At 45.1% G+C, this 72,089-nt stretch overlaps 1 protein-coding gene across 1 annotated transcript; it reads left to right on the forward strand.

Moving 5' to 3' along the window:
* The first annotated feature begins 15,388 nt into the window (after positions 1-15,388).
* Positions 15,389-43,366, forward strand: LOC100990172 (supervillin-like). Its single transcript, XM_063607202.1, is given in 13 exon segments — positions 15,389-19,007; positions 21,240-21,395; positions 22,694-22,859; positions 23,435-23,559; positions 23,688-23,833; positions 25,406-25,581; positions 28,832-28,956; positions 28,959-28,975; positions 29,718-29,994; positions 34,521-34,676; positions 36,600-36,797; positions 37,792-37,916; positions 42,106-43,366. Coding segments are annotated over 13 exon segments (2,682 nt in total). The 5' UTR covers positions 15,389-18,556; the 3' UTR covers positions 42,670-43,366.
* The last annotated feature ends 28,723 nt before the right edge of the window (positions 43,367-72,089 follow it).

Here is a 72,089-nt window from a genome sequence, read left to right on the forward strand (position 1 = left end):
GGCTCACTGCAGCCTCCGCCTGCCTGGTTCAAGCAATTCTCCTGCGTCAGCCTGCTGAGTACCTGGGACTACAGGGGCCCACCACCACGCTCGGCTATTTTTTTTTTTTTATTTTTAGTAGAGACGGGGTTTCACCATGCTAACCAGGATGGTCTCAATATCCTGACCTCATGACCCACCTGCCTCGACCTCCCAAGGTGCTGGGATTACAGGCATGAGCCACTGTGCCTGGCCCATTTTGGGTCTTTTATATTAAGATTTATATTGGGGCTGGGTGCAGTGGCTCATGCCTGTAATCCCAGTACTGTGGGGAACCAAGGTGGGAGGACTGCTTGAGCCCAGGAGTTTGAGATTAGCTTGGTCAACATGGTGAAACCCGGTCTGTACCAAAAAATACAAAAATTTGCCAGGTGTGGTGGTGCATGCCTATAATCCCAGCTACTCGGGAGGCTGAAGTGGGAGGATTGCTTGAGGTCGAGGCTGCAGTGAGCCATGATCACATCAGTGTACTCCAGCCTGGGCAACAAAGCAAGAAGGAAAGAAAGAAAGAAAGGGGAAGGGAGGGAAGGGAAGGGAAGGCCAGAGTAACTCATTTTAACAGAGAGAGAAAAATGAAATGAAGCAAAGTCTCAAAGAAGTGGTTTGGCAGGATTCTCTGTTACAACTAACTTTCGGTTTTGTATTTATTTTCACCGAATAGTTATTTTCAATTCCAACCCCATTTCGGCTTAGTTGGCATTAAGACATACACGGTGACCCCGCAACTTTTGTGAAGATAGTCTTCCAGCGAATCAGACCTTTTCGAAGAAGCAAAAACTCTTCATAGACTTGGCCATTAAAACCCTGTGTCTGTTTCTGAGTTCCAGAGGGAACTGGATATCCCACTGTGCTTCAGCAGCTGGGAGGTCAGTGTCCATGACAGCCCCAGAACAAGTCCCTGAAATTTTAAGAAAGGTGAATCTGGCACATTTATATTCTCAGTGTCTGCTGCCATTGAAATTCCAGATCATAGTTCAGGAGAATGAAGTCACTTTAAAGTGCGAGGATGGGAGGGAGAGAAAGGCTGAGGGAGCGCTCTCTAAACTCCAGATGATCATTCTGCGGTCAGGGAATGAGTTGGCCTGAGGTTCACATCACCCTATTGTGTGAGCACCTGCATGCTGCTGTTTGAACCCAGGCACGAAATACTTGAAGGTGATTGCGATGCCCTGACCAGGCTTTTCTCTTCCAATACTCTGCCATGTTCCCTGTTTGTTTTAACCTGTAGGAAGAAGGAGGAGTTGCGGATGATAGTGCCATTTCTAATCTGCTTTGGGTAAGCCTGACTCTAACACAGGTGTCCTCTCGATGGTGGCCAGAATTACACTTCGCGTGGGTAATCCTGATCCTGGGTGGTTCCTTCGTGCACCCTCCCTGGTGCTTTTCTTATCTCCAGACCAGAAACAGCCTTTGTCCAGAGTGGAGAGCTGAGCCCATGCCCTTAAACTATTTTTTAATCATGTAATGAAGATACTTTAAAGAAGATGATATTTTCTGTTTAATGTTAAAACTGTCAATGAAAGTCATGGTTCCTCTCTCTGTAACTGACAATCTTCTATAAATTAACTCATTTAATTACTGCACAAAGCTGACTCAGGTATATTTACCGCGCTTGTGTGGATTTACTTTAGCATTAGCATTCAAGGGAGGACTCTCTTGAAAAGAGAACTGAAATTGCAATGAGTAAATTAACATTCTGTTAGAAAAATCATTGTTTTGTCTCTCCCTCCCCCACGTCCCTGCTCGGCCCCGCTCTGATAAATCTTCTCTTTTCATCTTAAATCCTCTTGCTTTGCTCTGTAGGAAACTGTATATGCTTCTACTTACTATCGTGCTATTCCTGCTGCCCATAAATACCTGTCTTTTGTGTCGATTAATCGGGTGAGGAAAAGCCGCTCATCTTAAGCCTCACTGCAATTTCTGAGCCGCAGGGGAAGAACTTCTGTTTAATTTGGGGAAATAATTTCTTTGCTACATTTCACTGTGAAAGAGGACTGTGTGTGTTTCAGTACGATTGCGTGTGTCCATGCGATTGTGTGTGTATCTATAAGAGAATGTCTGTGTGTACCATTGACAGTGTGTGTTTGTGAAAGTGTATCTATGAGTGTATGTGTCTGTATGAGTGTGTGTGTCTATGAAAATGTGTGTGTATCTATAAGTGTGTTTCTGAGTGTGTCTGTGAGAGTGTATCTGTATGAGTGTGTCTGCGTCTATGAAAGTGTGTCCATGAGACTGTGTGTGTATCTATGAGTGTGTGTGCTAAGTGTGTATCTATGAGAGTGTGTCTATGTGTGTGTGTGTCTTTAAGTGTGTGCATATGTGTGTTTAATTGTTTCGTCATATATTTAGGGTCAGTCACACACACACTGATCCTTGGCTCAGATTTTCAGGTGGACTTGATGGTATTAATTCACCTCATAGTCATGAAACTGGTTTAAGAGGAGTGTCCCCTTTCAGCCTCCAAGCTTGGATCCTGAGTCAGGAGCCCAGGAGATGCATCCGTGTTCTTTGCTCTGGCTCAGTGAGGATGTTGTCCTACTCAGTTCATAGAGGAGGAGGATATGGTGGAGGCGGTTTGGGGTGTGGAGGGACAGGGAGGAAGACTCAGTGAGGGGAGGCCCCTCCAGTGACCCTATTAAAGAACCAGGAGGAGCTGGTTCCAATGGCCCTATTAAAGCAAGAGACCATGAACCCCCTCACCCTTCCCTCCATCCTCGCTGCACTCGCTCTGGAAGGGAGACCTTGGACTCCCACCCTGGAAGGGAGACCTTGCCTGGACTGAGCCACTCCGTAGGTGAATAACATGAAAAATATTAACAGTAGTTTTTTTATTTCCCCGTGGAATGTCCTTGGTGTCAAAACAGCTCCGCTTTTCCATCAATGCCAGGCTCCCATCTCCTCTCTGTAGGGCTTTGCCCCATCACTTCCCTCTAGGGCCTCTGTCCCCTCCCACTAGGGCCTCTGTCCCCTCCCTCTAGGGCCTCTGTCCCCTCCCTCATAGGGCCTCTGTCCCCTCCCACTAGGGCCTCTGTCCCCTCCCTCTAGGGCCTCTGTCCCCTCCCACTAGGGCCTCTGTCCCCTCCCTCGTAGGGCCTCTGTCCCCTCCCACTAGGGCTTCTGTCCCCTCCCACTAGGGCCTCTGTCCCCTCCCTCTAGGGCCTTGTCTCCCCAGCAGGACTGGGGCTTTCTTAGCTCTCAGGTGGCCTCTGACAGTGCCACGATGGACCTGCTCCAGCAGCACCAGCAGTTATTGAATGAGTGGCTCAGGGTTTCACATGCGAAGCTGACAGGGAAGGTGTCTGGGGTCCTCCCGTAGTCATCTTGCCTCTTCACGAATGGAAACTCCCCACTTCTTCTCCCTGGGGCGGCCTTTCCCTCACTCTCCTGGTTCCTTTCCCCAAAGCTGGAAATGCTGGTTGTAAGAGCCCAGGCCCCATGTACCCAGCCAGTGTCCACCCCAAGAAAGGGGCTGAAATGTGGAGCAAACTTCCTATCCCATCACGAACGGGGAAATGAGCTTGTGTTTCTTTGAAATAAGCCAATATTAAACTTTAAAGGAAAAGATATATTACTGAAGTCTTTAAGTGTATACAGTCGGCCCTTCATCTCTTCCAGTTCCGCATCCAAGGATTCAACCAACTAGGGATACTTGGGAATAAAACCAATAAAAAAGAACAATACAACAGTTAAAAAATTAAAAACCAATACAGCAGAACAACTATTTACCTTGTATTAGGTATTATAAGTCATCACGAAATGATTTAAAGTACACGGCGGGGATGTACACAGGCTGTGTGCAAATCCTACACCATTTTATATCAGGGACTTGAGCATCTGTGGATTTTGGTATCTGTAGGAGGTCCTTGAACCAGTCCCCCACAGACACTGAGGGACAACTAGATATATTTTTTAGAAGAATTTATTTTTTTGGAGCAGTTGTAGTTTCACAGCAGAAAGTACAGAGTTCCTACATCATCCCTGCCCTCCCACACACAGCCACCCCAATTATCAACATCCCCCTCCAGAGTGGCACATTTGCTACCATTGATGAACTTACATTGACACATCATTATCCCCAAAGTTAATAGATTATGTTAAAATTTACTCTTGGTATGGTCCATTCTCTTGGTTTTGACAAATACATAATGACATATGTCCACCATTACACTATCATACAGAATCGTTTCCCTGCCCTGGAGATCCTCTGTGCACCGTCTCTTCATCACTCTTACTGCCCAGTCCTTGGCAACCTGTAAGTTTTTACTGTCTCATAGTTTTGCCTTTTCCAGAATGTCATATAGTTGTAATCATACGCTATGTAGCCTTTTCAGATTTGCTTCTTTCATTTAGCAATATACATTTAAGATTCTTCTGGCTGGGCGTGGTGGCTCATGCCTGTAATCCCACTTTGAGAGGCCGAGGCAGGCGGATCACGAGGTCAGGAGTTCTAGAAAAGCCTGGCCAAGTTGGTGAAACCCCGTCTCTACTAAAAATACAAAAATTAGCCAGGCATTGTGGCGGATGCCTGTAATCCCAGCTACTCGGGAGGCTGAGGCAGGAGAATCGCTTGAACCAGGGAGGCAGAGGTTGCAGTGAGCAGAGATCATGCCACTGCACTCCAGCCTGGGTGACAGAGCAAGACTCCGTCTGAAAGAAAAAGAAGAAAGAAAGAAAAAGAGAGAAAGAAAGAAAGAAAGGAAGAAAGAAAGAAAGAGCGAGAGAGAGAAAGAAAGAAGAGAGAGAAAGAAAGAAAGAAAGAGAAAGAAAGAAAGGAGGGAAGGAAGGAAGGAAGGAAAGAAAAAGAAAGAAAGAAAAAGAAAGTAAGAAAGAAAGAAGGAAGGAAGGAAAGAAAAAGATTCTTCTATCTCTTTTTATGGTTTGAAAGCTTTTTTCTTTTTAGTGCCAAATAATATTCCATTATCTGGGCATGCCACAGTTTATTTATCTATTCATCTACTGGAGGACAGTTTGGTTGCTTCCACGTCTTGGAAGTTATAAACAAAGTGCTATAAACATCCATGTGCAGGCTTTTGTTTGGACATAAGTTTTCAACTCATTTGAGTATCAAGGAGCATGATTGCTTTATCACATGGTAAGAGTATGTTTAGTTCTATGAGAAACCTCCAAACTGTCTTCCAAAGTGGCTGCACCATTTTGCATCTCCACCAGCAATGAATGAGAGTTCCTGTTGCTTCATATCCTTGCCAGCATTTGTTGTTGTCAGTGCTTGGGTTTTTGCCATCCTAATTGATGTGTAATAGTGTCACTTTGTTTTAATTTGCAAATCCCATCATTAGGGATTTGCAAATTAGGTATTCAGCATATTTCCATATGCTTATTTTCTATCTGTATATCTTCTTTGGTGAGGTATTTATTTAGATTTTTTTCCCATTTGTTAATCTGGTTGTTTGTTTTCCTATGGTTGAGTTTTAAGAGTTATTTGCATATTTTGGGTAACAGTCCTTTATCAGACATGTCTTTTGCAAATATTTTCTCCCATTCGTAGTTTGTCTTCTCATTCTTTTAACAGTGTCTTTTACAGAAGTTTTTAATTTCAGTGAAGTCCAGCTTGTTAGTTATTTCTTTCAAGGATATTGCCTTTGCTGTTACATCTAAAAACTAATCATCAAACCCAAGATAATCAAAATATTCTCCTATGTTATCTTCTAGGAGTGTTATAGTTTTGAATTTTACAGTTAGGTCTTTATGATCCATTTTGAGTTAATTTTTGTGAATGGTGGAAGATTTGTACCTGGATCTTTTTTTTTTTTTCACATGTGAGTGTCTAGTTATTCCAGCACCCATTTGTTGAAAGCAGTATCTTTTCTTCATTCTATTGTTTTTGCTCCTTGTCAAAGATCAGTTGACTATATTTATATGAATCTACTATTGAGCTCTCTATTTCATTGATCTATTTGTTTATTCTTTTACTAGTACCACACAATCTTGATTACTGAGGCTTTATAGTAAGTCTTAAAGTTGACTGGTGTTGGTCCTCCAACTTTTTTCTTCCCCTTCAGTGTCGTGTTTGCTATTCTGGGTCTTTTGACTCTCCATGTAAACTTTATGATCAGTTTGTCAATATGTTCAAAATATTTTGCGGGGACTTTGGAACTGCATTGAATTTATAGATCGAGTTGGGAAAAACTGACATCTTGACAAAACTGAGTCTTCCTATCCATGAACATGGAATATCTCTCCATATATTGTTAAGTTTAAGAGAAAATAACTTTGCCAAAGACATTTATGTTTCGTCACTTCAAAATTAAAATTTCAAAAAATTCTATATTTTTACTTCTGACCAGTTTTTCCCAGCTGAATGTAAATATTTTATACACTAAGTATGTAGCACTAGCTCATCTGTGTTCTCAGAGGTCAAGTCACTCCTTTTCTTTCCTCCAGCAGTACTGGTGTCTTCATACTTAATAATACAGAGGTTCAGAGAAGAAAACAGAGCATTTAAACAGCACACAGGCTCTGTCTAAATGGACTGTTTGTCTCTGTGTCAGGCTTCAGCCTGAATTCCTTTCTCTCACGCTTCAGGGCTGTACCAGAAGAAGATTTCACTTTATTCCCTTCTTTTCATCTTAGGAGCTGGTAGATGGTGACAGGACTGGAAAACAATTACTTCAAGGTCTGAGCCTAGACCCATGATCTTCATCTTTTGTTCAGGCTACTTGAGGCTGCATGCAGTGACAAGGGACTGAAATTTCTCTTAAGGAAGGGGCAAAGCTAAATTTCTTTCACAGTGTGTAGAAATCGAAATGATGCTAGCGTTTTTGAAAACTGAAAAGTACAACTTTATTATTTTGACCTTTTTTCTATTGCTTAATATGTGCTCTTATAATTTCTTCCTTTATAGTTTAGTTTAACTAGATGTGAATAAGATAAAAATTTAAAAGCCAGATCACAGTATTTTCTTCCCATGAAGCTCTCCGGTTGTGGAGGAGTTTTACCCTTAAATCTACCCTAATCCTTATAATATGCCTTAGTTGTGCTCTCTCTTGTTGGATCACATCCCTGTGTGAGAAACATTAAGTGAGATTTGCTATGATTTCTCAGTCGATGTATAAAGACAGAAGCAAACCCATCAGCAACATCATGCAACCTAAAAGCATTCATGTTAATTCATTCTTTGCATAGTTTCCAGCTGTGACTTACCAAGTCTCTGACCATCTTTAAAAGAAGACCATCCTTTCTACCTGTTTCACTACCTTCTACACACACACACACACACACGTGCATACACATACACAAATACTCATTTTCTCCTCCACCCTCTCCCTCTGCCTCTCCCCACCACATTCATGGGATCTATCTTTGAAAGAATAAAGGACAGATGGGGTAGAGGTTTCTGTTCATATTCTTCTCCAATTCTCTCTTACGATTCCAGTCAACACTCAACTTGTATCGGCTAAACCTGGGAAATGATACAGTACTTATTAATGTGCATATGTCCTTCTCTAAACAAGGAAAGAAAAAATTAGAAGGAAAAAACAAGACAATAATGAAGAAGCTGAGAAAAAGCAAATGGACAAAGATATCCATTTTCTTTGTTTTCACACTTTGAGTTCAAAATAGAAGAGCAACTTGTGATAGATTTTTGTTAAATTCTTTGGAGTATAAACAGCCTATATATTATTTACTTCCTTATAGAGCCATGTAAAGTCAGATAGCAGGAATTGGGGAGCCATAAGCCAACCCTACTAAGTAGCAATGTTAAGTAGAAATTTTTAGAGAAGCAAAAACATTTATGTTTAATATTATCATTTAGCAGAGAGTAAAAATTATTTGTTCTTGACCTAGATCTGGCAAAGAAATGGAAGCTTTAAATTCTAAGAAGGTCATATTGTCCCAGGGTTCATATCCATCATGTGCATGAAGGGCTCTGGGGGAATCCCAGTGCTTTGAAAAACAAAATTGTTGACTCAAGGCCACCATCTTTCTGAGTCACCATCCACACCCACTACCCCACCCCGGACTGTCGAGATGCCTGAGATAATTCACCGCAGAGTTGACTAAGTGAATAGTGAGTCACCATGGTGATGGCTGGACCTTTGGAGATGCCAACTTTCTTGGCACTTGATATGTTTCTTGGAAATATTTGAACCCAAGTGCCATCTTGGTTTGATTAAAATTCACTCCTGAAACTTCATTTTCAAAGAAAACATATTCTCTTTGTTGAATTTTGATGAGGTCTTTTGGGCAAGTGAACCTCATCGTTTATTTAAAAAGGATACGTGATTCAGAGAGTTACTTGGAATTACGGGCTTCTCGCCAATCATAAGTAGAAAAATTAGGGTTTTAAAAAAATCAGTAAATCTTAATTTTGATAAAATGTTAAACTTATAGAAAAATTTCCATTATAGGCAGAGCACTTTCATACCCTTTACCAGAACCACTCATTGTTGACATTGGCCCCCCTCCTTCACTCTCCCTCCCTTCCTCCCTCCACTCCTCAGCCCACTTTCTTGCCTTCTCTTCCCCCATCTCATTTTTCCCACCCCAACCGTGTGCCAGTAGTTTGGAAACATTGTGCTCCTCTACCTTTCAATATTTGAGTGCGTATTTCCTAAAGCCACAGATATTTTCTCCCATAACCACAATATGGTGGTCAAGAGGAGGAAGTTAATGTTGATACAATATTTATCTGATCCACGTCCATCTTAAAATTGTCAATTTCCTCCAATAATGCCCTTTGTAGCCCCCACCCCATCTAGGATTCAAGCCAGGATCATGCATTGAGTTTGGTTGTCATATCTCTTTAGGAAAAGGTTTTTAACCTAATTTAAGTTGGCAGGGACCTCGAAATCACTTCTGGCTATGAGGGCTTTATAGAAGAATCCTGTGAAAGAAAGATTCATCATTTAGATGATGGAGAAGTCCACGTTCATAGCTTAAACCAAATCTTCCCAGTGCAGACCTGGTTTTGTGCTGCTGGAAAGGAAAGGAAGGCGCCTTTCCTCTGTCAACCCCCATTATTCAAGGGCATTAAGAAAATGAACTGCCCCCATCTCCACTCTCTGCCTGTCCCTCCTGAATTAGGAACTTCTCTCAGTTAAGGGAAGTGGTTTGCCATAGTGAGGAGGAGCGGCATCAGGGAAGAGAATCTCTACGATGGGCTTCACTCGGGGCTCTCCGAGTCCTCCCCTGTGTCAGCACGAGGCCTTAGGATCACATTGATCCACGGTGACTTCTTAGCCAAGGAAAACACCTTAGGAAGGCAGAAAAGCTGGGGGACCTGCTAGAAGTAGTTGAGTAGTGCTCAGAAGTAGTTTGAAAGCAGATGCACTAGCAGCAATCTGGGGGACCTGCTAGAAGAAGGTGTGGAGTGCTCAGATGTAGTTTGAAAGCAGATGCACTAGCAGCAATGGCCTTCCTCAGATCCAAAAGACAGGGGAAAGCGAGAGGCCAAAGTTAGGAGGCCATTGCCGGTCCCCAGACCCCCTTCCAGAGGAGACCTGCAGGTGACGGCCAGGGACATGCCTTCTGCTCTGGAGGGGTCACCTTTGCACTCTTCCTTCCTTGGCATTAGCTCCACAGCTCCTGTGCTTCTCCCCCGCTCCCCACCCAGCCCAGTGCCTCGCCATAGACAGGGCTCTTGTGGTGCAGGGAGGGATGGCTTGAAGACAGAGGAAAAGCAAACTCTGCCGGCCATCGTTTGAGGACCTCCTGCCCTGGTATTGCCCGCGACCGCCAACTACACTCTTCTCCCCAAAACACATCACTCAGTGGCGTGAGTCCTGTCCTCTGCCTCCATCGCTGCTCCTCTCCCTCCCTCCTCAGTCCCATCTCCTCATCCTAGGCCTGTCCTGAGCCCCTCCTCCTTTCCTGATGCCCTTTGAGTCCCCTGTAGCTTCTTCCCCTTCCCCTCGCGCCACATCCCCAACCGCAAGCCTAATGAGCATCACCAATGGCTTGGAAATGGAAGAAGCAGATCTCTCCAGAAATTTTCCAATTAGAAACTGCTGAGAGCATTTTAAGTAGAAATGTTACCGCGCATGTAGGTTTTGTCTACAGCATAGTTCACCCTCAACATCAGATGTCTCACACTTTAAAGTCACTTCTGTGGGCTCTCCTGGTTGTCTACCTGCCCGCAGAACATCAGTGGCTGCAGGAAAAACCAAGCAGAGTACCAGAAAACCTTCTCCTGCCCCTTATTCCTAACCAGCCTTCCCTGTCTCTAACTGGGCAAGTTCCTTGTGTGCTCACATGGATAAAGTTTTCTAGATCAATCATGTTCTTTGTGAGTATATAGGGATAAAAATCTCCCAGTTAACCGAGTTTAACTAGATGGGTTAAGACAGAGAAACTTTAAAACCCTGTGGAGTCCAGAGCATGAAAACAATCTATTTTTAATTGTTTGTGTTTACGAAGGATTGTTCTGGTGCTCCAGTGCCCCAAACCGGTAAGTCACAGGACAAAGGTGTTCATCTCAAGTTACAGCATCGCCAATGGTGATCTCCCACCCAACCTGGACGTAAGGAAGCCGAGCCCATTTCAGATAGAACATTTTTGAACATCTTTGGACAATATACTCCTCTTTGTCTACCGCTTTTTTCACTCATGAAATGCTGCAGGCTGAGGTCCACACCACTGTCATTTCTCTCTCCTGTTTTCTCTTCTGTACATTTATGAACAGCGGGTCACAGAAAGTCGAGACAGCCAAATGACGATTGAGGAGAGGAAGCAGCTCATCACTGTGAGAGAGGAGGCCTGTAAGACGAGAGGCAGAGGAGAGGCCAACGACTCGATCCAGTTCACTGTGGCTGGCAGGATGGTGAAGAAAGGTCAGTGTGTGTGTACACATGTGTGTGTGTGTCTGTGTGTGGTGTGTGCACAATGCACACATGTGAGCACACTCACCCATGGAGGGCATGGTGGTACACAATAGCTCAATTTAAAAGAAGAAACCATGGTCTCTTTAATTTTTTTTTTTTTTTTTAAGAGACAAAGTCTTGCCCTGTTGCCTAGGCTGGAGTGCAGTGGCTCAGTCATGGCTCACTGCAGCCTCAAACTCATGGGCTGAAACAATCTTCCCACCTCAGCCTCTCTAGTTGCTGGGACTACAGGTGTGCAACACCATGCCTGGCTTTTTAAAACTTTTATGTAGAAATGGGGTGTCACTGTGTTGCCCAGGCTGTTCTCAAACTCCTGGGCTTAAGTGATCCTTCCGCCTCAGTCTCCCAAGTAGCTGGGACTACAGGCATGAGACACCCTGTCCAGCTTTCTTTAAAAAGTTTTAAACTTACTGACATTCTGTACATGTTTTTTGGGTAGGTTCTGTGAGATGGTCCTACTGAATATCTTTTTGTCATAAATAGTGTCATCCTCAAATGCATAATTTAATTTGTCACTATTTCAAAACTTACCCCTTTAGAATTGAATGCAATTGTAGGTTTCAAAAGCAATTCAGGTCTGCTAGCAAATCTTGGTCCTTTCCCATAATTACTTTTAAGTCGTTTCCATTTTCTTGTGACCTGGCAACCACTTACCCCAAGTCAGCCTTTCACAATAGAGAAGGTTGTCTCCTCTTCCTTTTATATTAATTCCTGGGTCCTTCTCCATCAAACCTGATTTCTCTGACTGACCAAAGCCAATCTTGGATATGCTTTAATAGATGTCTAAAATATGTCCTCAGTTCCAAGGCAGTGGGATGTCTCTGCTGCAGTCCATTCTTTGCTGCTGAGCTCTTGGAACTGATTTGTTGTCTGTATTCAAACATTTATGAAATTGACTTACATATGAAATACTTAGTAAAGTCATCTTAGAGCTTTAAGTCTTCACAGGAGTGTTTGGGGCTTTGTTTCATATCCTGCAGGAAATCGTTAAGATTTGGGGTTCCTTTGTCACCTATATGCACATACCATCATTTTCTAAGCTATTATTTAAAAGCAGATTTCCCAACTTAGGGGAACATTTTCACATTCACTTTGTCTTAACATCTTGTCATCAACTTTATAGGCTTAGCTTTCCTTTTTCTCAGAACCTTTAGGGGTCCACGCTTTCATGAATAGTACCTAATTCATTATAGGTACATAATAAATGTTTGCAGAAGGAAAGGAGGGGAAATCCCTGAATTGTAAATAACTCAAATCTTAGTGGGGAATCCCTTCCAAAACATCTCTTCAGCCTCATCTTGGAATTGTGAAAAGATGAGAGAAGATAATTTACTCTTACAGTAAATTATTTGCCAATTTTCTGCATCAGATCACAGAACTGGATACTCATGTTTAAACTCCTTTAATGTGAGCCCCAACCCTTCTTTAACAGAAGCGCATCCTTAGCGCAGAGTGACTACGTAGAACTGGAACTGAGAACCTGAACCAGACCTCAGGTTTTCCAACTTCTAGCCCAGACTTTCATCTTGATGACTTTCTGCTTTAGTTTCTTTTTTCCTCTTCCATCTTAAAAATCTGAATTTATTTGTAAGTGGGTTCTTACTACCAAATGCCACTGCCCTTGTCCACATTGACATCAGAGGATATAGATTTGCTCTTATTCAGGTTCGTAGAAGCAACAGTTCCCATTTCTCGGTGGATGAGTTTGCTTTCATATTTTCCTGAATATATCAGGGATCTTTATTTAACAGGTGTTATATGGCTCACTCAGGAAATTATCTTCTTATACTTTATAATTAATGAAAAAACTGTCTCTTCTGTTTCTAATATTTGCCATTACCTCCTGGGTTATATGTTTCACTTGAGTCATTAGTTCTTTTTGATTTGCAGTGATATGGTATCCGATTTACATTCACTGCAGAATAAAATAACCCCCTGCACAACAGCCTGGGGTCCTATCTCCCAGAAACATCAGGCCACCAGGAGTGACCACCTCTCAGCGCGTTGCCAGGAGGCATCCGGGACCTGACCTTCATTCTCTTACCCCAGAAACCTCTCTTCTCCTGCTAGCCACGTTAGGACTTTCTCCCTTTTTTATATTCCTTGATTCTGTGTAACGGTTAGCACTCCACAAGGTTCCCGTGGTATTCTAGGATTCTCCTGGAAGCCAAGTACTCCAACCACACCTGGAGTAAGAGAGACGTGAAAATGTTCCCGAAGACAGTAGGTGACTGGTTGCTGTACCTAGAATTCATTGAAAAGAGCTATGGTGGGATCTTTGTTTTGTCTTAACATTTTGTAATCTGCATCTCCATGCCCTGAGCCATTCATTGCCTAAAGATCCTTATCTCTAGCTGGGAGAAGAGCTCTTTTGGATAGTGCCACTGCCTGAACTGCCAGCAGGGGGAGCCATGGCAGAGGATTTGCCTGGCACCGGTTGCTTTGGAAACCAGCCTTCAGAGCCAGTCCTGTTTATTAGCTGCGGAGTTAACGGCCTCTGTGCTAATGAACTCCTCTGATGTCTCTTAAGCATCCTTCTAGTGAATGATGATTTCCCTCCCCACCCTGTGATACCAGATTTTATCTTTAAATCTTTCAAGTAAGTTTAATTTCTCATGGATATAAACCCTTTGCAGTTCTGGCAATTGAAACAACTTTTAAAACTTTTAATGACATCATCAATCAAACATATATATAAAATGAGAAGTACTTCTAGGATACTACCTAAAACTTGAGTTTTAAACCATTTAATGGTATTTTTTTAAAAATTTTTTAATGCTATAATACTTCTCCCGTTCACAGGAGGAAGGAGCAGAATCATTCATTCATTTGGTTTTCCTTGTGGTAGTGATTTGCATATCGTCTCGATGTTGTTCGTCCAGGGATGCATTGTCATCTAAGTGGCAATGTCATCTAAGGATTTCACATTTATTGCAAATGAGTACAGAGAACATTCACATCTCATTTTGTTTTTTTGTAAATGCACTAATTAGTTTTCTTTCCAATGCCTTCCACTTAGGTTAGGGAAGCAATACTCATCCTTCTCTTTACTAAGTTTTCTTCTTCCAGCTGGATACTTTCTCCATGCAGGAATTCCTCCCTTTCCCTTTCATGTGTCTCTTACCACTTTCCCTTTTAAAGATTCCCCACCCTGCTTCTCGGTAAATATACGAGGAAAAGCATTTCCTGTTTCTGCCCACACGGGAGATGGACTGGACCTTCCAACACTCATAGTCAGTACAGACCTGCCCTGGTCTGTGGTTTCTTCTGAAAGGTTGGCCCTCCTTGGGTTACTGTCTGTGTCATGTCCCCAAGGCCACTGTCCCTCCCTCCCCTCAGCTTGGAGGAGAGCTCCAGTGTGGGGGGAAACTTGCTGGCAAGTGTGACACAGTTCATTCTGCAGATGGCACTAATGCACTCTCAGCTGCCCCCACCATCTCCAAAGGGCCTCAGAACTCACAGCTGCATTTGCTCAAGTCTACGTGTCATGGATATGTTTTCCCACATCTCCACTGTTCATTTTGGAATATCAGCTCGTCAGCCGCTACAGTCCTTGGAAATAATAAAATCCCGTCTACATTTGCAGTTGGTTGTCCCACAGTCGCAGTACCTGTGAAATGTCTGTGTGTGTGCCTGCATGTGTGTAAATTATTATATGTTGTGCCATCTACCGTGGGACTCCTGGAGATCGGTCAGGGTCCCAGGGATTTCCAGAAGTGACCCTGAGATGCTCAGTAGCTCATCTGTGTGTTCTGCAGGTTTGGCTTCACCTACTGCCATAACCCCAGTAGCCTCACCCATTTGCAGTAAAACAAGAGGCACCACACCCGTTTCCAAACCTCTGGAAGGTAAGTCACCAAGGCCCCGGCCACGCCAAGCAGTTTCTGATCAGAAGAGGCCTTAGTGATGCTGTCTCACTGACGGTTTCTGCTTGCCTAGATATCAAAGCCAGACCAGATACGCAGTTAGAATGGGACCTGAAGCTGGACAGGCTGGAAACCTTTCTAAGAAGACTGAATAACAAAAACGTACCTACCGGAAGCCAGAAGGCTTTGCTCTCAGAATCTCTAAATCCTAATTCTGATTGCTTTTCTTCCTCAGCTAAATTGTTTTCTTTCTATTATGGCTTTCCTAATTCATACTGTAATCACTGCCTTTGTTGTTATCTTCAAAAAATGAAGTTTTGGTCAAGACTGATTAGACTATCAAGCCCTAATTCATTTGATAACATACTAAATTGGGGACTCCCAATAACACACTTGTTCTTGAATCTAAGCCCTTGGGATGCCATCCAATTGGAATTGTGAACTAAGTGATTTTGCTTATAACTCTGAAAGCAGATTATTATACATCAGCAAATCAACATGATCTTGGGCCAGGTGAACTTTAAATTGTATGTTATCAGTTTCCAATAAGGTAAAAGCTGACATTATTTCTTATAATCACAAACGATTTCTAAAAGAAAATTATGGCAAATGAATGTTGAAATAAATATTTCAATATAAAAGTCAAAGAAATACACAAAATAAAAGAGCAATATGCAGAAATTGCCTTTTATCTCTTGACTAAAATGTCCAATCCAGGAAACTTATCAAATACTAGGCACTGGGAGCCCCTACTATTGACAGTGACCACTAAAAGGTTAAAAATAATACAACCACCACTGAACAGAAATATAAAAGTATAATATAATCACTAAACTAGCTAAGCAAGGAATGCCAATCAGCAAAGCATTTATTACAAATGTGGAACAGTGATCTAGCCCGTGGGTTAGCAAGCGATGGCCACTGCCAAATCCAGCTGCCCACCTGCTTTGGTTTTTTGTTGTTGTTTGTTTTTTAGAGACAGTGTCTTTCTCTGTCACCCAGGCTAGAGTGCAGTGGTGCCATCATAGCTCACTGCAGCCTTGAACTCCTGGGCTCAAGCAATCCTCCCACCTCAGCCTCCTGAGTAGCTCCAACTATGGGTGTTCACCCCCAAGCCTGGCTAATTTTTTTTCTTTTTCTGTTTTTGGAGAGATGGGTTCCCACTATGTTGCTTAGGCTGGTCTTGAATTCCTGGGCTCAAGAGATCCTCCAGCCTCAGCCTCCCAAAGTGGTGAGATTATAAGCGTGAGCCACCATGCCCAGCTCTGTTTTTGTAAATAAAGTTTTACTGAAACACATCCATGCCTATTTGTGAACTATTGTCAATAGCTTTTGCATTACGACAGCAGAACTGAGTTGTTGCAACACAGGCCCCATGTCACCCCTCCCCATGCAAAGCCTAAAATGTTTACTGGCTGGCCCTTTTTGGAAGAAGTTTGCCAACCCTTCATGTAGAATGAGGCTGAGGCTGGTTCATCTACCCTCAACAGAAGCAAGTGCAGGTTCAGAAGCGTTCAGTGGGCTCCTGTGTGCAGTAAGGTCAGCCTCCCTCTCTCCCGTTTTACTGCAGATTTGTTCAGGTGGGAAGCAACCGCAGGACCTTGTATATCACAACCGTATTTCTTCCACTCCTGGAACTTAGGAGGAAATAGAATTTTTAAACTATTGGTGAAGCATAATTGGAGTCCTTGTTTTTATAAAACTCTTACGTCATTTGCTTGTTTGTTGATAGTTGGCGGGATGCACGAAACGGTGCTCACTGTCACCGGCAAATCTGTGAAGGAAGTGATGAAGCCGGATGATGACGAAACCTTTGCCAAATTTTACCGCAACGTGGATTATAATAAGCTGAGAGGTCCTGTGGAGCTGGACGAGGACTTCGATGTCATTTTCGATCCTTATGCACCCAAGTGAGTTATTTGGGTCTCCGTCTTTCCTCCACTGAGAAGGGCTTCCTTCGCCTGCAGAGGGCACATCCATGAGGCTCTTCCCCCAGTGTGGCCTCCTTCTCTTTCTAACTCCATCACAGCGGCGTTAGTATTCTAGAGCCAGGGCACCGTGTTGCAGGAGCCAGGGGCACGGAGCCTCGCAGCAGATAAAACATGCAGACGGCAGACCAGATGTGCATGCAGGCAGACCGCGTGGGCCACAGATGCTTGTCCTGTGCCATAAAGAGGGCGTCACTGGATTTTTCACATAATGTAAATATTGTTTTGCAGTTTTTAGGTTTACATCACTTAGCAGAGAGTTCAACGCCTGTCTTTCATTTGACATATTGAATTCTTGCTCATAATTTTGCAAAATATTTGGATGAGATGGGCTCAAACTAATACAGCTCACTAGAAAATCAGTAAGGCATGTTACTTAGCTTCCAATCATTTATAAAATCAATAGATCTGCGGGCTTTCTCATTGATGTCTAAGGGTTTCTCTTCCCAGGGGAACATGACTAAACCAACTAGGAAAAGTGATTATGGTATTAGGAGTCCGTCAATTTCAAGTGCCAAGAAAAAGATCCCAACTCAAACTGATTTCAGCAAAAAGAAAAGTGCGGAGGGCTTTGTCGGCTCACTGGCTGAACAGTGCGGAGGGGTTTACGGCTCACTCGCTGAACAGTGCAGATGTGGCCTCGGGTTCTAAAAGCCCCTCAGAACACAGTCTGTCTTGGCTGTTTTCCTTGGCCTCACTCTCCGTCAGGCAGCGGCCTGGCGGCAGATGGACACCCCAGCTCTGGAGTCACCAGGCTGCCTCCCTGGCCAGCCCAGCACGGGCGGCTTCTCTTCCCGGTAGTCCCAGCAGAAGTTCCAGGTTTGATTTTCTTGGCTTCAACTTGAGCCCGTGTCCATCCCCAAACCAGTCACTGTGGCCAATGGGATAGAAGATGCTGACTGGGTAAAGGCGGGTGTCTGGGTCTCCTCTAGAGCCACGGTGGGGGCGCAGGGAGGTGGTTTCCCCAAAGGAAAATCCAGATGCTATTACCAGAAGCAGAGGGAGACACGCTAGACAGGCTCCACCCACGGCAATCCACCACATCCATCTGCTCTTAACTGCGAAATTGTCAGAGTGACAGTCTCTTCCCTTATCATATGTTTTTCTGTAAACTGCTCTTGAGATATTTTTTGCATGTTTAGTTTGTTCAATTTGTTTCAATTTGCATATTTTCATTTCCTATCTTAAAAAATGAACCCTTTGCCATTTTCCACCTCAAAATAGTATTTTGGGTATTTGCATACATAGCTATTTAACCACTTTGCAATCTTCCGCCCACACAATGCCACTGTTTAAATAGTTGTATATCATAATTTAAACATATATGTATATTGACACACACATATGACACCATGGTACGTAAAGACGCCTTTTGGGCACAGAGGCCCGCGCAGCTGGAGGTGGAGAGTGGCAGCAGGAGTCTGTTGGGAGATCGCTTCGCTCGGTCTGCTCACCTCCCCTAGTCTGGTTTTCCACCCTAAAGAATTGTGAGAATGTGGGGTGGTCACAGATGATTGCGGGCCTATTTTATTTCAATATATTCTTCCAAAAAGTGGTTATTTTTCAGAGGGGGCAGTGAGTTGAGTGGAAGCTAGTCATGGAGGGTCAGTAAGGGGACCGAAAGCTATTGCATAGGGAGAAAATTTAGTCTGAGCGTAAAGGATTACTTCAAGGAGCCGTGGTCTGCAAATTCCCGAAGGGCTTGCCGGAGACAGACAAGTAGACATGGGTGTATGATTCCAAAGTGAGAATTAGGAGGTGTGCATGGGCGTGGTAGGGGGAGGGAAGAGCTCCCTAAACCCTAGAGCTGTCTAGCAGAGCCATGAGCTGCCCGGAAGTACTCCACACCCTCCCAGGCGGAGACCAAGGGGCAGGAGTGAGTGGGGGCGTCCGGGTGTGGCTGAGATTTGAACTCAGTGGGCTTGCATCCTTCTTCCATCTCCAAGAATCTACGACTCCATGTCAGGGGAGTGGCGGTGGGAGGAGGAGTTGCAAGATTTGTAACAAAATCAGGAAATACTTTGTGGAGTCCAAGACCCCCAGGTCATCCAGGGGTGGTGGTGTCACAGACTGGGACCGCGGCTCTGCTTCCATCCGCAGATTGACGTCTTCCGTGGCCGAGCACAAGTGGGCAGTTAGGCCCAAGCGCCGGGTTCAGGCCTCCAAAAACCCCCTGAAAATGCTGGCGGCAAGAGAAGATCTCCTTCAGGAATACACTGAGCAGAGATTAAACGTTGCCTTCATGGAGTCAAAGCGGATGAAAGTAGAAAAGAGTGAGTATTTGAACCCCCACCCTGCTTCTGTGTTTGGGAATGGCTTCTTCCGATGCTTTACTCGTTGCTTGGTTTTCTGCCTTGTGAAGGCCAATAATGGTGCTCAGAAGACCCTCATGAAGTAAAAAGGAGTAAGTTTGCACATACGTGTGCACACTTACCTAGACTTTAAATATTTTTCATGGAAATTCTCAAAGTGTGTATCACCTGTTCAATTGATTAATTCAGATTGTCCTGGGGTTTGGCTTTTGTTTTATTTTTTTTTTTAAAGACTGGGGTCTCATCATGTTGCCCAGGCTCATCTCAAACTCTCTGGCCTCAAACAATCCTCCCACCTTGATCTCCCGAAGTGCTGGGATTACAGGCCCGAGCCACCGTGCCTGGTTACGAATTATCCTGTTTTGTTGAGTTTTCTTTCTGGAAGTTAGAAGAGATGGATATTTCTGAGTATGGTAATTTGGCCATTTTCAGATCTGTAGATCCTGAACACAATTATTCTTCATTTAATCTTATTCAGAAGCAAGTCATTTGATCTCTTATAGTAAAACAGCTCAAATCACTGGAATTTCTAATCCTAGATTTTTTTTTTTTTTTTTTTTTTGAGACAGAGTCTTGCTCTGTTGGCCCAGGCTGGAGCGCAGTGGCGCGATCTGGGCTCTCTGCAACCTCCGCCTCCCAGGTTCAAGCAATTCTCCTGCCTCAGCCTCCCGAGTAGCTGGGACTACAGGCGCAGGCCACCATGCCCAGCTAATTTTTGTATTTTTAGTAGAAATGGTGTTTCACCATGTTGGCCAGGATGGTCTCGATCTCTTGACCTTGTGATCCACCCGCCTTTGGCTCCCAAAGTGCTGAGATTACAGGCATGAGCCACCACGCCCAGCCTGTAATCCTAGATTTTTATATTATTAATTAACACATATGCCAGTGCTTTTCAAATTGTTCTTGGTAAGACCCTGTTCTTGGAGTTGGGATGTTGGCTGGAGGGAGCTGGCAGGGGCAATGAATGGAGGCGAGGAGATGGGCTCCAGACTCTCAGTCTCACTGTAGGCTGAGCCACACTGCTCTTATCTGCCCAATAATGTGGGGTTCCATCATTCTGAAACAGTGCTTTTCTTGGTTTGAGGTGATAGCATGCATAATCTTGATTTTTGGAATAATCTTGCTATAATTTTCATTTTCCCATAACACTCATAAACCTATTTCCTAATGTTTTTCTTAGAAATATAGTATTTAGATGAAGTGGTTGAGTCTTTTCATTATAACTAGTTTACTAAGAAGGTATATTTCAGGCTGAGTGTGGTGGCTCACACCTGTAATCCCAGCACATCAGGAGGCAGAGGCAGGAGGATCACTTAAGCCCGGGAAGTCAAGGCTGCAGTGAGCTGTAATCACAGCACTGCAGGCTGGGTGACAGAGTCAGACCCTTTCTCAAAAAAAAAAAAAGGCATACTTCAAAATCATGACACCACAATTAATTGACAACTATTGTCATATTTCTCCAAACATAATCCCAGTGAAAAATGTTCTGAATTTCTCTCAAGCATATACATTTTTAAAAACAATAAGTTGGAGAAATAAAGGTTTGTTAGCACAAATCTTACATGTGTTTCCTGTGCTTCCACTCTTGGGAGGCTCAGGGGTTGGATTAGTGATAACTGACTGACCAATAGGTGTTTGCACTGAAAACCTGGCATCTTATAATTACAATCTCAACTCTGAGAGCAGGAGACCTCAAGATAATGTCTAGTTGATCACTTTGCTTCAGCAAAAGATTAGAACCTAATAATCCCTTACAGAGTGTCTACCTTTTTTTTTTTAAACATATAAAGGCTTTTGGTGAAAGCTGTCTAACAGTCATCTGGCATCTATACATTTGGGCATGTAAAAGTTGTCAGGATTTAGAACAGCTTTCAGTGGAATTGCAACAAGTGCATCCAGCTCCTGGTTTTGTACTAAAGTAGCTGGTCCACGTCATCACTCAGTTCTTGTCCCTCTGCACAGCATGGAGTGACACTTGTCAACAAGCAGTTTATATTTTCAATGCTGTATTTAATTCTTAACGGGGTGGTTAAGCATTGAATTGCACATTTAATCAAACTTGAGTATGTTTTCCCTCTCGGGATTAACTTGAAAAGACAAAGGTGTTGAGTCAGTTATGAATAATTTCTGACTGTAAATATTGTCTCTGTAACTGAACCTCCTGCGTTGTGTTTCCTTATTCAACCCGCCCAGTATCTTCCAACTCCAACTTCTCAGAAGTCACCCTGGCGGGTTTAGCCAGTAAAGAAAACTTCAGCAACGTCAGCCTGCGGAGCGTCAACCTGACGGAACAGAACTCTAACAACAGCGCCGTGCCCTACAAGAGGCTGATGCTGTTGCAGATTAAAGGTATTTCAGAGCAGCCTGGCATGGTGACTCAGGGCCCGTGGTTTCTGTCTGGTCACATAAGGAGTCCTGACTGTGTAATTCATCCTATGTGCCAGGAAGGGAACGCACGCTTTTTGAGAACCTACTGTGTGTTCCTTGCTATGCAACCTCCTGTCTCTTAAGCTTCCCCAAATCCCATGACATAGGAAGTATTTTGCCCACCAGGGCTTCCAGAGGCAGGAATGTGTCTGGGGTCCCAGCAGCTACTGGGTGGCAGAGCTGGATTCGAACCCAGGTCCCCCCACTCCAGAATCCCATCTTTTGCTCCTGGTGCCCCATGCCCCACGAGGCAGCCACACATCCATGCAGTTATGAGAGGTGCCCTACATCATCAGAGGGGCTCTCTGCTCCCTGCCCAGTTCTGCCCGAATCAGTACAGAACTGGGGAGGAAGACACAGCTTGGAGAAGGAATCAAGGGAAGGTCGACGAAGATGAAGCCCACCTGCATTCCGCTCCAGTGCCCTTCCTGTCCCTAGCAAGGGAGATTCCAAAGACAAACCAGGGGTCTCTGGGCCATGAGGAGGAGACTCGGCTGCCTCCTGGTGGCCACTGTATAGATGAATCCTTGAGATGAGAATGAAGGAAATATCCTCTCCCTCCAGGAGGGTTTCCCGCATGTTTCTGTGTAACCACTATCCTATTGTGTGTATTTAAAAAGACTAGTGAGAAGCTCACATAACCAATCTCTGTCCTGAGTCCTAACCCAGAGACTACATGATCAGTGTAATTGTGGAAAGCTCAAAATCAACAAATATTTAGGAAAAGGTGTTGAAAGCCACAGAAGGCGGCGGCTCCATCCTTCCTGTTGAGAGTCCCCTAGGTTTCATAGTGGAAACTACCCAGGGGAAGATCGGACCCTTCCTGAAGTCATGGCTTCCCTTGCCTGGGCCACAGATGTAATTGGGTGCAGGAGGTGGCCAGGGGAGAGAAAGGCCCCGGGAGAAGAGTGAGGGAGGGAAAAGGAGCCTGTGTGCTCATCTCCCTGGAAGGGGGAGCCTTCATTAACCCACGCACATGACACTGATAATGGTCCTGAGAAGTGGGTGACATTTGGGAAAGCACAAACCAGGAAAGCAGCCGCTAGTGCCATCATCATGCCCTTTCTAAATCCCCCTGCTGCCACCCTGGGCCATGGGCGCTCTTATTAGCAGACAAGACTCTAGAAGTGAAAGCGTCCGCAGCAGGGATGCTTCCGATGTGGGGTGCATCCTATCCCCGTTCTGTCTGGAGAGACGGTGACTGTCTGCCTCGTGTTCAGGAAGAAGACACGTGCAGACCAGGCTGGTGGAACCTCGAGCTTCGGCGCTCAACAGTGGGGACTGCTTCCTCCTGCTCTCTCCCCACTGCTGCTTCCTGAGGGTAGGAGAGTTCACAAACGTCATAGAAAAGGCGAAGGTTGGTACCCGAAAAATAAAAACGCTTTAGCTAACATCTCCTTTACACACCGGTGGAGTGTTCTTCCTGGCGTCAGTCACAAAGCTTCTCAAAAGCCAGGTGTTGCATTCAAGTGAGAAGGGATAGGTAGGATTTCTTTTCCTGAATGTCTCTCAAACAAGCTTTCATTACATGTTTAAATGGGATGCTTTAGGACTATGACCTACACCCCAGTGTTTAGGTCCTGGGTTCCTTCCTACTCCTGTGTAAAAAAGGAAGCGGCCCCACTTTAAAGTCCTTTATCCCAGGTAGCTCTGAAGTTCTGCCATAGACCTATTGAATGAGACTGTCATGGGGTAAAGCCCAAAGAATAGTGCTTTTTAAAAGCATCATATGTGACCTATTGAAGATGGAGAATTATTGCTCTAAAGAATTGATACTCCCTGGTCTTTCAGTTACATTTTCTTGAGGTCATTGAAAATACCCAGTAACCAGCATCCACCCACACCCGTGGTCACAAGGCTTTCCTTGCAGGCACACTGTTTCTCCCTCTGGTTTTGACATGTGCCACTCTGTCTAGCCAAGGGCTTTTCTACCCAGGTAATTGTGTTCGTTTCTTTTTTAGGCCTCAGAACTTGCAGCTTGATTGTAGAGCTACTTATATCTAAATCATTGAAGAAGGAATTAATATACACACTCTTGCAGCCAAAGACTTCTGCAAGCTTCTGGGTGGCCAAACCAGTTACCAATGTCAGACTTCATTGTACTTCAGAGACTGACAAGACTTGAATCTCCTTTCTTCTCCCTTAGCTCATTCTTCTAAACCAGCTACTTTGCTATGTAAAATGTGATGCTCTCCTGTTGTTCTTATCCCCAAGCTGCTGGAGACCCAAAAGAAGATGAACTCTATGAAGCAGCCATAATAGAAACTAACTGCATTTACCGTCTCATGGATGACAAACTTGTTCCTGATGACGACTACTGGGGGAAAATTCCAAAGTGCTCTCTTCTGCAACCCAAAGAGGTACAGCCTGTGGCCTCTGCCCTTCAATGAGAAAGCACGTTGAAAGCACTCAGCACAGGCTGCCCAATAAATTAGAGAGTAAGTTCCCAATAAAGGTTAGCCAGTGTCGGTATCCACTGTAGAACATTTACAGCTTTTTAAAAGGATTTTCCTTCTTTCTTTTTTTTTTTTTTTTCCGAGACAGAGTCTTATTCTGTTGCCAGGCTGGAGTGCAGTGGCGAGATTTCGGCTCACTGCAACCTCCACCTCCCGACTTCAAGCGATTCTCCTGCCTCAGCCTCCTCAGTAGTTGGGACTACAGGCACATGCCACCATGCCTGGCTAATTTTTGTATTTTTGGTAGAGACAGGGTTTCACTATGTTGGCCAGGATGGTCTCGATCTCCTGACCTCGTGATCCAGCTGCCTCAGCCTTTCAAAGTGCTGGGATTACAGGCATGAGCCACTGTGCCCAGCCAGGGTATTTGTTATTTCACCCCTTTACTGACATCTTAAATGCTAATATGAAATCCAGAATATTGTTCAGAGGTGGCATGGATCATTGAGAGCATCGTAGGCAAAATGTAAATGTTACTTAGTCCTATCTGTTGCATTTTGTATAAATATTAATGGAATATTTTTCAGTCCTTAAGTTTGAGGAATAATAGATGCATATACATATATATAATTTATGGATTTGCCAATTAATGTGCTGTTTTTGTCCTGTCATGCCAGTAAATATTTATTAATTATATACATTTCCAGTACCGTTAAGTATGCTAAGTATTGAGAAAGTGGAAGACACGCAAGGCCCTTAAGTTTAATTGGGCGGAAGAGTATTAGAAGGAATGTAATCTGGAGCAAGGTTGACTGTGTGATATGTATGGTCTTTTACATGGGGGAAAAGTCACAGAAAAATAAATACAGGAATCATCAGGAATAATTTTCAATAGAAAGTGAAATTGAGCCTAGTTTAGAGTTAAGCAAAATTTGAATTGCTGGAAGTGAAGGGAGAAATCATTCTAGGAGAAAGAATAAAATGAACCATGAACATAAGAAATAGCATTACATTCATGTATTCATTCAGCAAACACTTAGTAATCAACCCCTCCTGTATGTATCACCATGATCTGATCCCTGCCCTTAAGGATCTTGGAATTGTGTACTGGAGAGAAGACACCATTGGACCATGAGTGCCTGGGGTATATGAAGTGGCCTCTGTGTATATATTAAGTGAATGAACGAGCACATGAGAGGGGGAGGAATAGGGGAGAGAGGCAGGAAGTCGACAGGAAGATGTACCTAAAGAACTCTTGTGAATCGCAAGTTGTAAGCAGGTTGATAGTTCAGAGGAGGGAACATTATCCTGGCCACTTAGGACACTGGGAGGAGGAATCGTGCCCACAGGGCAGAGGCTGGCTCGGTGGGGCAATGCCAGCTGAGATCTTCTGGCCTTTTTGTGTCTGCGCTGGTCACCCCATTAGGATTTCTGTCTTCCTCCGTTTGACTCACTGTCAACAGAGACCCTGTTGCACCTGATTCAACTGTTGCATGTTCTTGAAGTTAACAAATTCTTTTGTGCCATTTCTCCCAGGTACTGGTGTTTGATTTTGGTAGTGAAGTTTACGTATGGCATGGGAAAGAAGTCACGTTAGCACAACGAAAAATAGCATTTCAGCTGGCAAAGCACTTATGGAATGGAACCTTTGACTATGAGAACTGTGACATTAATCCCCTGGATCCTGGAGAATGCAATCCGCTTATCCCCAGGTACTCCTGCCCCCACCTTGGGACGGCTCCCTGAGCGAGCTGATTCCCTTCGATCCCTCTGTTCTCACCACAGTCCTCTACTCTCGCTTTTTATAGGGTTCAGTTTTCATAAACGATTATATGCAGTGGACTGTGAATATTCACAAAAGGAACAGTTCTTTAACTTTTATCTAACTATTATGGAAATATGGATGCTGTCGTCTTCCAGAAGAGGTTTGTTATAGTTGATTTCTTGAAGTGAGCAAGAAATGCTGCAAGTTCCTCCCTGCGGCATTCCAAGTGCTGCTGTGGCAGATGAACAGCAATTGTTTAAACAAATTACATGCAGATCTGAAAGGCTTCCCCGGGTCTGGAATTCAGCCATTGATCTGAAAGTGCAAAAGCAACATGCCTCCCTCTAATTTCATACCTTCCCAGCATCGCCCTCGAATTCCAGGATTTATTTGGCAGCAGATGATGTTTATGTCTTTATACCTTTTGGGAAGGGAAGAGGGAGAGGAGATGGTATTAAAACAATGATTGCAATTGTAATATTCCCTGCATGTACTAGACTCTTTAAAGTCATTTTTGCAATTGAATAGAATATGTGCAAACTCTAAAATTGTGATTATGAGAAAAAAATTCTTACATGCAAAGGATTGTTGTTGTCTTTTTAACTATCAGACCAAAAAAAGTAGTGCTTTTTAACTATGGGTGCTGTTACAATAGATGAGAAACCAATGAACCAACAAACAGCATAGAATATTGGGCATCACACAACTACATTTTAATGTTTTCCATTGAACTGGTATATGAATTTCAACTTTCCTGCCTAGTTTCCTGCTTTAAAATCCAATTATTGATTTTCTTATTAATTATTATAGAAATCATTAAAATTATGTCAGTGTGGTAAGAAGTTTTAACGTCCTTGTTAAGCAAATGCACTAATGTTTAACCTCAGTATGGTAACAACCGTTGTTTTAAGGACTGGAACTACAGCTCAAAAGATTTTATTTGGTATAGCAGAGGAAAAAAAAAAACAAGCTAAAGCATAAAATCTATGTAATGGCCAACTGTATTTAATAGTGGCATAATCACAGATCTGAAAGTGGATGACTGAGCTCCTAACCCACTGGTTTTCAACATCTCTGAGACAGAATCACCTGAGGGGCCTTTAAAAAAAGGCATTTGCTCAGCCCAGCCCCAGAGATGTGTTTTCGTTTCATGTGAGTTAGAGCTTACGTGTCAATATGTCTTAAAAGCTCCCAGGGATTTTAAGGTGCAGCCAAGATTACGCACCCAGCCCTTCTTAGCAAATGAGGCTGAAACCACTGAGCCCAGTTCCGGCTGTAGGTCAGGGCAGTGCGTGGAGAAACACATCTGGCTCCTGGCCCAGGTTCATCCCCCTCACCCTGCAATCTGCTGCATCACTTGCTCACAACGCTTCAAAACATAAATGACAGATTCTAAAGCAGAAACCAAAAGCCCTTTCAATCATCATCTTAGCAAGCCTGCAGAGTAGGACTGACAGACAGTCATTCAGATATTTTCTGATAAAGACCACAGCCTTTCAAGACCGCCGTGCATTTTCCATAGGTGCTTATGTTTGGTTCCTAAAGTCCCATAAGAGCATGAGATAGAAGTGTCTGTGCTCTATGATTTATCCGGCAGGTTTCTTTGAATCAGGCAGCCTTTTTGATGTGCCTCAGCTGTGACATCAGCAGCTGTGGTCTTGACCAAGCAGGAAGTGACTGAGGCAGTAGCACAGCAGGGCACGAGCAGCAGGGGGTGTTGCTCTAAGGGGTGGCTGCATCCCGGGCCGGATTCACAACCGAAGATGGGTCTGGAGGGATGAAAGATCGTGCATATTATTCCAGGGCTACTCCCTCAGCAGCATGCGTATCTTCTCTACCTTTTGTTTTATTTCTTTTTCTTTCTTTTTTTAAATTTTTAATTAATTAACTTATTTTTTTGAGACAGAGTCTCACTCTTGTCACCCAGGCTGGAATGCAATGGTGGTATCTTGGCTCACTGCAACCTCCACCTCCTGGGTTTAAGCGATTCTCCTGCCTTAGCCACCTGAGTAGCTGGGATTACAGGTGCCCGCCACCACATCTGGCTAATTTTTGTATTTTTAGTAGAGACGGGGTTTCACTATGTTGGCCAGGCTGGTCTTGAACTCCTGACCTCAGGTGATTCGCCTGCCTCGGCCTCCCAAACTGCTGGGATTACAGGCATAAGCTACCACACCCAGCCCTCAGCTCTACCTTTTTCTAAATTACCTGTGTTCTTGGGGACAGCACAAATTCTGAAATCCCAAGCCCGCACAAGACCTCCTATCTCTCTGTGCTCTCCCCATCTGCTGTCTTGGTCAGTGGCCTAGAAATAAGTGCACAAAAAGGCACTTCAAGATCTATGAAAGTGTGTTCATTTTAGCGATGGGAGAATCTCTGTACTCTGGAGAGCTTTGTTGTAATATGAAATAAAATAATAGAGAATTGAGGAGGGAGCTACCTCTTCCCTATGTCTATTAATTAATTGGAGGAAACTTGGTGAGCATTTGCAGGTGACTGGGTGGCACAGAGTAGATGATGTGAGGTTTGCCCGCGGCTCCTGCTATTGCCGAAATCTCCACCCAGCGTGCCATTCCCAGGGTATCCCAAAGACAAGAATTTGCTAGAATGTGGCCAGGCACAGTGGCCCACACCTGTAGTCCCAGCACTTTGGGAGGCTGAGGTGGGAGGATCGCTTGAAGCCAGAAGTGCAAGACAGCCTGGGCAACGTAATGAGACCTGGTCTCTATTAAAAAATTAGCTAGGCATGGTGGCACACATCTGCAGTTCCAGTGATTTGCAAGGCTGAGGCAGGAGGATCACTGCAGCCCAGGAGTTCGAGGCTGCAGGGAGCTATGATTGTGCAAATGCACTTCAGCCTGGGCAACAGAGCAAGACCTTATCTCAAAAAACACAAAAAACAAAAACAAAAAAAACTTGCTAGAATGTAAGAAAAGTCTAGTGCTGACATGGTTCATGTCACATTAAGGCACATCAAAAACTCCATGGACACAAAGCTTTGCAAGACTTCAGACTAAAATAACAAAATGTCAGTATTTGGTAAGATGCAGGAAAATAAACCATTTGTTCTATATACCACTTACGTACTTTGAGGTTTTTTCCAGTAGCCGCATGTGTTTCAGATTTCTTTGTTTAAGCTTGGCTTAATCTTGGTTCTTTTCCTGTCTGTTCTCCCAGCCCCCAATCCCACCCTACAGAAAAGGACAGGGGCGGCCCGACTGGGCGATATTTGGGAGACTTAATGAACACAATGAGATGATTTTGTTCAAAGAAAAGTTTCTGGATTGGACGGAACTGAAAAGACCAAATGAGAAGAACCCGGGGAACTTGCCCAGCACAAGGTATTCCAGTGACCAAGTCTCAAACCTCAGGGCTTGGTTCAGGTCTCAACAAAAGTGGCCTTGATGTAAAATGATCAAATCAGGATAGTTCGCAAGGCTGTCACCCCAGATGTATCATTTCTTTGTGGTGAGAACATTCAAATCTTCTCTTCTAGCTGTTTTGAAATATGCAATACAGTATTGGAAAACAGTCACCCCACTGTGCAGGAGAAAACCAGAGCTCATTCGTCCTCTCTGATTGTCATTTTGTACCTGTTGGCCAACATCTCCCTATCCTCCCTGTCCCGTCTCCTTTCCACACCCCCTTCCCCATGAAACAGATGCATGTATCAACACATCAAATCATATCCATAATAATGTGTCAACTAAAATACTTTTTTAATTAAAAAAAATGGACACACATACACACACACACACCCCCCTTAAAGCTAAGAGGCCTTCCCAGGATTCACTAATAGAACAGCAGACTGGCCTCCAATTCTAATCTGACTCTGGGAGGTGAAAAGTCGGGTTTGCACCTGTTTTCAGGCACCCCATGCACCAATGTGGCCAATGGGTGTTCAGACCTGCCAGAGTCTTTCTGAAAATGCAGCCTTTCCCTGACTGCAGTTAAACATCCTGAGACAGAGTGTGGAAGCTGTATTTTTATGCTGTCCCATGAACAGCTGAAGCAGCATTGAGTGTGACAAGGAATAGCTGCGGAAACAGGCAACTGAATCGATGTCTTCATGTTCCCCTATAGGAAGGCTCCAAGGGCGATGTCAAGCGGAACAACGTGACACGGATGGTGTCCGTGCCCCAGACGACAGCAGGTGCCATCCTGGACCGGGTGAACATTGGCTGTGGCTATGGCCTGGTGGAAGGACACCACAGGAGGCAGTTTGAGATCACCAGCGTCTCCGTGGATATCTGGCACATCCTGGAATTCGACTATAGCAGGCTCCCCAAATAGAGCATCAGGCAGTTCCACGAGGGGGATGCCTATGTGGTCAAGTGGAAGTTCATGGTGAGCACGGCAGGTTAGTGAGCGCTTGTGGCTTTTTCCAGCTGAAAGAGGTTGGCCCAGCAGCCCTGCAGGAGCCAGCTTCTCCAATGAACCCTGTTGTGCCCTCTGCTGCGTGCGTGCGGTGGGGCACCGCAGTCATGCGCCTTTGAGAGCCAGTTAGTAAATCACAGAGATGAAAAGAAGTAAGGCCGGATTCCTAACAACCTAGCATTGCCGAGGCCGCTGGTGTTCACCTGTAGAAATTGAACTTGCACCTCAAGTCTTCTCAGCTCCCTCTCTCCTTCCCCTGCCCCTGTCCCCAGAGCTTTTCTGGGAAAGAGATGATTGGCCTCTAAATGATATTTCCCATGTGGCTGTGTGCTGCTTCAATTAAAGTCGTTAAGTACAGCATATCTTCGTGATTTAAAGCTGGAACCAAATGGTGCTGTAACATAGTAAATACATGCACAGAAGATTGATTTGAAAAGTGAAAGAAGCTGTTTCTCCTGAGACTGAGAGCATGGGTGGTGCTTTGTGGGTCTGGTGTAGTAAATGCAGAGTCTAAACTCTCCTTGGTTCCTGATGGTGACAGACCCCATTGCAAAACACTCACCCGGATGCTTGGCGCTGGGGAAAGGGGGAGTCCGGTGAACTCTGGAGAAATCATCCCTTTCCTTGCCAAGGAGGAGCCTTTCCCACAGCGCTGCTCACCCCTTCCCATTTAGGAGAGCATGCAAGTCACAGGTCTGTGATTTCAATTCAGAAGAGAGTTTTTTCGCCTCTTTACAGCCTCCTTGCTGTGCAGGTGCACCTGCCCCCGGGGCCACAGGAAGCACAGGCAGCTGTTTGCTGATCAGAAAACTGCAGGCTCGGAACCACGTGATTTCTTTCCTGATTTATACAAAATGCATCTGTTCATCAACTGACACCATTTCCTGAGCATCTACTCTATGGGAGACACTTTTTGTAGGGACCAAGTAAAGATTTCAGACCCTGTCTCAATGACATAAAGCAGGTGCAGGAACAGCCAGCAGGCGGGCCTCACTGAGTACACGGCCAGTGGGGCTGTGCAGAGCCGGGCTGTGATCCAGAGGTCCCCCTGCCCCCTGGGGCACGGTGCTGGGGGCTTTACCCTGCCTCTAGCTGAGGGCCTCCTGGGCTCCCTGAGACTTGTTCTGTTGTGGTGCTAATTTCTCAGATGAGGAACAGGACCTTAAGATCAAGGAACCTGCCTGAAGCCACACAGCTAGCAGGGAGTGGAGCGGGACACTCACATCCAGGCCTGCCTCTTTTCATACCCAACTGTGCTGCTAACCCACCCTGCATGCAGGGAGTCAGAGTGGGGCTCCAGCACAGGATGTGGGCAGCCGTGAGTTTGGCTACAAGGAGGGGCCGAAGATCCCAGTCACCAGACTGTGGAGCAGGTCAGGGTTGAACCAGCAGCAAGGCGACTTGAGGTTGGGCCGCTGAACACACCAAACTTCAGGGGCTTCTTAAACAGCAGGAAGGGGATCTTCCAGAGCCCAGGCAGCTCCAGCCTCTCCTTCCAGGGAGTAGTGGGGTGTCAGACAAGGACCCCCAGTGGGAGGAACTCCCTTTCCTCCCTCTTCCCCTCCCCTCCCCTCCCCTCCCCTTCCCTTCCTTGACAGGGTCTCACTATGTTGCCCAGGCACTTACTTTCTTTCACTTCTTTCTTTCCTTCTTTTCTTTCTTTCTTCTTTCCTTCCTTTCTTCCCTCCCTCCCTCTCTCCCTCCCTCTCTCTCCCTCCCTCCTCTCTTTCTTTTTTTCTCTTTCTTTCTTTCTTTCTTTTCTTTTCTTTTCTTTTCTCTCTCTCTCTCTCTTTCTTTCTTTCCAGCAGACTTATAACTTTGAAAAAGTCCAGCTTTGGAGAATTAAGATAGAGCAGGGAGCGTTCAGATTCCAGACCATCCCTCCAGCAAGGGGGAAGCACAGCCTGATGGCACTTGCAGTCACTCCGTAGCCAACGCGGAAGCTCTGGCCCCTTGGTGACACTAGTCCGGCTCCTCTATCACTTGTGCCTACAAGGGCCACACCTGCAAACAGGACTGAGTCAGAGCTCAGGGTGCACTTCTGGGAGAGGGTCAGCAAAAGCAGCAGCTGCTCAGGTGGTACAGCCTCCGCTTGGCCGATGCTGGCCGGCCTGCTAGGGTTAGCGTCCTGGCCCAGTGCCTGCAGGGTAGGGTTGCTCGCGCCCCACCAGGGTCAGGAGACAGCTGCTTGAGGTGCTCAGGGATGCTGAGCCAGGCTCCTCCAGGGCGTGATAGGGGTTTAATTTCTATAAATAGGTGGCTCTGGGGCAAGAATACTTAACCATGAGCAGTCTTCATATCTCTGTTTTCTGTTATTCCTAAATAGCATTACTGGTACCAAACTTATTCTTGAAACTGTTTTGATGGCATAACATATCCACACTTTATTTATTTATTTATTTTATTATTTTATTTATTTATTTATTTTGAGACAGAGTCTCGCTCTGTTGCCCAGGCTGGAGTGCAGTGGCATGATCTCGGCTCACTGCAAGCTCCACCTACCGGGTTCACATCATTCTCCTGCCTCAGCCTCCCGAGTAGCTGAGACTACAGGCGCCCACCACCATGCCCGGCTAATTTTCTGTATTTTTAGAGAAGTGAGGTTTCACTGTGTTAGCCAGGATGGTCTCGCTCTCCTGACCTGGTGATCCACCTGCCTCGGCCTCCCAAAGTGCTGCGATTACCGGCATAAGTCACCGCGCCCGGCCCTATTTATTTATTTTGAGACAGGGTCTCACTCTGTTGCCCAGGCTGGAGTGCAGTGGCACAACCTCGGCTCACTGCAACCTCTGTCTCCTGGGTTCAAGCAATTCTCCCTGCCTTGGCCTCCCAAGTAGCTGGGATTACAGGCCCCTGCCACCACACCCCATTAATTTTTGTATTACACTTTAAATTAGGCAACTGATCAAGGCTGTGAAAAGAATGACCCCATAAGTTCTTCCCACTGAAAATTGAATATTTACATTGATAAAATTAAAAATGAATACACATAAGAAAAATTAATTTGTATATAGGACTACATTTCAATACATGCAGGAAAACTGTAAGGAAAATTAGTGAAATGCCCATTTTGTAAAATATCTTTAAAGAAATAAAAGTCTAGGCTTACACCTGTAATCCCTGAGTTTTGGGAAGCTGAGGTGGGAGGATCACTTAAGGCCAGGTGTTCAAGACTACCCTGGGCAGCACAGTAAAACCCCATCTGTACAAAAAATTAAAAAATCAGCCCATTATAGTGGCATCTGCCTGTAGTCCCAGAGCTTTGGGAGTCTGAGCCAGGAGGATCACTTGAGCCCAGGAGTTCAAGGCTGCAGTGAGCTATGGTTATACCACTACACTCCAGCCCGAGCAGCAGAGCAAGACCCTGTCTCTAAAATAAAAATACTTTTAAAAAGAGATACAGTTGTATTTTGGGTATATACGGTCAAGTCTGTTTAGAATGTTAGGACATAATATTGGTTATTTAAGTGTAAATGTGTATTTACACAATGTATTTGAGTGCTAAAAATGTCTAGGTCTTTATAGACTGTTATGAGCTATTTGAAACATGCCTTTCCCCAGTAATCTAGTTGGTGCAACAGATTTTCACTACTTTGAGGAATAGGATTGCTAATCAAAGGCAAAATTTTTTTGCTAAGTTAGCAGAAATTTCAGTTGAGTGGCTTCCAAAATAATTATAGGTATTTCTAATGTAGTCATTGATGGTTCCTATTTTATTTTGCCCTCTCAAAAACATACAAACTTAGCCAGTTCAGATCCACAGTGGATGGTACGAAAGGCTGTTTTTAGTGAAAATGCTTTAAGAAATTATTAGAATCATTTATGGAACCTACGTTACAGATACTTTACCAAACAAATGGCCAAAAAAATCAAATAAAAATGACCCCTGAACTTTTAGAAACTTAAATGAGTTTTCTTCTTCCCTTCAAACCTCAATACAGTTGTAATGTTGGAAATGGGTTTGGAGCTAGGAAAAATTGCGGTGATATAGAACCAGAGACTCCAGTTTTTTTGTTTGTTTGCTTGCTTGCTTGTTTGTTTGTTTGTTTGTTTGTTTTGTTACGGAGTCTCATTCTGTTGCCCAGGCTGGAGTGCAGTGGCACAATCTCGGCTCACTGCAACCTCCATCTCCCGGATTCAAGTGATTCTCCTGCCTCAGCTTCTTGAGTAGCTGGGATTACAGGCATGTGCCACCATGCCCAGCTAATTTTTGTATTTTTAGTAGAGACGGGTTTCACTGTGTTGGCCAGTCTGGTCTCAAACTCCTGGCCTCAAATGATCAGCCTTCCTCGGCCTCCCAAAGTGCTGGGATTACAGGCGTGAGCCACCACGCCTGGCCAGTTCTTTTACTATTACAATTTAGCAGGTCTTCTCCACCTCGAAGCTCAGATTAATTCTACCTATGTTTCCACAATGCTTTGAATTATTTCATATTTTGCATTCATTCTTCATCTGGAATTTACTTTAATGCATATGGTATCTTTAGCTTCGTACTCTTTTCTTTCAAAGATCCCGGAAGTTTTAACTTTGCACCCCGCCTGTTCGTCCTCAGCAGCTCCTCTGGGGATTTCACAGCCACGGAGTTCGTGTACCCTACCCGAGCCCCCTCTGTGGTCAGTTCCATGCCCTTCCTGCAGGAAGATCTATACAGCATGCCCCAGCCAGGTAAGGCCTGCAGGGGGCAGCTATGCTGAGCAGCAGAAGACACACCTTCTATGTGCTTCTGCACACCCAGAACATGTGCTTATGTTAGCTCATTTCATCCTCACCCCTAAACCCAAAGGAGGGAGGGTGAAATCAGCCACACATTACAGCATAAGCAACAAGACTCAGTTACTTAACCCACCCAAAAACGTCAGCTAAGAACAGGTTGAGCACCACAGTGGCAGGCCTGGCATCTCCACTCTTCTCCCAGCCTTCCTCTCAGTCTTGTTGCTGCATGGTCACCCGTCGACTGCCATTGCTCCAGCCATCATGTTTGCATTTAAGACAGAAAGAGAAAGAAGGGTGGAGGAAAAAAGGGAACTTAATAGCCACATCTCTCTCTTTAATCAGATAAAAAAGACGTTTTCCCAGAAGCCCCCAGCAGACTTCTGCTTATGTCTCATTGGCCAGAGCTTGTCACATGGCCAACCCCAGCTGCAAGGGAGCCTGGGAAAGCAAATGGCCAGGGAGAAGGGTGTTGAGGTATCGGCTAAGTTAGCCAGTGAACAGGGTCTGCCATACCAAGTCTCCGCAGCAGAGCCAAGACTCCAGCCCGGGTCTTCTGATCCCAAGGTCAGGGCTCTGTGCCCTCATTCTGGTTGGGAAAGTCACAAGAGACTGGGCTTGACAACTCCTCCTGCCCACCCTCCAATGAAGCCAAAGTCAGCTGCCTCTCAGTTTGTGTTTGTTGCTTCTCACATTACAAGAGCCTGGAGCTGCAGCCAGGGACCTCACCTTGCACTGGGATCTCAGGGCAGCACTGAAAGTTTGACCAGTGCACATGTCATGCTTGGAAAATCTTAGCCACCAGAAAGAGAGGCTGTGCCCACGCCCTTCATCCTGGGGCTCAGGGCGGGTTATCAACCTCCACTGGGCTTTTAAAGTGTGGTTTTCACAGAATCCTGAAATGCATGCCAGGAAAGGACACACGGTGAGCCGACTAGCAAGAGTGAGAGGCGTTTTGCCACCTGGAGTAAGAGTCAGGCTGACAATTTGAGGAGGAGAAAAAGTGAGGAGGAAAAGGCAGTAGAACAATTTTTATTTTCAATTTATTTCATTTTATTTTATTTTTTAGAGATAGGATCTCACTCTGTCATCCAGGCTGGAGTGCAGTGACACAGTCATGGCTCACTGCAGCCTCAAACTCCTGGGCTCAAGTGATCCTCCCACCTCAGCCTCTGAGTAACTGGGACTATAGGCATATACCACGCCTAGCAATTTTTTTTTCTTTTTGTAGAGATAGGGTCTCACTATGTTGCCCCGGCTGGTCTTGAACTCCTGGGCTCAAACAATCCTTCCTCCTCAGCCTCCCAAAGCACTGGGATTACCGGCATGAGCCACGACTCCTGGCCACAGTTTTGATGTTTAAAGCCCATTTCTCTGTAAGAGAGCCATGATCTCACCTCACTGCTAAGCAGTCACGTGCAGGGCAGGAACGCCACTGACCTGTCTGCAGTGAGATATGCGCTCCAGTGTTGATTGTGCTCTTTGGAGATACGTGGTGCTAACAGTCCCTTGAGTGGCACATGCATTATCCCTTCCACTCTTAGCACAGCCCTGCCAGTATCCAGAAGGGCCAGGGGCTTGAGCTGGGGCAAAGGGAGGAGGGCCTGGAGGATGAGGAATGAAAGAGACCAACTCCTTGACACCACCTCTCTCTACCTCCAGGTAGAGAGAGTTTGAAAGTTCTACCCAGTTGAACTTTCAAAGGGCTAAGTGTCCTGGGTTTCCGTTTGCCCCTTTGCCCCTGGTTTGACAGCCAAGGGGGTTTCCCCCGTGACACAGCAGTGGGGAGGGACAACATCCACTGGGTTCGGGGAGGAGTGAACTGGAAGTGTCCGTGAAGGAGCTCCTGACGGTCGGGCTCTGTCCCTGCCCTCACAGTGCTTTTCCTTGACAATCACCACGAGGTGTGCCTCTGGCAAGGCTGGTGGCCCATCGAGAACAAGATCACTGGTTCTGCCTGCATCTGCCATGCCTCCGACCGAAAGAGCATGATGGAGACCATGCTCCAGTATTGCAAAGATGAGGCCTCGCCAGCAGCTCCCCGGAGCCCTAGACCCTTTTTCCCTTTCTGCATGGGTCAGCCAGTGTCTATAAAGCCTGGCAGGTGATAATGAAACCCATTTTTTCCCCTTTAACTTTTTGAGATATATTAATTTTTAGATTAGTGCATTCTCAGCTGCCAGCATGAAGAAGAACTAGTTTTTCTCTCTGATATTATGAGGCCATCTAACTTGTTACCCTCAAAGATAAAGGCTGTATTGTGGAATGCCCCAGGCAGATTAAAACCCTGTTGTACTCTGGGTTGATCACACTGAGAGACAAGTTGGCCTCTGCCATGTACATTATCTGCAAGCTCTACCATGCTGTTGGAGAATGGAAGTTTCCCCCAAATGGTGAATGGCCATTGCCAACCTTTTTATTATTTATTATTATTTTTAGTATTATATCCTAAAAGAAAGACCCACAGTAAGTTTGTAGTTTTTCGTATACCATCCGCATGAAATTTCTGGTCTTTTATGTAAAGTGAAAATACCAGTAATTAATATCTTATCGCATTTTTATGTTTTCATTGATACAATTAGTTTAATATCACTGAGTATGTGCAATTGATTATCTTCCTGAAAAACTCTTTAGCAATAAATAACATATGAAACCTTCCACCCAATGTTATAGTGAATGTGGATGTATAAGATGCAATCGTTTGCTGTCAGTCATATTGGAGTTAATCCCGTGGCAGGAAGGCAGACAGATGACTCTACAGGTGAATTCAGGAGGAAGAAAATGCTCCACCCAGAAGCTGCAGACAGACCTTCTCTCTCCCTTCCAGGAATGCAGAGCGGTTTGTTAGGTTCAAGAAGTATAGACTCAGGTTGATTATAGGTCACTATTGTAGTCACAGGCATGAAACATCTTATATAAACATTATCCATGTGTTGTTATGAACTACTTGTAACTTGCATTTTAAGCATGAAGTCATGAGTTCTGACAAAGAAGAAAAGATTTCAAGGGAAATCAGAGAAAGACAGGGTCTCCCTTGGGTCTACTGACATTGCATTCTGTGTAACTACAGGAGAAAATCTCAAGAAGCCAGCCCCCAAGTCTTACCTTATCCACGCTGGTCTGGAGCCCCTGACATTCACCAATATGTTTCCCAGCTGGGAGCACAGAGAGGACATCGCTGAGATCACAGAGATGGTGAGCACGCTTTCCTGCCCTATGAAGGTGGCTCCTGTGCCTTTTGGATTGTGGGTTGACTTTACTTTGGGGAGAGCATCCAATTGCACTTTCAAAGTGGGAAAATATTTATTTTGCAACATGATAACATGTCATAGAATTCACTTAGGAAGAAGAGAAGTCTAATGGGAAATCAATTGAACTATTTTAGTAATTTTCTACACAGTATACCCAAATTTAAAAAACTTAAAAGCAAAGGTGAGTTGAATCATGCTGAGGGCTATATGTGTACATAAAAGCTGCGAACTCTTCATTCTCTTTGCTAAGAACCTGTTGCTTGGCATTGCTTGTCTCTCAGTGTCCATGTGACACACAACCAAACCCTCATGTTTCAGACGTTAACCTTGTGTAGAGGAGACACAAATGAAATCTGATGAATTAGTATGTTCAGAAAACTGAATGAATGGAGGTACCGCGACTCCCTTATGATAAGGGATCGCTCAACATCTCATTAATATTGTCTTTTATGAGACCATCTGGTATTTCTGCATGAGGCATTTATCATAACTTCTATCTACCAAAATATATTGTTATCCAGAATGTTTTCCAACCACACAGAAAAGAAGTTTCCTATAACGATGTTGAATTTCTTATATATGAGCTATTAACATTGCTAGGAATAGCAGTTCCGAGGATTTATTTTGGTTTGATGGGAGATGGGGTTTTTCTGTTTTGATTTTTTTTTACCATGTAAGAGAGCTGCTTTGATTGGGGAAATGACCCAAGTATATTTTATAGTCTCAAATTTGTGTCTCTGACAGACTAAAATTAGGGTTTTTTATAGCAGGGAATAAATGTAACCATATGTGGGAAAACAGGAATGAAGGAGGGTTGAGGAAGAGGAGGTGGTCAACAGGAAGCAGGGAGTCAGTTAGGCATCATGGTGGGTGAGGGGCCTGGTAAGCTTCCATTTCTTTTTTCTTTTCTTTTCTTTTCTTTTCTTTTCTTTTCTTTTCCAGCCCAGGCTGAAGTGCAGTGCCACAATCACAGCTCACTGCAGCCTCCACCTTCCAGGCTCAATCAGTCCTCCCACATCAGCCTCCCAAGTAGCTGGGACTACAAGCACACACCACAATGCCCAGCTAATTTTGTATTTTCAGTGACGTTTTGCCATGTTGCTCAGGCTGGTCTTGAACTCCTGGACTCAAGTCATCTGTTGGCCTCAGCCTTCCAAAATGCTAGGATTACAGGCTGGCTTTCCAAAGTGCTAGGATTACACTGTTGGCTTTCTGATACTATCAGAGAAGCCTGATGGTTGGTTTCCTGAGAAAGGAACTCAGATAAGACAAATATAACTTTCTCAAGTTTCAAGACTGGGAGAGTCAAATTTTTGATGTTTATTCGAAGAAACCATAAACATCAGTTCTGTGGGACAGTTTAGCCAGTTTCAGAAGGATGTAACTCACCATCCTCTCTGTGTATTCACTATAGATCCTGGGGGTTGGCAGCAGGGCCATTTACTGTTGTGCAGGCCTGTGGAATTCCAGCCAGAGAAGAGTCAGGCTTCCCACACCAGCAAGTTATACAAATAATTAACATTCACCAAGTGCTGATTCTGCCTTAGGCACAGCTCCAAGCACTTTACACTGATTTTCTCGTTTAATTATCACAACAGTCCATCAAGATCTATCTTCTTATTATTCCCATTTTACTGGCACGGGAGCAGAGGCACAGAAACACGAAGTGACTTTCAGTGAATGGAGAAGTCAGTACTCAGATGCAGGCAGGATCACTCAAACACCTGCCTTTGTCTCGCTCTCTCTCTCTCTCTTTTTTTTTTTTTTTTTGAGACGAGGTCTTGCTGTGTTGCCCAGGCTGGAGTATACTGGTGCCATCATGGCTCATTGCAGCCTGGAACTTTGTGCTCAAACCATCCTCCCACCTCAGCCTCCTGAGTAGCTGGGACTATAGGTGTGCACCACCACGCCCAGCTGATTTTTGTATTTTTTGTAGAGATGGGGGGGGGTCTCACTATGTTGCCCAGGCTGGTCTCAAACTCCTGGGCTCAAGCAATCTCCTGCCTTGGCCTCCCGAAGTACGGGGATTATAGGCATGAGCCATCATGCCCAGCCCAAAACCTGCCTGTTGACCACTAGTTCCCCCATATATTTGTGATTTGGGCAACAGCTCTTAGTCATGCATTCCCATCATCCATCCACCCGAAATGAGAGAAGCCAATCTGGGATCCCAAGTTTAATGGAGGAAGATAATTTACCCAGAATAGCTTGTTCAGATTAAATGCACACAGTGGTTGAAAAGCAAACTTGATTCTGCTCCAAAATATTCTGGATGCACTTTCTGACCTTCTTTTTCTATTGTGGATTAAGAAGGTGCCAAGGCGGGCAGATCACGAGGTCAGGAGATCGAGACCATCCTGGCTAACACGGTGAAACCCTGTCTCTACTTAAATACAAAAAATTAGCCAGGCATGGTGGTGGGCACCTGTAGTCCCAGCTACTCGGGAGGCTGAGACAGGGGAGTCGCTTGAACCTGGGAGACAGAGATTGCCGAGATCGTGCCACTGCACTCCAGCCTGGTGACAGAGCGAGACTCTGTCTCAAAACAAAGAAAAAAAAAAAAAAAGAAAAAAAGAAATGAGGCCGGGGAGGGGAGGAGGGTGTGATTTCTTTTCAGTTTAATTATTTTAAAAATATTTTTAAACAAATTCCATTATTTGGAGGTCTCTGGTGTTTAGACTTAAAATCTACTAATCTTAGTTTGTAATTCACTCACGGGAAAGTCCCTAAACATTTTTCCAGAGGCGGTTCTGAGACAAGATTTGTTTGAAACTCTGTGATAAGGTGAGAAATCATCTAAAAGTCAGAGAAACAAGACTCCATCTCTACAAAATATTTAAAAAGTGTATTAGGCAGGCGGCATGCACCTGCAGGCCCAGCTACTCAGGAGGCTGAGGTGGGAGGATCACTTGAGCCTAGGAGTTCAAGGCTATGATTGCACCACTGCACTCCAGCCTGGTGACAGAACGAGACACTGCCTCTAAAAAAATAAAATTAAATTAAAATGGGGCCAAATGCAGTGGTTCACACCTGTAATCCCAGTGCATTGTCAGGCTGAGGAGGGAGGATCAGTTGAGGCCAAGAATTTGAGACCAGCCGGGGCAACAGAGCAAGAACTGATAAGAAAAAGAAAAGAAAAGAAAAGAAAGAAAGAAAGAAAGAAAGAAAGAAAGAAAGAAAGAAAGAAAGAAAGAAAGAGCTAGATAAGAAAGAGAGAGAGAGAAAAGAAGAAAGGAAGAAAGAAAGAAAAAGAAAGAAAGAGAAAGAAGAAAGAAAGAAAGAAAGAAGGAAGGAAGGAGAAAGAATTAGCTAGACAAGAAAGAGAGCGAAAAGAAAGAAAGAAAGAAAGAGCTAGACAAGAAAGAGAGAGAAAGAAGAAAAAGAAAGAAAGAAAGAAAGAAAGGAAAGGAGGGAAGGAAGGAGGGAGGGAGAGAAGGAAGGAAGGAAGGAAGGAAGGAAGGAAGGAAGGAAGGAAGGAAGGATGGATTAGCCGGACATGGTGATGCACACGTGTAGTCCCAGCTACTTGGGAGGCTAAGGCAGAAGGACCGCTTGAGCCCAGGGGTTCGAGGCTGCAGTGAGCTATGATAGTGCCACTGAACTCCAGCCTGAATAACAGAGACCTTGTCTCCAAACTATTTTTTTTTAATTTTCAAATTTAAAAATTAAAAAAATTAAAAGTCGAGACAACTGCAGGGCTTTGGGCAATCCCTTATCTTTCAGAGCCATTTCCTCCTTAGTGACATGGAGCTATGTGTCCTCAGGCTGTGTGCAGATGGCACAGGGCTGTGTGTTTGCAAGCACTTAATAAAACGAGTTCAATAGTTAGAACACTTGGACACAGGAAGGGGAACATCACACACCAGGGCCTGTTGTGGGGTGGGCGGAGGGGGAAAGGATAGCATTAGGAGATATACCTAATATAAATGATGAGTTACTGGGTGCAGCACACCAACATGGCACATGTATACGTATGTAACAAACCTGCACGTTGTGCACATGTACCCTAGAACTTAAAGTATAATAAAAAATAAAATAAAATAATAAAATAAAAATATTATTTCCTACAGTCCAAAAAAAAGCGTTCAAACGTAGGACACGAGCTTTCCTCTCTGCCCCCTCCTCTTTTCTAGGACATGGAAGTTTCCAATCAGATCACCCTCGTGGAAGACGTCTTAGCCAAGCTCTGTAAAACCATTTACCCGCTGGCCGACCTCCTGGCCAGGCCACTCCCGGAGGGGGTCGAATCTCTGAAGCTTGAGATCTATCTCACCGACGAAGACTTCAAGGTAAGCGGTTCTTCCACTGGCATTGGAGATGGGAGTAAAACAACACACACCGCCCGGCTCCTTTCACTGAGTCGCGGGGCGCTTCTCCCAATGTTTCCAGTTTGCACTAGACATGATGAGGGACGAATACAATGCCCTGCCCGCCTGGAAACAGGTGAACCTGAAGAAAGCAAAAGGCCTGAGTGGGGAGACGCCAGAGGAGCCTCACGGTCACGTCCAACACCACCGCACCAGGGAAATGGATATATATTTTTGGACTGGTGTTTTTCACAAAGTATTTTTCAATCAGAGTTTTCAGAACCTGACATTGTTAAACATACTGCTTGTCTCGGAGTTGTGTATTTTTTAAATGTTCAAGGGAACTATTTGGAAACTTCTTTCCACCATTCAGCAGATTATCAGAATTGATAAGAGTATGTTATGTGCACTTAAGCCACAGCTGCTATAGATAGCACTGCCTTCTTCTTCCAGCTAGACAATGCTTTTTTTTTTTTTGGAAGCAGTTCTCTTTATAAAATGTTATTTTGATAGTTTGTGGATTCTAAAATATATGTATATATTTATATAAACACCATATAAGTCAAATATGTATTTAACAAAGCAATATGTATTCATTCACTTTCAAGATTTTTTTGGTGTCAAAATAATATGAAAAGGTAGATGGAGTTGCTTCTATTGAATTAGCTCTGCCACCAAGACGTATCTTCATACACGTTTGGAAATGTTTCCTGCAGCATTAGGTATGACTTGTTCTAAGTACTGCTTCCGGTGCCAAAATGAACAACAAATTTGTACTTAATGGCACGGACACTGGAGAATCTATGCGAATCAACCTTTCTACCTTAATATCTCCCCCTAAATGCCTTGTTTTTATGTACAGTTTATATACAGAAAAGTTTGCTCTGCGTCTTCCATGATGGTTTGGAACATTATCTACAATTTTACTCTCAAATAACCAAAATAAAAACATCTCAATTTCTAATACCTGTTGTAAACATTACACATCATTTTGTGATACAGGACTTTTGTCTTGTGCTTTTGGAAATAAAAGCATCAGAATAAACATAACAATAATTTATTGGTTCAAATTAAATTAAATTCCAAGCATGTTCCTTTCTGGAAATCTTTTTTTTTTTTTTTTTTTTGGTAAATGTTAACCTAGCACCAATATTGTATCATTAAATATTAATGGCTATATATTTGAATTTCGTTTAGGGCAAGATTTTATACAAGTTCATGAGATTAAATAAAGAGCTATTAGCCCCATAAAATTATTACTCAGTACTATATTGAAGACATATTTTTGCAAATCATCACTCAACAGAAGTTCTTTTGCTTTTGCTTTTTTTTTGAGACGGAGTCACACTCTTGTCGCCCAGGCTGGAGTGCAATGGCGCCATCTGGGCTCGCTGCAACCTCTGCCTCCCGAGTTCAAGCAATTCCCCTGCCTCAGTTTCCTGAGTAGCTGGGACTACAGGTGCCTGCCACCACGCCCGGCTAGTTTTTTGTATTTTTAGTAGAGATGGGGTTTCACCACCTTGGCCAGGCTGGTCTCAAACTCCTGACCTCAAGTGATCCACCCTCCTTGGCCTCCCAAAGTTCTGGGATTACAGGCTTGAGCCACTGCACCTGGCCTCCACAGAAGTTCTTTACCCCACAATTCTGTCTACATTTCAATTTCAAGATCTCAGTGCCTAAAAAAAAAAAAAAAAAGGATGCAGATAAGACATCTAGAAAACTTAAAAATGAGTTAGAAAACTCCTCACAAGCGTATATGTTCTTAAAATACAAATTCATGGGTTTGAAGGTATTCCATAGACCTATTATGAGTTGTTACAGCCCTTCCCTATTCCCTGTTAGCCTAAGTTTAACACATTCCGTCACAGCACATTTGCCTGAAACTTCAGAACTTACGTGCCCCACCCTTTCACTGCACCAGGGTGGGGACCTGTAACCTGCTCCTGGTCTCACCACTTTATGATTGTGTAATACTGGGCTGTCACTGAACTTCTCTGCCATGACTTCCTTTAAAAAGGAGACACTCCTAGCTATCTCGCCTACATCACAAAATTCCAAGCAAGGATCTAGCAGAAGCTGTTTGAAAATTGCGAAGTGCTAGATACCTGCTGGTATTAAGATCATTGTGTTGGTAGCTGAAATAGGAAAGCAGGGGGGTTAAATTAGGGAATGTTGTCACACACCTAGAAATCATGGATTAAACAAAGCAAGGAGAGGAAAAAGGAGACAGAGAGGTTCAAAGTCTATGTCCCATAGATAGCACGAAAAGTGGCGTGGAGAAGTCACTAGGGCAACCTGAGTGTCTGAAAGAGCGAGGCAGGGTTGCAACCTCTGCAGCAGGTTCCAGATACCACCTGGATCCTTAGATACCCAGGAAGGAGCTCGAGTTGCTACAGGAACTTCCAGTGGAGAGCCGCTGTAATGAATAAATAAGACAGGTGTCCTCATTAATATTCATTAACACCAGATTTTCCCAAAGTGCTTAAAAATCATGAATATCTACTTGTATTAAACATTGTCCCCCCAAAATGTGCTGTCCGTTTGCTTCTCACCTCTTGTTGAATAAGACACCCCAGCTTGGAGAGCCAGTTTACTTATTGCCTCTTTTCCTCTGAATTGTTTCCTGTGTCTCTTTCCTGCTTATAGAACCAGATCCTATTTTCTATGTTTTTTTCTGATCCTTTTCCTTCCATAACTGCAACTTTTGACCTTTGCACACTGGGAAGGGACCTAGCCGAAACACTTGAATTGCTAAACCTTAAAGTCTCAGCCCATGAATTGACACTGGTGCTTGGGGGTTTTCTCCACAGTCGTCCAAACTCAAACCCCCGCTCTCACTAAATGCATCAGGGGCAGGGAAGTGGGATGTCCTGAATTTGCTGTCCTTGAACTAAGGAACTCATGAGAGGGCTGGGTGTTTGGGTTGAGATCGATATCAGAGGTGCTGCGGGGCAGACGGGATGTTGAGCGTGTTCCACAGCTTTGGATGAACTGTGCGAATATGAGCCACTTCCAGAGTGGGACAATCCTGCCTCTTTGTTCCCAAATCCGAAGAGGGGAAAGGCTGCTGCGAGCCCACTTCTTTCTCTCCTATTTTACATTTCTTGCCTCATTCTTAGAATTCCCATTTTGGTAAAAGGAAACGTATTCCAGAAACAGTTCCAGAATTCATTTTGGTCCTTTTGTTCTGTTCTTTTTTATTATAAAATTAGCCGTGTGTGTCCACTCAGAAACCTGGACACAGATGTTCATAGCGGCATTATTCATAATAGCCCAGACCTGTAAACAACCCACATGACCGTCAACTGAGAAACAAAAACAAAATGCAGGACCTCCATGCGATGGCATCCTCCCCGACGGCAAAGGGACAGATATTCCTGCGTATACATGACGTACACGTGATACTCACTACAACATGCATACGCCTCAAAAGCATTAAGTGAAAGAAGCCAGATGCAAAAGGCCACATATTGTTTGATTCTTTTTATATGAAACTTTCTGAAAAGTCAAATCTGTGCACACAGCAAGATCAGTGGTTGCTGGGGTTGGAGATGGGAGTGGAGGTTGACTGCAAATGGCATGAATGATCTTTTTGGGGCGATGGAAATGTTTTAAAAGTGGATTGTGGTGATGGTTGCACAACTCTATGAAGGATTAAAACTTATGCTGGGTGCGGTGGCTCACTCCTGTAATCCCAGCACTTTAGGAGGCCACAGCAGGGGGATCCCTTGAGCTCAGGAGTTCAAGGCCAGCCTGGGGAACACAGAGAGACCCCATCTCTACAAAAAAATTTTTAATTAGTCAGGCATGGAGGTTCACACCTGTAGTCCCAGCTACTAAGGAGGCTTAGGCAGGAGGATCACTTGAGCCCCAGAGCTCTAGGCTGCAGTGAGCTATGATCACGTCACTGCACTCCAGCCTGGGCAACAAAGTGAGACCCTATCTCCAAAAAAGAAAAAAAATAATAAAAAAACTTATTCAATTACATGAGTGTATTTTATGGCGTATACATATTATACCTCAAGAAAGCAATTTTAAAAAGTAGTAACACCTGATCTATGTAAAAAATGCAACCATTACAAGGATATATAATCTAGAAATTGAAAATCATAGATAATCACACTTCCCAAATACAAGTACTTTAATAATCTGGTTTATATTCTTCTAGAGTTGTCTTTACATCTACTAACATAAATGTGTATGCTTGTCTTTTTTTAAAGAAAACTTGTGCACCTGTAGTCCCAGCTACTCATGAGGCTGGGGTGGGAGGATCACTTGAACCTAAGAGTTTGAGGCTGCAGTGAGCTATGATTGTGCCATTGCACTCCAGCCTGGGTAACAGAGCGAGACTCTGTCTCTTAAAAAATAAAGAAAGGCTGGGCGTGGTGGCTCATGCCTGTAATCCCAGCACTTTGGGAGGCCAAGGCAGGTGGGTCACAAGGTCAGGAGATCGAGAACATCTTGGCCAACATGGTAAAACCCCATCTCTACTAAAAATACAAAAGAAATCAGCTGGGCATGGTGGCGCGCCCCTCTAGTTCCAGCTACTCTGGAGGCTGAGGCAGGAGAATTGCTTGAACCCAGGAGGCTGAGGTTGCAGTGAGCTGAGATCATGCCACTGCATTCCAGCCTGGGTGACAGAGTGAAAATTCTGTCTCAAAAAAAATAAAAAAATAAATAATAAATAAAGAGAAAAACTGTGTTCTGCCTCTTAATTTTTCTGTTAACAATGGGCTGTAGACACTAGTCCTTGGATGTTTGCTTATGTGTGTGTGAGGCTTTGAAATCCCAGGAGGCACGTGGTGAAGACCTAAACTGAGGATTGCTCAGGGCAGCAGTCTCCAACTTTTTTGGCACTAAGGACGGATTTCATGGAAGACAATCTTATCATGGATGGGCAGCAGGTGGGGGATGGTTTCAGGATGATTTAAGCGCATTACATTTACTGTGCACTTTATTTCTATTATTACTACATTGTAATATACAATGAGATAATTATACAACTCACCATAATGTAGAATCAGTGGGAGTCTTGAGCTTGTTTTCTTGCAACCAGACAGTCCCGTCTGGGGGATGATGAGAGACAGTGATAGATCATCAGGCATGGGATTCTCATAAGGAACCTGCAACCTAGATCCCTCACATGCGCAGTTTACAATACAGTTTGTGTTCCTATGAGAATCTCCTTTGCTGGGGTGGATCTGACAGGAGGCAGAGCTAAGGTAGTAATGCAACTGATGAGGAGCCGGCCGCTGTGAATACAGATGAAGCTTCCTTCTCTGGCTCACCGCTCACTTCTGCCACACAGCCTGGTTCCTAACAGGCCACAGACCAATACTGCTGGTCTGTGGCCCAGGGATTGGGGATTTTTGGCCCAGGGCCCCTACCCCACCATCCTCAGCCATTCCTCATTCCTCCCTGAGGGTAGGCACAATCAAGCCATGGCCCAGAGAGAGACCTTGGCATTCATTTTCACAGGGCTTTCTTGAGCTCAGATCCAGAATAAAGCACATATGTTTCAAAACAGGCCTTTGTGCAAATCCTTTCTGAACTAATGTAGCCACTAGTAACGGGGGAAAATTACCAAGAAGTCAATAAAGAGTACCAGTGCAAGTCCAGGTGCAGTGGCTCACGCCTATAATCCCAGTGTTTTGAGAGGTTGAGGAGGGAGAATCACTTGAGCCAGGAGTTCAAGATCAGTTTGGGCAACATAGTGAGACCTTGTCTTTACAAAAAATTTAAAAATTAGCTGGGCATGGCGGGGGCGTGCCTTTAGTCTCAGCTACTCAGGAGGCTGAGGCGGGAGAATCTCTTGGGCCCAGGAGGTAGAGGCTGCAGTGAGCTGTGATCCTGCCATTGCACTCCAGCCAGAGCAACAGAACAAGACCCTGTCTCTTAAAAAAAGTACAGTGCTCTATTTTCAAAAATATCAAGGTAATTCAAATGCAAAAACATCAAGGTAATTCAAATGCAAATAACTGAGAATTAACTATATTGGTAGGGCATTTGGCCCAAAGAAGGCTTCCTCTTTTTGAAAAGTAAATACATTGCATTGCATGCATTTGCTCTTTTCCCCAGAGAAAGGATGTTGGGCTGCTCCAGACCTCTGACAACGGATGCACCCCGAGGATTAGATCAGAAAGATGGACCTGCCAGGGGAAAGCATCAGAGGCTTCTGTTCCTACCATCAGTACCATGGATGCGCTGCGAGTGTGGAGTCTGTATGGAAATGCCCCACTGGTTTCACAGTGTCTAAAGCTGATCCTTGGGGACTAATAGAGAAGAAAGATTAACAGACCAGCGTCCCTTGTTTCTAATACTGAACTGGCCTCTACTGAGATTTTGTCACGCAGCTGAGATTGGAAAGGAAGCCTCAGGAGCAGAAGCGAATGCAAGCTAACAGAAAGAAAGGCAGCGCAGAGGATGCCACAGCCCCAGCGCCCTCCCAGCCTCAGCAGAGCTGTGGGGATTGTTCTTCACATCTGACGCCATGGGGTTCTGGAAGTCTCTTAAGGGATATATTGGAACTGACTTGTATTATTTGGAAATCAACATAAATTGTCTATTATTAAATCTCACTGAATTAAGTCCAACTTTACCATCTGAACACCGTTTTAGCATTCATCCTGAAATGGCTGGAACATGATTTGTTAGCTCCATAAGGGTAAAGAAATATTAGCTGGGTGCAGCAGCTCATGCCTGTAATTCCAGCGCTTTGGGAGGCTGACAGGGAAGGATGGCTTGAGCCCAGGAGTTTGAGACCAGCCTGGGCAACATAGTAAGACCCTTTTCTACAAAAAACCAAAAAATTAGCCAGGTGTGGTGGCACGTGCCTGTAGTCCCAGCTACTAGGGAGGGTGAGGTGGGAACTTTGTCTGAGCCCAAGAGATTGAGGCTGCAGTGAGCTGTGATTGCACCACTGCACTCCAGCCTAGATGACAAAGTGAGACCATGTCTCAAAAAAAAAAAAAAAAAAAAAAAGAAAGAAATATTGAGCAACAACTGACCAAGAGCCCGTATGGAAGCAAAGAAAAATAAAACAAGCCTAATGTTTAGTAGCGGTTTCTGCAGCTGGAAGACAGCAAACGGGGGAAGAGTGCATTTGGGATTGCAGGACTTGGTTAGTGTCAGAGCCTGTCCTAAAAGACGACAATGCAGCAGGACCCTACCTCTCCTTATGACTTCCTTTCTTCCTCCCCGCTCACCCTCCATGCTTCCTTCCTGAAGGAGGCCATTCCATTATTAAAATCAGGAACTGCAAAGATCCAGCAGGGAGCGTCATTTGCCAACGATATTTGAGGTCCCAGTGGGAAAGATTTTTTTTTTTTTGGTTGGATGGAGTCTTTCCACAGATTCACATACGGTTATCACGACAGCCACAGCATCTGCTGAAGTCTATTTCTAGTACCATGTTGCACATTCCAGACCTCTCATTATTTGCAGTGGTCCACATTCATTCATGAATACTTGTATTTACTACTTGTTCATTCAAATATTTATTGAGTGGGTACTTAGCTTAAGGGTCAACAGAACACAAATATATCTTATATCTAGGCTCTGATGCCCCAAGGGATCTGCATTCCTGGGGATGCAAAAATAATGATAATTCACCAAGAAGCATAAATAATGATGCAGGGCCAGGCATGGTGGTTCACACGGTACTCCCAGCACACTGGGAAGCTGAGGCAAGAGGATGGCTTGAGCCCAGAAGTTTGAGACCAGCCTGGGCAACATAGTGAGACCCCATCTCTATAAAAATATTTAAAAATTAGCCAATCATGGTGGGTGCACCTGTAGTCCCAGCTACTTGGGAGACTGAGGTGGGAGGATCACTTGAGCCCAGGAGTTCAAGACTGCAGTGAACTATTATTGCACCACTGCACTCCAGCCTGGGTGATACAGTGAGACCTTGTCTCTAAAAATAATAATAATAGCAATGCAACAAGAACCTGTTCTGCCTGGAATTGTGCCCCACTCTTTCCCCTTCACCTACTCCCCCAAAAAGATTGGAGTCCTAACCCCTAGTACCACAGAATGTGACCTTATTTGGAGATCCTTGAGTAATTAAGTTAAATGAGGTTTTCAGGGTAGGCAATCTGACTAGTGTCTTTATATGAAGGGGAAATTGAGAAGTGGCGGCAGGCATGCACAGAGGGAAGACCGTGTGCAGATGCACAGGGAGAAGACGGCCCTCTGCAAGCTCAGAAGAGAGGCCTCAGAAGAAACCAACCCTGCCCACACCTTGATCTCAGACTTCCGCCCTCCAGAGCTGTGAGACAGTAAAGGTTCTGTTGTTTAAGCACTCCAGTTTGTGGTACTTTGTCATAACAGCCCAAGGAAACTAATCGTGTCCACAGGAGGGACTTCTGGCTGGAGGTGGGAGGGAGGGGAAGGGATCAGGGTGGCTTCTGGGAGGAGGTGTCCTCTGAGTCGGCCTGGAATGACTGGCAGGATTTCTCACTGCAACTGGACATCAGTTCTTCAGCCATCAGCTCCAAAGAGAAGATCTGGAAGGAGAGGGAGAGGAGAGGCACACCCAGTCTCCCACGTGTGGCACAGGCAGGATAAGGACATAGCAAGTAGAGCCTCGAGGCTGAGGTGAGGGTGCACAGAAGGAAAGTGGACTTGGACATGGACGGGCCAGGGGAACCCGGCTAAGGGGCTCTTCAGATGTGGGGATGACCCGGCAACAGCACCTGCAACTGACTCCTCTGGTCCGCAGGATCCCCAGGCCTAGTGTGTCCCTTTCTCATGGGACCCGGGATGTTTCCAGGGCTGCCTGGTTTCATAGTATCCTGTGCCCTGCGCTAGCACTTCCATATTGGACCTTGATGTTGAAACCATTACAGGTGCTGACTCTATTACATCCTCCTCTCATCTGATCTTCATATAAAGATATTTCTGAAATCTCCAGCAAACAACATGGCACTTGGAAAATGGCGGACTTGGGTTTCCTACCCAGTAGTGCCATTTTTTGGTAGACATCAGTGACCATGAGGCAGCTCTATCAAATGCTGCTCTGATCTTATAAGCTCCTCAGGAAAACGAAATTGTTCTGTTGCATTGAAAATATGGAAAGTTTTGGAATCTTGCTATGTTAAATTTTGTTTTAGATTTTGACTCTTAAAAAATCTTTGAATGGCCCTGGGAGATAGATTGGTCATGTCATAAACAAAAGACCAAGGCATACGAAAGTTACGGGACTCGGCTAAGATAACAGAGCTGGGTGGGGCAAGGCTCTTTAAGGACGGCACCCAGATGTGGCGGTCCGCATTCCCCTGTACCTGATTGTTGTTGAATAATGGAGGTAAACTGAGGCCCAAGGTCACCTCCTGCTTTAGGGAGGGCCTTAGGTAAGGGCGGGAGAGGAATCGCAGGCCCCGCCAGAACCGGCCGCTTTCTCTGCATGATTTCATCACATCCTCGCAGGCAGCCCCGAGAGGCACCTGCTGTGCCCTTTACTGAGGAGGGTCTCCAACATTCAGTTCTTCCTCATCCTCCCATCGCTGGTAAGAGACCCATTCCAGTGGAAGCTGAGGAACGAGACCTGCCTGGGAATGAGACCTTTCCTCATGAACACTAATTTTATCCAGGGGTGATAGGGTTTGGGGGAGGTGTTTGCTGTTAATATCCGAATGTCTCTCCAACAGATTTCTATCACGTTTGATATAAGCTGTCAGCTGCCTCCCTCCAGCTGGAGAAGCCAGGAAAGGAAATGCAGGGACTGGCCAGGGAAGGAAATAAGGAAGCGACAAAGGAGAAACCTTTGCATCTGGCGAGGGGCAGCTGCGCAGACGGAAGGCTGTGGCCAGCAGGTGGCGCTGTTGCTCACCGCAGAAGCCAAGGCTCCAACTCCAGCGCCGCCTCCAGCCTCGCAGTCAGGATCTGCAGAGGAAGCCTCTGCTCTTAGGCACGGAACTGGGCCAAGACCTTCCCCTAAAGACCCCAGGGGCCAACTCCAGCTCCATCCGGCTCATTTGTTTCCAGTTCAAGGAACCTGAACTCTACGATGGGCTGACCTGGGAATGTTCGCATTGCCCTGATGCAAGCAGTAATAAATTGTGCAGTGACATGAACGTGCCCAAAGTGGGAGTCTGCAGACCACAGTTCCTCTTAGCCAGGCTTCCCTCCGCCTGCATGCACTCGCTTATTAATTTTTTATTTTTTTATTTTGCTGGCTTCTTTAAACCTCTTCCCTTTGCCAGCTTTGCCATCTATAGAATGAAGGTGATACCTTTCTTTGGCTCAATTAGTTAATGTCAGGAAAACTCTCTGCAGATGAAAAGCACTAAATTCTATTGATCAAATATTTAATTAGCCACACTTGGGGATGATTCATAATCATCTATTCAACTTCCTGAATTACCAAGCAGAGAAAATGGCATGATTAGAAATATAATTTTAAATACCGGTTTTCAGAGATTTTGTACCTGTCAAGGCTATGGGAGAATTACTGAATTAGCATACCAGTTCCTCCCCGATTTTCCAAGGGCCTGAAGAAACCGGCTCCCTTCCCACTCAGCTTGTGACCATAACTGCCCTCCTCCACCCACACCTGGCCTGGGGAGTAACTCAGCCTCAGGGCCTCACTGGCAGTGTCCAGCAAAAGAGAGAGGAAGGAAGGAGAATGGGGAGGAAAGAGCCTCTGAGTGAGGGACAACTCTGAGAAGGTCTGACCAGCCCCCAAGGAGCCCCAGCAGTCATCCCTTGGAGGAAGTGGTCAGAAATGGCCAGGCCCAGGACCCTCTGGACTCTGTCACTGGCTGGGCCTGACCTTGGCACGAAAGGTGTAGTGCAGCAGTCCCCAACCTTTTTGGCACCAGGGATAGGTTTTGTGGAAGACAATTTTTCCATGGTTGGGGAGAGGGTCGGGAGTGGTTTCATGAAACTTTCATCTCAGATCATCACGCATTAGATTCTCATAAGCACTGTGCAGCCTAGATCCCTCACATGCGCAGTTCACAATGGGGTTCGTGCTCCTATGAGAATCTAATGCTGTGGCTGATCTGACAGGAGGTGGAGCTGAGGTGGTACTGCTTGCTTGTTGGCCAGCCACTCACCTCCTGCTGTGTGGCCTAGTTCCTAAAAGGCCATGGATCAGTACCAGTCAAGGGCCTGGGAGTTGGGGACCCCCAGTGTGGTGATTCCAGAAGGCACTGCACCTAGAAGCTGCTGACTGGACCACACTCCTTGAGACAGGCTCTTGTTTAAAGTTTGCTGAGCAATCCCACTTCCTCAGCTGCCCTGGCCTGTGCCAATGACTTATTTAAATCAGTAAATCGATAATGATGGAGCTGACAGACTAGTAACATTAGTTCTGAAGAAGCCAGGGAAAATATACACATACACAGACGCGTAGATACTTATGTATACAGATGGAGACAGTAGACGGATGATGGAATACAATTTTAAAACAACATTCAAAATTGGTTAACATCCTACAAGGTAATAAAACTGTAACACACACAGTTATGATTTTCTACTGGCCAGAAATCCTTTACACCTCTACTGGACAAAAATCATCTATAGTTTATCAGTTTTCTATAAGTTAACACGGAACTTTAGAGTCTACGCCTGATCAATAGTAAACTGTAAATCAGAAAAGACAATATTCCCTAGAGAGTCAGGTACCTATAGGCAGGCGTGCTGGATAATGCACAAGTATAGGCATGTAATCATCTTTATGCCTCACTTCCAAGTTGTAAATAATTAACACTTCTCTTCGGGACTTACATTCTGTCAGGAGAGGGATATAAATAAATAGCCAGTTAAAATATTGTGTGACAAAGGAAAGGCGAGGAATGAGCAGAAGAAAGCAGGAGAAAACAGCACAAAGGTGCTTTTTTTTTTCTTTTTTAAGACAGGGTCTTGCTCTGTCACCCAGGTGTGACGAAATTATGGCTTACTGCAGCCTCAAATTCCCAGGCTCAAGTGATCTTCCTGCCTCAGCCTTCTGAGTAGGTGGGACTACAGGCATGCACCACCATTCCAAGCTAATTTTAAAATTATTATTATTATTATTATTATTATTATTATTTTTAAGACAGTCTCACTCTGTTGCCCAGGCTGGAGTGCAGTGGTGCAATCACAGCTCACTGCAGTCTCAACTTCCCAGGCTGAAACTATTCTCCCACCTCAACCTCCCAAGTTCTGGGACCACAGGTATGCACATACCACCATGCCCGAAATTTTTTTTTAAGTTTTTTTGTTTGTTTGTTTGTTTGTTTTTAGATATGGGATCTTGCTGTGTTGCCCAGGCTGGTCTCAAACTTCTGGACTCAAGTGATTCTTCCACCTCAGCCTCCCAAAGTGCTGGGATTACAGGTATGAGCCATCATGCCCGGTCTATTTTTTTGTTTTTTATTGTAGATACAGAGTCTTGCTATGTTGCCCATGTTGGTCTTGAACTCCTGAGCTCAAGCCATCCTCCCTCCTCAGCCTCTCAAAGCACTGGGATTACAGGCCTGAGCCACTGTGCCTCACAGATCCCAAAGGCTTTTGATGGCCCCTCCATAGAACTGCTAATAATTCCAAACAGCTGAGGGCAGAGACGAACCAGTCTTGAGACTGAAGCAGGCATTGAGACTGGCCAGGACAGTGGATTAAATAGTGAACTATATCTCTTTTGCCATGCTGGGGAATTTGGATTTTTATCCTTAAGGCAATAAGGAGCCATTGAAGTGTCTGAAATTAGAAATAAGATCGATATTTTTGTTGATAAAGATCACTCAAGTTGAAGGGTAGAAAATGGATTGGAGGGTACTAAAACTGAAATTAGGCAACAAACACAAAGGTAGCTAATTTAATTTCACTGAACTTTCTGGATCTGTGGTTTGGTATATGTCATTAATATTAGAAGGCCCACTGCCATTATTACTTCAAATATTTGTTCTGCTCCATTCTCTTTCTCTTCTCTTTCTTGTATTCCGACTCTGTGCATGTTACAGCTTTTGTAATTGCCCCACAGTTCTTGGACATTGTGTTTTTTGTTGTTTTTTTATTGTTGTTGTAATATTTCTGTTTGGGAATTTTCTTTCAACATTCTCAGCTCACTGATTCTTTCCTCAGCCATGTTGATTCCACTGATGAACCCATCACAGGCATTGTTCATTTGTTATTATTTTTTTTAATTTCTAGCATTTCCTTTTTGGTTTTATCTCTCTGTTTTCCATCTCTCTGCTTACATTACCCATGTATTCTTGCATGTTGTCTACTTTTTCCATTAGAGACCTTAACACATTAATCGTAGTTACTTGAAGTGTCCTGCTTGATAATTTTTAACATCTGTATTATAGCTGAGTCTGGTTTAGATCATTGCTTTGTCTCTTGTGACTTCTTTCTTGATTTTGGTGGAACTTGTACGTTTTTGTTGAAAGCTGGACAAGTTGTATTAGGTAATGGGAAATGAGGTAAATAGACCTCTTATGTAAGGATTTATGACAATCTGGCTAGAAGTTGGTCTTTTTGTTTAGTGTTTTCTGTAAAAACTAAAGGTGCCAGAGCCTTTTAATTCCACCAATGTCCTTGTTTGTGTTTTTTCTCTCCCCTTTTAACCTCAGGCTTCCCTACATACTCCTCCTCAAAGAGAGTCTCTGTCTCAAAGCTCTTTCAGCTGTAATTTACTATAATTATATGCAGCCCTGTTGGTGTGGTGGTAATATGTAGGGGAGTGGGAAGAGTTCTATAATCTTCCAATTAAATCTCAGGCTTTTATTGGGCCTGTGACCCTGGCCTGTGACACCCAAGTGTTTCTTCTTGCATATACCTCCACCCACCTTAGGTAAGGCAGGGAAGCCAGAGGGGTGTGGGGTGAGAGGGATGTCCTTCCCCCATGGCTTTGGAACAAGGCTCTGGTGAAGCCTTTTCCCCAAAGGGTAGGCCTTTGTTCTGGAGAACGCTCTAGGTATATTTCACAAGAATTACTCTTCCATCCAAGATGCCATCTTGGATCTTCACCATGAGAACTTGGTAGGGTTTCTGGAGGTAAAGCCCAAAAAAGTGTGAGGGGCCCCATCAAGACTGCAGTCCCTAGGAGTTTGTCATTCTCACACTACTCCACACTCAGCCTCCAGATTCATTAAGATAATCACTTAAGTGTTTCTACCAGTTTATGAGTCCAGTGGTTTCTGTTCTAGGTCAGTAGATCTTGGCTCTGACTCTGGATTTATCTGTCTTTCAAGATTTTCAGGATGGTAGTTTGCCCTGCAAGCTCAGTTCTCCAATGGGTCCTTCCAAAAAGTCATCGATTTTCTGTTTGTTCAGCTCTTTCTTGTTGTAAGGACAAGAGTGATGACTCCCAAGCTCTTTGCATGTTGGAGCTTCAAACAGAAGTCCATAAATAACTTACTTTCAGACAATGATGAGTATCAGAGAATGGACTAGGGAGAGGAGGGAGTCATCATCAAGGTCATGGAAGCCTGTCTGGGGAGACACCATGTGGAGGAGACCTGAATCGGGGGAGGGCATGGAGGCAGCAGGATTGGCAAGTGGAAGTTCTTGGAGCTGAAAGAAGGACTGTGTGGCCAGAGCACAGGGGAAAGGATGCAAGAGGGAGAAGAAGGTGAGATTGGGAAAGGGACTTTGGGTGAGCACATGCAGGGCTTTGTTCTAACCGCAAAGGGAAGCCATTAAGCAGGGGAGTGATATGTGGTATAACTTCGGTTTGTGGATGATTCTTCTGGCTAGGGAGTCCATGTGTCCATGTTTGCTCAGGACAGTCCTGGTTTATGTCTTTTGCCTTCTGTCATTATCTTCCATGCCCCCTTCCACTTACAAAAGTGTCTTCATTCAGTTGACAAATCACAAGGACCCCCTGATCCTGGCCACCGTGAGGAGGAAATGTTAGAGTGGCCGTGAGGGAAGCTGGGAGGTCGGTTGGAGGTGAATGCAGTGAAGCGGACAAGCCGTGATGGGGTGGTGGCCTTGGAGCTGGAGGGAACCGATGACCTCAGGACGTGTTACGGAGGTGGAACCAGTGGGACTGTGCCTGGCTGACCCGGGGGCCAAGGAAAGAGGAGGTGGGGAGTCAAGCTACCAGGAACGATTCCATCACTCCATCATCTAGTAATGTCAACTCCATCTCTGTTAACTCAAATCTGTCATTTGGCTTCCACTCTCACATCCATCTCCCTAGTTCAAGCCTCTTCACTGCTCACCTGAAGTTGAGATCCCCCTCTATCCCCATGGGCTTTTGTCATCATCCCCCTCTGAACAGTGGACACAACCTCCGGTTCCACAGCCCACACCAAGGGCAGACCCTGAGCTTGGCAAACACTGCCCTTCAGACCCACCTTCCTCATTCCCACTGGAATGTCTCATGGCTCCTCCAACACCTTCCATCCTTTGGGCTGCCCTAGGCCTTCTGCCTGGGGTCCCCTCCTGCCATCTCCTTGCCCTTTGGGGAGGTTAAGTTGTGCCTCCTCCATGGAGCCCTTCAGCTGTCACATCCCACTCTGAGTGCCCAAGGTCCTCCAATCTCACGTCTGCTATGGCCCTTCCTGCATTCCACTTTATAGAACAGTCATCTATTTACTGCCATCCCTCAACTAGTTGGTAAGCTTTTGAGGGAAAGAATGATGTTTTATTCTCTCTTAATCTCGCACTGGGAGCTTGGCCCACCACAGAGTTCAACCCTTTGTGGAGTTGGATGCTTTTGGCAGAAAAGAAGGTTGCATGCTGGTTTCGCTGGTTTGGCCCTGGCAGGTTTACCCCTTGACTTCACTGTCGTGCAGCCAAGTGGGAAGTTCCTCAGGGGTTCCTTGCCCAGAACTGGGAATGAAGATCATGTCAGGAAGAGTGGCCCAGGCCTGCCCCCAAACTTACCCCTGGCATTCAGGACTGGTGGTGGGGAACCCAGGGACAGGAGTGCTTAGCAGAGTCTGGTGTGGAGGAAACACTCGATAAATTAGCTATTAACAATTAAGTGACTAACAAAGATAGACATCATAGAGGAAACCATAATGGAAGATGTTGATGGACTTCAATCATTTTATTAAGTTTATTAATTTCATCACCTGGAGAGAACCTAATGTCAACACTTGAGTATATTATATAATCTTCATGCATATATTTTCACAGAATTTTGTTCCTTTACATAAAAATTTCTGTAGCTGACTTTTCTCACTTAACATTATAAGCATTTTCTCTGGTAATTAAGAGATCTTTGTAAACACGCTTTCGATAACTGTATGTGTTTTTTGTCTATTATGCCAAACACCACCCTGGGCAGGCTTTTTAAATTATTTATTTGTTTTTTTGTTGTTGTTGTTTGAGACAGGATCTTGCTCTGTCACCCAGGATAGAGTGCTCACTGCAGCCTCGACGACTCCTGGGCTCCAGCAATCCTCTCACCTCAGCCTCTTGAGTAGCTGGGACTACAGGTATGCACCACTACACTCAACTAATTTGCACTCAGATGGTAGAAGGTGGGGTGAACAGGCACCGTTAGTGGGGGTGTCGAAGGCATTGACTCCTCTGAAAAGCAATCAGACAGCATCCGCCATGAGAACTGGAAATGCTTATGTCATTTGCCCCAGTAATTCCACTTCTGGAAAATCTAGATTATGGAAGTTCACAAAATACAGAAAAAGCTCTACTCCCAAAATGTTAATCCCAGCATTGTTTATAATAACAGAAAATTGGAATTAACCAGCTAAGGAAATATTTATGAAAAGTTTGGCATGATATACCACAAAACACATATAGTTATCACAGTTTTTATTTTCCTTTCTTTGTATTCTTTCTACAGTTTCTAAAATGGGAATGTACTACTTTTCTAATTATAAAAATTATGCTATTTTTAAAAAGACATTTGGGGCTGGGCACAGTAGCTGACACCTGTAATCCCAACACTTTGGGAGGCTGAGGGGGGCTGATCACTTGAGGCCAGGAGTTCAATACCAGCCTAGCCAACATGGTGAAACCCTGTCTCTACTAAAACTACAATAATTAGCCAGGTGTCCTAGTGCACACCTATAGTCCCAGCTACTCAGGAGGCTGAGGCATGAGAATTCCTTGGACCTGGGAGGCGGAGGTTGCAGTGAGCCAAGATCGCGCCACTGTACTCCAGCCTAGGCAACAGAGGGAGACTCTGCCTTAAAAAAAAAAAAAAAAAGAAAAAAGAAAAGAAAAGAAAGAAAGAAAAAACATCTGGGACCTCACCTGTGAAATGGGGGCACTAACTTTCACCTGTCTGCAGGCATGTAGCCAAATCAGGTGCCATTTGAAAGACTTTTCCAGTCTCGGTGCCTTCAAACGTCTGCTGCGAGGCCATTTTTTTCTCAGGGTGTGGAAGGAGCATGATAAGGGTGATTAGGATGGGCTTATTGGAGGAACGAGGAGGGCAGAGACCGCTTTTCCACTTCATGGCACCGAGCAGGTGATAACAGAGGACCGATTCAGCCACAGCAGCTACCCGAGCCCTACCAGGGCTGTGGAGCCAACTCTCTCAGCAGGAGTTTCAGAAAGCAAAGGGGTCGGAGCTCCATCCTTCCTTCCTCGCAGACTGTCACCCTGCCAGCTCTCATTCACTACAGGGCTGTGTGATGCTGGCCCTCAAAGCTTCCTTGGCAGAGGGTGCATCTGCAATCCCCTTCCTGTAAAATATTTGAAGTGCAAAGGTCCCTGCAAGCAGAACCCCGCCCTCTTCTCCATTCTCCCTTCAGTGGGCATGAGAGGAAGACGGGCTCTTCTGTTTAGAAAACGCTGTCTGGGACCCAGGAGCTGGAATGGAAATGCTGAGTCCACTTGGGGCCTGGTGTGACAGTGACAGATGTCTCACATGGCAGACACGGAGCTTGGGAGCAAACAGGTGCAGGCACTCGAAGGTGGTCTTCTACATGGGATTAGCAGCATAGGCAAACGAGTAACTTTCAATCATGTGATTCTGCATGGGGCAAATCTTGAACATTCTTAGAAAGCTGCAAGCCAAGAAATCTGCCCGGGCTGGGCATGGTGGCTCATGTCTGTAATCCCAACACTTTGGGAGGACTGAGGTGGGAGAATCGCTCGAACCCAGGAGTTCAAGACCAGCCTGGGTGATATAGCAAGATCCCATCTCTATGACAAATTACTTAAAAATTAGCCAAGTGTAGTGGTGCACACCGGTAGTCCCAGCTACTCAGGAGGCTGAGGTGGGAGGGAGGATTGCTTGAGCCCAGGAGGTCAAGGCTGCAGGGAGCTGAGATTGCACCGCTGTACTCTATCCTGAGTGACAGAGTGAGATCCTGCATATAAATAAATAATAAATAAAGCCGAGTGCGGTGGCTCACCTCTGTAATCCCAGCACTTTTGGAGGCCAAGGCAAACAGATCATGAGGTCCGGAGTTCGAGACCAGCCTGGTCGACATAGTGAAACCCCGTCTCTACTAAAAATACAAAAATTAACCAGGCATGGTGGTGCGTGCTTGTAGTCTCCGCTACTTGGGAGGCTGAGGCAGGAGAATTGCTTGAACCAGGAGGCGGCGGTTGCAGTGAGCTGAGATCACGCCACTGCACTCTAGCCTAGGCAACAGAGTGAGGCTCCATCTCAAATAAATAAATATATAATAAATAAATTTTAAAATATATACATAAATTTAAAAGACTGCCCAGCCTCAGCCTAGGACCAGCCAGGAGTGCACTGGAAGGGCTATAGGAGCCATCTGCCAGTCCCAGCGACATTCCATGAGACAGGCTGAGCAGGGGTGTGTGGAGTCAGTGGCCTCAGCCAGCTCCACCAGCCACCGTCTGCTGACTATACGGCTTTGGGGAAAGCATCTGATCATCTTAAGCGCTAGTTTCCTCCTTGATAAAATGAGAATCACCGTGGCACCTACTGTGTGTGGCGGCTATGCGGATTAAATGAGATGATATGTGGAGGGCACTTACCCCAGCGTCTGGCACATGGCAAGAGTGCAGTCCATTGCTAACCATGTTTTTTTATTTGTTTTGTCTTGTCTTTTTGTTTTTTTTGTTTTTGTTTTGAGACGGAGTCTCTCTCTTGTTGCCCAGGCTGGAGCACAAGGGCACAATCTCAGCTCACTGCAACCTCCGCCTCCCGGGTTCAAGTGATTCTCCTGCCTCAGCCTTCCAAGTAGCTAGGATTACAGGCATGTGCCCCCACGCCCGGCTAATTTTGTAATTTTAGTAGAGATGGGGTTTCTCCATGTTGGTCAGGCTGGTCTCAAACTCCCGGCCTCAGGTGATCCGCCCACCTTGGCTTCCCAAAGTGCTGGGATTACAGGCATGAGCCACCACGCCTGGCAACTGTGTTTGTTATAAAGCTCTTCTTAGAGCCCTGCACTCCTGTGGGCAGTGAGGGGGATACAAAAGGTTAAACCACATCCCTACCTTCGGTGAGCTAGGACTATCCCCAGGAAACAGTTAAACAGTTAAGCAGTGGGTGATTCAATGCAAAAGCAACCGGAGGCAGCACAACTATTTATAATAGCAACGAGCTGGAAGCAACCCCAGTGCCCAGCAATCCTGTAATGACTAAGCAAACCCCAAGACGTTTGCACGGCAGACCACTGCAGAGCCAGTTGAAAACAGGCATGGAGCTGATGTCCATACATGGAAATGTGCCTCAGAAATAAAGGTTTCTAGAAGGAGATCACATAACAACACGTGCACATGATTTCCCAAGATGTGGAAATACATGTAAAGCCTCCCAGAGAGGTCAAAAAAGAACCTGGAGGGATGGAAGGACTTTAAAGTTGGACGCTCATCTGGTGATTGATTTATTTTTCTCCCTGAAAGGTTACCTAAGCACCTAGTATTTGAAAAAGATAATGGTGCAACTAGAAAGTGTTAGGGTTCAGAGAAGAGAGGGAGGTATGGGGTATCCGAGTGCTGAAGAAGGCTTTGCAAAGGTGCCGGTGTCTAAGCAAATATTGAACCACTTGTGGATTTTTTTTTTTTTTTTTTGAGAGGGAATCTTGCTCTGTCGCCCAGGCTGGAGTGCAGTGGTACAATCTGGGCTCACTGCAACCTCTGCCTCCCGGGTTCAAGCAATTCTCCTGCCTCAGCTTCCCAAGTAGCTAAGAGGACAGGCACGCGCCACCACACCCAACTAATTTTTGTATTTTTAGTAGAGACGGGGTTGGCCAGGCTGATCTTGAACTCCTGACCTCAAGTGATCCACCTGCCTTGACCTCCCAAAGTACTGGGATTACAGGCACGAGCCACTGTGCCTGGCCCATTTGTGGATTTGAATAAAAGGGACAGAGTTGTCCCAGTGGGACAGTTTGTGTTCCTCCCCTTCACCAGTCTTTTTTGCAGAAGAAATGAGTTAGGTGCTATTAAAGGCAGCATGAGAAGCAGACGCAGGAAAGAACTGGGCAGCCCATCCTTCTCCTTAGGGCCGAAGGGAGTTGAGGTTAAGTGTTTGTATGTTGGACAGTTGGGCTTGTCTACACCAGCTGGCGGACTTCCTACCAGGCTCTCACCTGGAGGCCTCTGCAGCTGCTGGCGGACTTCCTACCAGGCTCTCACCTGGAGGCCTCTGCAGCTATCCTGATTGGCCGTGTCTTTGGGAGAACAGAGGCCCATGTGGTGCTCTCCCAGCTGGAAATTTTGCATCCTTGAAGACCTGTAAGTCTCCACACAGGGTCCCATAGACACCAGGAGGAGAACTAGTGAATCAGAGGAAGTCCCCTGCATCTTGTCTGACCAGTGAAGGCTGCCGACTGCGCCTCAGATCGCCCGCACCGTGAACGAAATCTCATGGGGATTTCTAGGCTATTGTCTCCCTGGTTTAGTTTATGGGGTAAGTCAACCACTGCTGTGTGGGTCTGGCCGGACTCCAGGGATCATCAGGTCTTGCGTCTGGTTTCTGTCCCCATCACATGAATATGGATGCACCAAGAAAGGACACAGACATTGGATCCCAACAAACAGACATGGGTTTGAATCCTGACTCTGCCTCTTGACGTCTCTGTGACCTTGAGCAGGTTTTCTAACCTCTAGGGGCTCCAGTAACTCACCTACAACCTGGGGGATCCCATGCCTTCCTCCAGGGCTTCAGGATTAGCAAGTGTGTGTGCCAATGTTTGGCTCCAAGCAGACACTCAATGAATGGTGAGAAGCGCCCTTATTCTTGGAATGGAAGCATTCCTACTTCTGTTAGACAGCCGTTGGCCACAGATATAACCATGTGGCATGAATGTGGCCCCTGCCTACTCCACACACTCTCACTAGGCAAGTCCTGAGCCATCCAGATTCAGAACTTTCTGACCAGCCAACGGCTTTGGACAGAGTCTGTGGAAGGTAAGACCCTCTACAGGGACAGGATCAGCTGCTGCAGGCAAGCATGCTGGCCAGAAGCTGCTGCTTCCTCGGGGACAAGAGAGAGCTACTGCTGAATTTGGCTGCAAATCACTGCTAGGATTCCCATGGGTGCACCTGCTACCCAGGGAGCACCTCCAGAGTGGACCAGCCACCTGTGCCATAATGAGAAGCATAGGCCAGGCACAGTGGCTCAGGCCTGTAATCCCAGCACTCTGGGAGGCCAAGGTGGGCAAATCACTTGAGCCCAGGATTTCAAGACAACCCTGCGCAACATGGTGAGACCATGTCTCTGTGAAAAATAAGCTAAATTAGCCAGGCGTGGTGGCTCACGCCTGTAATCCCAGCACTTTGGGAGGCTGAGGCGGGTGGATCACCTGAGGTCGGGAGTTCGAGACCAGCCTGACCAACATGGAGAAACCCTGTCTCTACTAAAAACACAAAATTAGCCAGGTGTGATGGCACGTGCCTGTAATCCCAGCTTCGTGGGAGGCTGAGGCAGGAGAATCGTTGGAACCTGGGAGGCAGACGTTGCAGTGAGCCCAGATCGTGCCACTGCACTCCAACCTGGGCAACAAGAGCGAAACTCTGTCAAAAAAAAAAAAAAAAAGAAAGAGAAAGAAAGAAACAAAGAAAGAAACAAAGAAAGAAACAAAGAAAAAGAAAAGAAAAATAAGCAAAATTGCAAAATTAGTTGGGTGTAGTGGCACACACCTGTGGTCCCAGATACTTGGGAGGCTGAGGTGGGAGAATCACTTGAGCCTGGGAGGTGGAGGTTAAAGTGAGCTGAGATTGTATCACAGCACTCCAGCCTGGGCAACAGAGCAAGACCCTGTCTCAAAAAAAAATAATATATATATGGTCTTTCTCAGTTCCTGACACAGAACTCCTAAAAGCCTTGGAATTTCCTGAGGGATGGGGGTGAGAGGAGGCGACTTTTGTTCTAATTATGTGACTCTTGCTGGGCCCCTAGATTGTTTCAGGATGGGGGCTAGTCACAGAAAGACCAAATGTTGCTTAGAAACCTGGAACTTTCAGCCCCGCCCTCCAAGCTCTGGGGAGAGGTGAGGAGCTGGAGATTGAGTTAATAACCCATCTTGCAGCCAGGCTGGTGGTTCACACCTGTAATCCCAGCACTTTGGGAGGCTGAGGTGGGCAGATCACGAGGTCAAGAGATGGAGACTATCCTGGCCAACATGGTGAAACTCCGTCTCTACTAAAAATACAAAAATTAGCTGGGCATGGTGGCACATTCCTGTAGTCCCAGCTACTCAGGAGGCTAAGGCAGAAGAATTGCTTGAACCCGGGAGGTGGAGGTTGCAGTGAACCAAGATCGTGCCACTGCACTCCAGCCTGGCGATAGAGCGAGACTCTGTCTCAAAAAAAAAAAAAAAATCAGTCATGCCTACGTAACAAAACCCCCATAAAAACTCCTAAATGATGGAGTTCAGAGAGCCTCTGGGTTGGTGAACACATTCTTGTGCCAGGAGGCTCTTGCACCCCAACTCCGCAGGAACAGAAGCTGCTTTGCTCAGGACCCTTAAGGACCTCATCCTATGTACCCTCCATCCACCATCATGGGAACCCTCAATTTATAGCCAGTCGTTCAGAAGTACTAGAAGCCCAGGACGTGCAACCCCATCAGGAGCAAGTGCAGTTTTGTGGGACTGAGCCCTAAAACCTGTGGGGTCTGTGCTCACTCCAGATGGTTAGTGTCAGAATTGGATTAAATTTTTTTGAAGTTTTAAGTTCAGGGGTACGTGTGCAGGATGTGCAGGTTTGTTACATGGGTAAATGTGTGTTATGGGGGTTGGTTGTACAGATTATTTTATCACCCAGGCATTAAGCCTAGTATCCATTAGTTATTTTTCCTGTTTCTCTCCCTCCTCCCATCCTCCACCCTCCAATAGGCCCCACTGCATGCTGTTCCCTTTTATATGTCCGTGTGTTCTCATCATTAGCTCCCAATTATAAGTGAGAACATGCAGTATTTGGTTTTCTGTTCCTGTGTTAGTTTACCACATGCACAAATATGTTCATTGCAGCACTATTCACAATAGCAAAGACATGGAATCAACCCAAATGCCCATCAATGGTAGACTGGATAAAGAAAATGTGGTACATATACACCATGGAATACTATGCAGCCATAAAAAAGAATGAGATCATGCACTTTGCAGGGACATGTGTGGAGCTGGAGGCCATCATCCTTAGCAAACTAACGCAGGAACTGAGTTAAATTTTTGAACACTCAGTTGGTGTTTAGATAATCAGATAATTGATTATTAGTGTTGGAAAATACCCCACCATCTAAACTTCAAAGTGACCAGGAAGTCACTCCCAGGGAGTGAGGGAAACATCTGTGATATTTCCTTTAATCTATTCTTTTCCTTCCTCAACACAATCTCATTAATGAATGGCCTCAGGCAGGGGCAAAAAGTGATCAGGGACATGTCCGAGAACCTTCCTTTGGAGCTATATAGGTCTTCACCTCGTATTAGGAAAGTCCAGGCTATCTTTCCCAACAAGTCAAGCCATTGAGGTCATGTCAGAGGGTCTTAATGAGTCAGAATGCTTGTAAACATTAAAAAAAAATTTAAATCTCTAATTCATCAGTATTGCTAGATCTTTGAAAGGTCCTAGACTGTCAACAGGTGATGCTATTATTTCAGGTTTCCAAAGGACATATGACAGTCAGCCTTCAGTATCTGCGGATTCCACATCTGTGGCTACAATCGACCATGGTTTGAAAATATTCTGGGAAAAAAATGGATGTTTGTGTCATACTGAACATGCACAGGCTTCTTTTTTCTTGTCATTATTCCCTAAACCATATAGTATAGCAACTATCTACAAAGCACTTACATTGTATGAGGTATCATAAGTAATCTAGAGATGATTTAAAGTATACAGAGCATGTGGACAGGTTGTGTGCAAATAGGACACCATTTTATCAGAGACGTGAGCATTTAAGGAATTTGGTACCTGCGGGGGTCCTGGAACCAGCCCCCATGGATACGGAGGGACAATTATACTTTTAATCTTATTTTGCGCACAATCTTTAAGGAGGAGTTTTAGTTCTTGTTCTCCTCCTGCCCGTGATACTTGAGCCTCCCTTGCTGCTTGTCACACTGGACAGCCACCCCATCATCTAGCAGAACCATCCAGAAAAGGAAAACAGGACAGAAAATCAAGGTTCACAGAGACCTGCAAGTCCACCATGGCCATATCTTCTCTTGTCTCCTCCCTGTTCCTGCCCCTCCCTCCACCAAGGTAATTCCCTGTTTGACTTCTCTTAAATGGTCTCAAAGACAAGTGAAGCCCAACTTGTCCAATGGTGGACTTATGATTTCTTCCCAGCCCTCCCGGCCAGCTCCATGTGATTGATCCCTTCTGAGGTCCCAGTGGCATGCGTGGCATCAACCTCCATTCTGGAAGTTGCCCAACAAGAAAACTGAAAATCATCCTTATCATTTCCTTTATTCTCATCACTCAAACCAATGCATCTCCAAGCACCAATCATTTTACCTCCTCAAGATCTCATAAGTCTACCCATAGTTCACTGCCTGGTCCACTGCCACCCCCTTAGTCCAGGTTGTGTTCATCTCTTGCTCTGAAAAGGGTGGAAGATTTCCCTTTGGATCTAGTCAGATTCTCTTCTAATCTAATCCCCACACTGCATCTATGATCATCTTTCCAAAATGCATATCTGGTCCTAGCACCTCTGTTTAAAGGCCCCCAGGGGCTCCCCATTGCTCTTTTAAAAACTCCAATTCCGTAAGAAGCCCATAAGGCCCTTATTCAAATGCCCCTGGTTCTCTGTGTTCAACCACACTGGCTCCTTTCAGTTCCTCCCACGCCCTGGCAGCCCTTGCACACAGGCCATCGCACAGGCTCTGTCTTCCATCTAGAATGATCAAATGCTACCACAACCTCCCCTTCGTCTAGCCAGCCCCTGCTTTGCCTTGAGATCTCACTCAAACATCACTTAGTGAAAAACCATCTCTGACTGCTCAGTCTGGGCAGTTCCTTTAAAACAAACTCCCCTCTAACTTATTTTTTTCTTTCCTCAGAGCATGCATCCCAGTTTGCAATGACATATTATTAATGTGATTGCTTGACTCATTTCCGTGCTCATTGTTGAGCTCCAGTGCCTAACACAGTGTGTCCTTAACAAATCCTGACTGATGAATGAATGAATAAATGAGTGAGTTAAAATATTGGGTCCTTGATTCATCTTCTGATATTCTAAGATTTATGGGATCCCAAAATTGGTCAAAGCCACACTTTCCAAATACCCACAGATATATGTTGTCAGAAGCATGGAGTATTTCAAAGCTACGGGTCACCAATAGCAAAGCCATCACGCAAATGTGTGACACTCAGTCACTCTCGGGCACTTGGAGGAGAGGTCACAGATTGGGAGAGGAGTCGGGCCCAAAGGCTTTTTGAGCTAATCCAATTCAATTTGGATATCACACCTGTCATTTCAGCATGGCTCCCACATGGCTTTGAAAGAGTGGTAGGGGCATTTGGGGTTATCACAGGATCAGAAAGGGTCCTACTGTATTCACTAGGAGGGCCAGGGAACCTAAAAGGGCTTCAGTGTTGGGACAATCCCATGCAACAATCCCATGCTCTAATGCTAGTTGCACATTGGTGAGAAATACCAAGAGGAGTTTGGGTGGGGAAGGAGTAACACAATTACTTGTCCCCCTAAGCAACACTCACGATTCTAAGGTATTGAGCACGCCACAGCATGAAATAAGGAAACAGCTGTTTATGAAGGTACAGGGAACAAGGCAGTGGTCCCACAGCTGTCCCATTCTGGGATTCCCAGTCTGGTGCCAAAGCAAAACCCACACAGTCTGGACTATGGCCAGCACACATGCATGCACACAGATAGACTGGCTGGCATGTGCACACACACTTGGATGGGCGTGGCTGGCACACACACACAAGTGATGCCTGTGGCTGGCACCCATGCATACAGGCACACACACAGGTGGATGGGTGTGGCTGGCAAAGGAGGTGGTGTTAATGGAACCTCCTTGATGAGGACGACCTCTACCATCCTTGCCGTGGCTTCTTTCCGGATAGACCTGGGGGTGTAGGGCTGGGTCTCATGGAGCCTCCAACCAGGGTGGATGTAGATCACCAACTCCAGCTCCAAGGCCAGGTTCCTTTCTTCTTGTATGTTGTTGTTGTTTTTAAGCCCAAGACCCATTCTAGGCAGCAGAGGCACAGTTTGGATTGGCTTCACCACTTTGTCTTGCCTGGATAGAGATTTAATTAATCCTACCAGGATTCAGAGCTATTTTATGGGATATCCAAGTCCACTATTTCTCTCCAATTTATGATGAACTCTAAACCAAAACATATCCAGTACACTTCTTACATCTTCTTTCCAAGATGTGATCATCATAAGTGATACTCTTTAGAAAATTCCCTGGGCTCAGCTGACCCTGGTTTTCCTTCGCTGTATTTCCCCAAGATCATCTGATCATAAATAGAACTGCTAAGAAGTTCCCCTCCCATCCCCTTGTGACTGCAGAACCTTACAGCATGATATAATATAATATAATATAATATAATATAATATAATATAATATAATATAATATGATATAATAGTCCAATATCCTGTATATATTCTTCTAGTCTTTATAAGAATTCTGCTAACTTCCCTGGCTGAGGTTCTTCAACAATCCCATTGTTTCTTTCTCTCTGATAACAAACATAATGTGTGTTTATGGTAGAATATTAGGAAAAGCACAGAGGAGAAAAATTAAAGATCAGGCCCTCTCTCAACATGCAGAGATAGTCACTGTAAATATTTTGGTGATTCTTTTCCTCCAAGCATACACAGTGTATCCTTCTCTTGTAAAACTGAGATCACATGATACAATGTTTTTTAAGTGACTTTTTGCATTGAGCAATGGATCCAAAACACATTCCACAACATGATTTGTGGGACTGTGTATTGTCACATTTCATGGATGTCTCAATACTTACTTAACCAGTCCCCTTATGCTGGACATGTGTTTTCTGTACAAATTTTGACAGTGCAAGTGGTGCTGTACTCAGCAACTCTCCACTAACTTTTTTCCTTAGAACAAATCCTAGAAGGAGGCTGGGCGCGGTTGCTCACACCTGTAATCCCAGCACTTTGGGAGGCCGAGGCGGGCAGATCATGAGGTCAGGAGATAGAGACCATCCTGGTAACACGGTGAAACCCCATCTCTACTAAAAATACAAAAAATTAGCCGGGAGTAGTGGCAGGCGCCTGTAGTTCCAGCTACTTGGGAGGCTGACGCAGGAGAATGGCGTGAACCCGGGAGGCGGAGCTTGCAGTGAGCCGAGATCGCACCACTGCCCTCCAGCCTGGGAGACAGAACGAGATTCCATCTCAAAACAACAACAACAACAACAAAAACAAAAACAAAAAACAAACAAACAGAAAAAAAACAGAATAAATCCTAGAAGGGAAATGGCTGAGTCAAAGGAGATAGGATTTTTTGTTTGTTTTTTAGAAACAGGTCTCACTCTGTCGCCCAGGCTAGAGTGCAGTGGTACGATCCTAGCTCACTGCAGCCTCGTACTCCTGGGCTCAAGGGATCCTCCCGCCTCAGTCTCCTGAGTAGCTGGAACTACAGGTATACACCATGACATCTAGTTGTTTTTTTTGTTTGTTTTTTTGGTTTTTTTTTTTGAGACGGAGTCTACCTCTGTCGCCAGGCTGGAGTGCAGTGGCGCAATCTCCGCTCACTGTAATCATCTCCGCCTCATGGGTTCAAGCGATTCTCATGCCTCAGCCTCCCGAGTAGCTAAGATTACAGGCATGTGCCACCACTCCCAGCTAATTTTTGTATTTTTTTAGTGGAGACGGGGTTTTGTCGCCATGTTGGCCAGGATGGTATCCATCTCCTGACCTTGTGATCTGTCCGCCTTGGCCTCCCAGAGTACTGGGATTACAGGTGTGAACCACCACGCCCGGCAGCAAGATGGATTATTAACTCAATCTCCAGCTCCTCAGCTCTCCCCAGAGCTTGGAGGGCGAGGCTGAAAGTTCCAGGTTTCTAAACAACGTTTGGTCTTTCTGTGACTAGCCCCCATCCTGAAACCATCTGATCTGCCCGCCTCAGCCTCCCAAAGTGCTGGGATTACAGGCATGAGCCACTGCGCCTGGGCAACATCTAGCTAATTTTTAAACTTTTTGTAGAGACAGTGTCTCACTATGTTGCCCAGGCTGGTCTCAAACTCCTGCCTCAGCATCCCAAAGTGCTAGGATTACATGAGCACCCACAACACAGGTTTTGATACTTACTGCCGAATTGTTTTTCCCATGTCTCATAACAGAATGTACTTTTACAAGCAGCCTGTACAAGTGTCCATTTCACCAGACACTTGTCATCAGTGAGTGGTGGTTTCTTTTCTCTTGTCTCTAATTTTAAATGCAATAGTACACGTTCAATATAGTGAAATCCATCTTCAGACTGCATCGCCGTCCTGAGCAGCCCACAGATGCACAAAAGACAGCACTTCTGAATAACCACAGAAATAAATAGACCTATTTCAAGGCAAATGGAGTGCTGAAATAGGTTTTGTCAACCGAATGACAGAACAAAACTATTTTTTTCTTTTGAGACAGGGTCTAACTCTGTCACCCAAGCTGCAGTGCAGTGGCATGATCTCTGCTCACTGCAGCCTCACTTCCCAGGAGCAAGTGATCTTCCTGCCTCAGCCCTACAAGTAGCTGGAGCTACAGTCATGTGCCACCACGCTCAGTTCATTTTTGTATTTTTTTGTAGAGACGGGGTTTTGCTATGTTACCCAGGTGGGTCGTGAACTACTGTGCTCAAGTGATCCACCCACCTTGGCCTCCAAAACTGCTGGGATTACAAGTGTGAGCCACTGCATCCGGCTAGAACAAAACTTTTTTTTTTTTTTCCAGACGGAGTTTCGCTCTTGTTGCTGAGGCTGGAGTGCAATGGCGCATTCTCGGCTCACTTCAATCTCTGCCTCCTGGGTTCAAGCAATTCTCCTGCCTCAGCTTCCCAAGTAGCTGGGATTACAGGCATGCGGCACCACTCCTAGCAAGTTTTTTGTATTTTTAGTGGAGACGGGGTTTCACCATGTTGGCCAGGCTGGTCTCAAACTCCTGACCTCAGGTGATCCACCCACTTCGGTATCCCAAAGTGCTGGGATTACAGGCGTGAGCCACTGCGCCCGGCCACAAAACTATTTTTGTTCACACATTACAGATGACAGTGCGAAGCGTGGTCCTACCCCTATGTTTAAAATAACCTATTAGTGAGCAACAATGTCCCCAGCACTTATCACTCTTTCCACTCTGTTTCTGGTGGCATAGACTTCACACTGCACAGGGTCACATTTTCAAATCTTACTCCAAGGTTTGTTCTCCCACCGTCTTATATCTCCTAGTTCTCACTTAAGGTCCTGCCGACTTATAGCTTTCTATGTCTTCCCTAAGCTGGGGAAAAAGGCAGGGTGGTAATGAAAGTTCTTGGCTGGGCGTAGTGGCTCA

The sequence above is a fragment of the Pan paniscus genome, chromosome 8 (assembly GCF_029289425.2).
Source record: "Pan paniscus chromosome 8, NHGRI_mPanPan1-v2.0_pri, whole genome shotgun sequence".
Lineage (NCBI taxonomy): Eukaryota > Metazoa > Chordata > Mammalia > Primates > Hominidae > Pan > Pan paniscus.